This window comes from Bos mutus, chromosome 1 (genome assembly GCF_027580195.1).
Source record: "Bos mutus isolate GX-2022 chromosome 1, NWIPB_WYAK_1.1, whole genome shotgun sequence".
NCBI classification, from domain to species: Eukaryota; Metazoa; Chordata; class Mammalia; order Artiodactyla; family Bovidae; genus Bos; species Bos mutus.
In genome coordinates this window covers 80,965,440-81,027,725 of record NC_091617.1, presented here as the reverse complement: position 1 = coordinate 81,027,725, position 62,286 = coordinate 80,965,440, and the positions used below count along the sequence as shown (strand labels likewise).

The 62,286-nt window shown below is 40.2% G+C and overlaps 1 protein-coding gene across 2 annotated transcripts; it reads right to left on the bottom strand.

Annotated features, from left to right (window-relative positions):
• Positions 1–6,578: 6,578 nt before the first annotated feature.
• Positions 6,579–61,057, bottom strand: EHHADH (enoyl-CoA hydratase and 3-hydroxyacyl CoA dehydrogenase). Of its 2 annotated transcripts, XM_005903384.3 has the most exons (7): positions 60,924–61,057; positions 53,122–53,225; positions 44,842–45,014; positions 40,354–40,465; positions 31,145–31,249; positions 18,807–19,148; positions 6,579–9,524 (listed from the first exon to the last, which is right to left on the bottom strand). In XM_005903384.3, exons 1-7 carry the CDS (start codon positions 60,995–60,997, stop codon positions 8,263–8,265), a joined length of 2,172 nt encoding a protein of 723 aa, XP_005903446.2. In that variant the 5' UTR covers positions 60,998–61,057; the 3' UTR covers positions 6,579–8,262. The 2 variants fall into 2 exon arrangements, with proteins under 2 accessions (XP_005903446.2, XP_070228255.1); XM_070372154.1 differs by lacking the exon at positions 44,842–45,014.
• Between the last annotated feature and the right edge of the window lie 1,229 nt (positions 61,058–62,286).

Here is a 62,286-nt window from a genome sequence, read left to right as displayed (position 1 = left end):
AGACCAAAGGACACACTTTAAAACAAAGGTGGTACAGAAGTAGGCAGGCATATAACCGTGGAGTCCTTGTTCTGATCACACACTACACCACTCAGAAGCTACTAGCCTTCCTAATAGAATAATGGAATATCTGTTGGAAGAGATTACTGAGTTTCCAGCTTGGAGATTATATTTTCAAGTGGTTCACACCCTAAATCAAGAACTATGATTTCTTTCAAAGAATCTTTTTAAGGGTGCTTTCTTTGAAGGAATCTTTTGTGAGGGTTAATTTAGTTAGATTGAATAGTTTAAATATTCTCTTATCCCAGCTCACATAATTTGCAATATTTCTCAATACACTGAAAGCAAATATACAAGGAAAGAGGTCATTGTCAATCTCTCTACATTTTGGGACTTGCCTGCTTCCCTCATGATACTCCGCTCCTGACACGTGGCTGTCTGAGACACAAGCTGGTGAAGACAACAGTGTCCATGTGTACATGAAGTATTAATGAAAATCAATCTCTTATTTTTACAAAGATAAGGAGCAAGAGTAGTTCTAAGTATTTTCTATCCACACCTCTATGAATCATCTTTCATACTGCTTTGGGTAGGGGCACCCCAATTTAGAGACCTCTGATCTAGTGAGCAGAAGGTCTGAGCACTCCAGATCCAGGACCTCTTTTTTGGTCAGTGCTAAGAAACATTGCTTTTTTTTTTTTTTTCAGTCACAGTTTCAATTTCAACACTTGTGATTGGTTTCTTCATATTTTCTATTTCTTCCTGGTTCAGTCTTGGGAGATCACATCAGTACCTTTCTAAAAATTTGTCCATTTCATCCAGGTTTTCCATTTTCTTGGCTCATAGTAGTCTCTTACGATCCTTTGTGTATTTCTGTAGAGCTTCTCCTATTTGATTTCTAATTTTATTGATTTGAGCCCTTTTCCTTTTTTTCTTGATGAGTCTAGCTAAAGATTTATCAATTTTCTTCATCTTTTCAAAGAACCAGCTTTTAGTTTCATTGATATTTTGCTATTATTTTCTTTCTTTCTATTTCATTTATTTCTGCTCTGATCTTTATTATTTTCTTCTGCAAAGAAAAGAAATAATAGGTTTTGCTTGTTCTTTCTCTAGCTGATATTACTTCTTGAATTACTCTTCTTTCCATCTTTCCTCTGATAACACATGCTTTGTTAGTGTTTTTTATCTCTATTTAGGTAGGAGTCAATTTGTGGCTCGGAGAAGGCAGTGGTACCCCACTCCAGTACTCTTGCCTGGAAAATCCCATGGACGGAGGAGCGTGGTAGGCTGCAGTCCATGGGGTCATGAAGAGTCGGACATGACTGTGTGACTTCACTTTCACTTTTTACTTTCATGCATTGGAGAAGGAAATGGCAACCCACTCCAGTGTTCTTGCCTGGAGAATCCCAGGGACGGTGGAGCCTGGTGGGCTGCCGTCTATGGGGTCACACAGAGTTGGACACGACTGAAGCGACTTAGCAGCAGCAGCAGCAATTTGTGGCTCAAGTAGGCCTGTGAGACTGTTATCTACTAAATGTTGATATAATCCTTTCTACTATCTTTAAGGACCTTTATCCTTATGGTCTAGACTTAAATTATGTTCAGGTTATTTGTTTATGTGAACTACAACAAATATGTGTGAAATATAACATACAAGTTTATGAGCAATTCAACATCAAGTTGAAAAACACATCACACTGGCAAAAAAAAATTTTTATCTTAAAATAAGAAATCTTGTTTAATGAGTCTAGATTCCCAAAGCTACCTGTGTGTCAGAATAACCTATAGCACTGAGAAAACAAAAAAAGAACAAAGCAAAACTCACTCATTCTTGAACCCCACCTGCACTGGGACTTTTCAGGTGGCACCAGTGGTAAAAGAACTTTCCTGCCAATGCAGGTGACATAAGACATGTGGGTTCGACCCCTGGGTTGGGAAGATCCCCTGGAGAATGAAATGGCAACCCACTCCAGTATTCATGCCTGGGAAATCCCAAGGACAGAGGAGCCTGGCAGGCTACAGTCTATGGGGTTGCACTGAGTCGGACACGACCGAAGCAACTTAGCACAAACAACACAAAAGGGTCAGCTGTGAGGAACTAAAGAGCTACAATAGCAGTGACCTACCTGTGAGTTGATTTCTCTCTCTCACAAATGACTGCTGGAAGGCAGAGCAGCAATTCTGCCTCATGAGGTCCTAGGGGACCAAGTTCTTTGTAGTCCTCCTTTCTGCAGTCCCTAGGGACTTTCGTCCTTGTGATCCAGTATAATGGGTTGAACTCCAGCCTTCGCATCTGTGTTCTAGGCAGCAAGATAGAGGAAGGGACAAAAACAAACAAACAACCCACCCCCCCAAAAATGAGGAAAAGGATGCCTATCATCTGATCCTTAAGGTAGGTTCCCAACACAATTGACACTGCCATTTACACCCCATTGTCTAAATCTTAGTCACATATTCACAACTGGATTCAAGAGAAGCTGACAATAATATTGTTTATTGCGAGCACACAAATGCTTAGCTAGAAACTAGGGTGTGTAAAGTTTATTGCTACAGAAGAAGCATTGGGTGACAGCCAACAGTCCCTGCCAAAACTCACAAATCAAGGACTTTTTAGGCCTTCGCAGTCTTCAGGAATCCAAGTGCACTTATGAATTGGTTGGAGAGAGTTCTGCAGTACCCCATCCTAAAGGCTCTTACAGTAAGTCCAGGATTAGCAACTGCTTCTGTGCTCTCTTAGAGGAGGGGGAAGATACGCACAAGGTCGATCGCATCAGCTCTGTGCATGTCATTTTATCAGATGCTTTCAGGCACTCACTCCCAGGCTACTTTAAGTTTGGTGAAAGAGAACAAATATTACAACTGAAATACCCTGGAATTCTTTGGACAAGAATTAAAAGCCCTGTCATCTCTCTCACATTCCTCTTTCTAAGGGTGCCAGGAAAAAAGGAAAACAAACAAACAAAAAAAAAAACAAGAGGAGCAGACAACATGTACAGTTAACCCTGGAGCAAGGCTGGGGTTAGTGGTGTTGACCCTTGACCCAGTCTAAAATTTCAGCCATAATTTATATTGCGCACATGCTAGATCTCTTCCGTCATGTCCAGCTCTTTGTGACGCTATGGACTGTAGCCTGCCAGGCTCCTCTGTCCATGGGATTCTCCAGGCAAGAATACTAGAGTGGGTTGCCATGCTCTTCTCCAGGGGATCTTCCTGACCCAGGGATCAAACCCATGTCTCATGTCTCCAGTATCGGCAGGTGGGTTCTTTACCACTAGTGACAAGTGGGCCCTCCATATACTCGATTCCTCAGCTATGGCTCCTCTGTGTCAGCAGATTCAATCAGCCACAGATGGTGTAGTACTGAAATGTTTACCACTGGAAAAAAATCCAAGTTTAACTGGACCTGCACAGTTCAAATTCGTGTTGTTCAAGGGTCATCTTTTTCTTAGTTTGGTCCATTGGAGACTTTCTAAGTGGAGACAATCTAAATAGAAACTTTCCCTCCCTCTACTTTCGTCTCCTAACTTTTAGAAAGATACTTAAAGCAATAAACAGAAGAAACTGCTTTTGGCTTGAAACCTCTACACAGCGTGCCCCGGAAATAATACTGGGTGTTGTACAGCTTTGTGAAGTATGTTCTCAGTAGACATCTACTTTATACATAGTGTCAATAGTGTATGTGATTAAAGTTGTTTTTAAACATAGTCCAGAGAACTTGATTTGGATTAATCTCATCAATGGCTACCAAGAGAGTTCAGCTAATCTAATGAGTCTGCAATATTTCTGACTTTTTCAGTGTCTGTTTTAAACACAAGTGTAAAACTCTAGAAATTTCAGGTTCCAAAGTGGCAGAGGAACCAGAGGTCAAATTACCAACAGTTGTTGCATCATGGAGAAAGCCAGGGAATTCCAGAAAAACATCTATTTCTGCTTCATTGACAATGCTAAAGCCTTTGCAAGGAGATCCAACTAGTCCATCCTAAAGCAGATCAGTCCTGGGTGTTCATTGGAAGGACTGATGTTGAAGCTAAAACTCCAATAGTTTGGCCACCTCATGCGACGAGCTGACTGAGCTGACTCATTTGAAAAGACCCTCATGCTGGGAAAGATTGAGGGCAGGAGGAGAAGGGGACGACAGAGGATGAGATGGTTGGATGGCATCATTGACTTGATGCACATGAGTTTGGGTGGACTCCGGGAGTTGGTGATGGACAGGGAGGCCTGGCGTGCTGCGGTTCATGAGGTCGCAAAGAGTTGGACATGACTGAGCGACTGAACTGAACTGAACTGAAAGCCTTTGACTCTGTGGATCACAACTGTGTGGAAAATTCTTAAAGAGCTGGGAATACCAGACCATCTTACCTGCTTCCTGAGAAGCTTGTATGCAGGTCATGAAGGAGGTTAGAACAAGCCATGGAACAACTGACTGGTTCAAAATTGAGAAAGGAGTACATCAGGCTATATGTTGTCACCCTGCAGAGTACATCATGTGAAACGAGTGCATCATGTGAAATGCCAGACTGGATGAAGCACAAGCTGGAACCAACAATGCCAGGAGAAATATCAATTACCTCAAACATGCAGATGATACCACCCTTATGGCAAAAAGCAAAGAGGAACTAAAGAGCCTCTTGATGAGGGTGAAAGAGGAGAGTGAAAAGCCTGGCTTAAAATTCAACATTCAAAATACTAAGATCATGGCATCTGGTCCTATCACTTCATTGCAAATAGATGGGGAAACAGTGGAAACAGTGACTGGTTTTATTTCCTTGGCTCTAAAATCACTATGGACTGTGACTGCAGCCATGAAATTAAAAGACACTTGCTCTTGGAAGAAAAACTATGACAATCCTAGATAGCGTATTAAAAAGCAGAGACATCACTTTGCCAGCAAAGGTCTGTATAGTCAAAACTACGGTTTTTCCAGTAGTCATGTACAGATGTGAGAGCTGGACCATAAAGAAGGCTCAGAACAAAGAATTGATGCTTTTGAACTGTGGCACTAGAGAAGACTCTCGAGAGTCCCTTGGACTGCAAGGAGATCAAACCAGTCAATCCTAAAAGAATCAACCCTGAATATTCATTGGAAGGACTGTTGCTGAAGCTCCAATACTTCAGCCACCTGATGCAAAGAGCCAACTCATTGGAAAAGACCCTGATGCTGGGAAAGATCGAGGGCAGGAGAAGAAGGGGGTGGCAGAGAATGAGATGGTTGGATGGCATCACCAACTCAATGGACGTGAACTTGAGCAAACTCACCAGGGGATGGTGGAGGACAGAGAAGCCTGGTGTATTACAGGCCATAGGGTCGCAAAGAGTTGCAAAGAGACTGAACAACAGTGCTGTGGAGTATGATTTGCAGGCACATTTCTGTAACATCATTAATCAAGGGAGTTAGGACCTCTCACTCTTTCTTGCAAGCACACCTATTTCTGTGGGAAATGAATAAGCAGATAGCAATTGCAGCTGCACAGTGGCTTTTCTGATTTAAGGAACATCATTAGTCTCATCTTCAAAGCTGGAGTATTATGGCAAAGCTTCAAGGGTGCTTGTAATATGTAGTTCTTGTCAGAGTCAATTACTATTAGAACACATTTTTAAAATGTCATTCAGAAGGTGATTTTTTTTGAAAGATAGTTAAAATTTTTTTAATAACAACAAAATAAGCCTTTAAGCAAGTGCATTTTCAATAACTGGATAGTATATCCTGGAAAGGTTTCTTCATATTAACCACTGCTGTTTGCAGAACCCAAAAGCTTGAATCAGTTTTGCCTCTTTTGATACAAAATAAGGATAAATGAACTCATATTTCTTCTTCCCATGATACATATAAAATGTTGGTCCTTAATATTTATTGAGTCAGACACTTCAGAGAATATGATATAAGATAAGATATGGTACCTTTTCTAAGAAATGCAGTCAGATACATACACACAAATATTAGCACAAAGTTTCAGGGATTATGGACTCATAAAAATCTATTTATAGACACTCTAGTGTCAAAACCCCGATCTAGAGGAGAATGTAGGAGGAAAATAAGTTTTAAGAACTCAAAAAAAAAAAAAAAAGCTCAAGATTGAAATCTATGCAAGGTCTAAAGAAGAAAAAGTTATGTGTTTATTAATTTGAAACAAATTTACATTAACTTGAAACTAAGTTACTTTGCAGAGTTACTATTTTCAGGAATTTTTTCTATTTATCTCTTTAATTATATAAACTCCAACAATATATATCTCAAAAATTATTCTAAATTGAACTACAATTCAAAGCACCTTCTAAAAGTTTTTTTTATTTGTTTTTGGTTTACTTTTTACAATGAAAACTTGTACTATATTCATTCAAGATTTCTCTGTTAGAACTTTTGGTAATTTTGTTTGGGTTCATTGGCGAAAATATTGTAAAAACCAACTCATTCACATCACCCTGAAGGACAATAACCTAAGCCTATTTGTTTCCTTATATGACAAGGGATTGCTGGATTAATGCCCCTCCAGATTCTTGATCTGCCAAGTGCTGTGCAAGATGTTCACGGGTGCACAGAGTGTCTGTTGAATGAAGGGTCCACAAGACTTCCTAAGTAAGTAAACAAGTTGCTTACTTGTTTATTATCTTGATTAAGATATAATTCACATGCAATACAGTTCACACATTTAGGGTATACAACTCAATGGTTTTAAGTAGATTTACAGAGTTATGCAACCATCAAAACAATAATTTCAGAACATTTTCATTAACCCAGAAAGAAACTCTGTACCCATCAGCAGCCACACCCTGTTCCCTATCCCCAATCATTCAGCCTTTGGCAAACTGTAATCTGCTTTCTATCTCAATAGATTTGCCTATTTTTTCACTTAGCATAATATTTTCAAGATTCATCACGCTGTAGCATGTATTAGCACTTCTCTTCTTTTTATGACTAAATAATATCCTACTGTATGGCCAGTTTACATTTTATTTATGCATTCATCAGTTGATGGACACTTGGATTGTTTCCAATTAGGGGCTGTTATGAATAGTTCTGCTCTAAACATTTGTGTACAAGTTATTGTGTTGACTAGTCCCTCAACTTTTAACCAAACAAGGCAAAAAGTAAAAAGAGAAGAATTCTTATAACAAAATTACACAAAATTTGTTTTTCAATAATTTTAGACTTGTCAGGATTCAACCATTTCATACTCAACATCACAAAGGCTTCCCATGACCAGGAAACTGGTATTATTACTTTATCACAGAATTAGAGGAGGTTAGATCCCTGAGATTCCCACCTTACACTGTTAACAATTTGTTGTTGTTGTTCAGTCACTCAGTTGTGTCCTATTCTGCGACCTCAAGGACTGCAGCACTCCAAGCTTCCCTGTCCTTCACAGTCTCCCAGACTTTACTTTCCATTATTGCTGCTTGAATAGAAGAGTAAATAAAGACATCTAGTGGTCTTGAGGAAATCATCATCAGACATTACTGAGCCTCTTGCAAGCAGCAAGGACAACTGTACATATGGGCCTTGGACAGAAATGCTAATATTGAGTGTGACTTTCTAAGCTCCTTTCACTCCCCATTCCGGTCTGAAGTATGTGGTTTCCTCACTAACTCCCAACTGTGTTTTGCCTGAATTTCAACACCCTTCTGCCACTGAAACTTTGCCCCTGGCCTCCCCCTGGGCAGCTTTCCAAGCTCACACATAGAGACCCCTACTGCGGACCCTACCCTGCCAACCATCTCCGCTCTACCTCTGAGACTCTGAACTGAAGGCTTTATCACAGGCTTCCTTGCCCCTCCAGGTTTTAGGCCTGTTAAGTGTTGTGCAAGATGCTTAGGGATGAATAATGAGGGTCTGTTGAATGAAGGGTCCATAAGATTTCCTATCACTGCCACGTGTGTGAGGATGAAAGACTCAACATGAATTTATGCATTTATCAATTAATAATTGATGACATATTTCTCACATGATCAAGGAACTGGGAACCTCAACTTATTCCTAAGCCTCTCTCCTTAGCTATTACAATGTTAACACAAGTTTATTCACTGCAACTGAAATCATTTATCTGATACAGACAGATCCCTGGCATAAGAAGCACATTCCTGAAGATTTGACCCATTAGAATCATCAGACAGAAGATCCAAAGAGGGGTTTTAGCCAACTGATTATTCCTTTCATTTTGTATTTCAGAGCACTCTTACTTTGGATCTCTTTGGATTAGTTTCTATGAATTTCAGTGAGTGTTACCTGATGCCAGCAGGTAAGGCAAAACCTGAAAGGCTGAATCACAGTTTACTGCTGGGGGGTCCTGCCAAGCTTTGCCACTCTTCCAGAGGAAGGTTTCCCTGGGAAGCCAGTTTTTTAAGATAGTCACAAGGCTCTAGTTGGGGAATATCAGGATTCTGCCTGTGGTATTTCTGCAACTTCTCTAGCACTGTGGGCAACCCAACTGTGGAAGCATAGAACATGGGCCCACCCCTGTGCCTTGGCCATCCATACCCGTGTAAATAGATAACATCAATGTGCTCTGGGATAGCCGCCATCCCTTCTCCCAAGATGCGAAATGCCTCATTGATGAGTGAATATAGGCAGCGCTCGAGGATCTCATCCCGGCTGATGATACGTGGTTTGATGTGATACGTTTCCCTGTACTGTGTCAGAAATTGGGAAAGCCAGGGATCAGGTTTGTGAATCCTCCCCAGGGGTTTATCATAAAGGTACCAACCCTTACCTGTCTTCTGACCAAACCGTCCTGACTCACACAGCATATCAGGAATTGGGCAATATCTCCGGCCGCCTCGCTTCCGGGCAGAACTTCCTGGAGGCAATGTAGGTCCAGTAAGACCTTGCCGTTTGCGGGATTTCCAACCTATATCCAACCCAGCAAGATCAGACACTCTAAAAGGTCCCATTTTGAAACCAAACTCTTCCAGCACCTCATCTATCTCCTCTGGTTTACTGCCTTCTTCTAATAAGAAGTATGTCTGATCATAATAAGACCTCAGCATTCGATTCCCAACAAATCCAAAACAATTGCCTACAACTACTCCAATCTTCTTAATCTTTTTTGATAAATTCATAACCGTGGCAATGGTGGTGGGGGAAGAGAATCGGCTGGGAATAACCTCTAACAACTTCATGACATGAGCTGGTGAGAAGAAGTGGGTGCCAATGACCAAGTGAGGACGGTCACTGGAAGAAGCAATCTCATCAATGTCCAGGGCTGAAGTGTTGGTGCATAAAAGTGCTTCTGGCTTGCACACAGCTGATAGTTCAGCAAAGACATGCTTCTTCAGGTTCATGTCCTCATAAACTGCTTCAACGACTAAATCTACACCACTGAGCTCTTTCATAGATGTAGTTAACCTGGGTTTTGGTCCTGACCAAGGGCGCCCACTCTGCTGCATTTTGGATGCTTCTTTTTCCAAGATGGAGGTTATTATCTTGCTTGCAGTCTCTAGCTGCTTCTTGTCTGATTCTACGGCAATCACAGGGATCTGGGCCTTTGCAAAAGAAATGACAATGCCTCGGCCCATTGTTCCTAAGCCTGCAGATAAGAGTGAAAGAGAAGAAGAATGAGTCAATGGTATTGGAAAATGGGAAATTATTCAGTGAATGGAAGGTTTCTGTGGAAACGTGCATTCAGGGATAGCAATTCAAGGACTACAGGTGGATTGAATATTAGTTAATGTTAGGAACTGTATTAAGTGCTCCAGGGGATAAAACAATAAAAAGGATTCACACACACACACTATTCGAAATAGTAAACAAGTTCAGCAAGATTGTAGGGTGCAAGATCAATATATAAAAATCAATTGTATTTCTATAATAAACAATCTAAGTATGAAATTAAGAAAACAATTCCACTTTTAATAGCATTAAAAAGAATAAAATACTTCAGAATAAATTTGAGGAAGAACTTTAAGACTTGCACATGAGAAACCAAAGAACATTACTGAAAGAAATGAAAGAAAACCTAAATAAATTGAAAGATCCATGTTCGTGGATCAGAAGACAATATTGTTAAGATGGCAATACTACCCAAGTAAATCTGCAGATTCAGTGCAATAACTATCAAAAGTCCAACTGGTATTGTGCAGAAATTAACAAGCTGATTCTAAAACTCATATAGAAATACAAGAAATGCAGAATAGCCAAAACAGTATAGAAAAAGAAAGAACAAAGTTTTAAGATTCATTCTTCCCAATTTCAAAACTTTTGACAAATCTACAGTATTCAAGACAGTGTGATAGTGGCATAAAGGACAGACACATAGATCAACGAGATAGAACTGAGTCTGGAAATAAATTCACACACGTATGGAAAATCAATTTTTAACAAGGGTGCCAATATAATCCAATGGGAAAAGAATAGACTTTTTCAACAAACGGTGCTGGGACAACTGGATATTCACACATAAAAGAACGATGTTGAACTTCTACTTCACACCATACATAAAAATTAACTTAAAATGATCAAACACCAAAGCAAGAGCTAAAACTATAAAACTCTTATGAGGAAATCTTCATGACCTTGGATTAGGCAATGATTTCTTAGAAATGACATCAATAACACAAGCAGTCAAAGGGAAAAAAATGGATAAATTGAACATCGTTAAAATTAAAAACTTCTGTGTTTCAAAGGACACAAAAAAGAAAGTGAAAAAAAACCCACAGGATGGGAAAAAAATGTCTTCAAATCATATATCAGACAAGGTACTTGTATCAGAATATATAAAGAACTTGAACTCAACAGTAAAAAGACAACTGAATTTAAAATTAGGCAAAGGATCTAATAAACATTTCTCCAAAGAAGATATACAAATGGCCAATAAGCATATACAGAGATGCCTAACACCACCAGTCATTTTGGAAATATAGACAAAAATTCCAGTGAACTACCACTTCATACCCACTAGGATAGCCATAATTAAAAAGACAGATAATAACAAGTTCTGGTGAGAATATGGAGAAATTGATTCACTATGGCAAATTGTAAAATGGTACTGTTGCTGTAGAAGACAAGTTGGAGGTTCCTCAAAATGTTTAACATGGAGTTACCATATGAGTAGGTAAGTAGGTGGTTATATACATAATTCAAGAGAAATGGAGACATACGTCCACACAAAACTTATAGACAAATGTTCATAGTAGCATTATTCAAAATAGCCAGAAAAAAGAAATAAGCCAGGGACTCCCCTGGTGGTCCAGTGACTAAGACTCCATGCTCCCAGTGCAGGGGGCCTGGGTTTGAACCCTTCTCAGATCCCACATGCTGCAATTAAGAGTTCACATCCTCACATACCTCAACAAAGTTAGAAGATCCTGCGTGCTGCAACTAAGACCAGGCGCAGCCAAATAAGTAACATTAAATTAAAAAGAAGAAGCAAGCCAAATGTCCATCAACACGAATAAACAAAAGGTAGCATCTCTTTCCGGGGAAGGCAATGGCACCCCACTCCAGTACTCTTGCCTGGAAAATCCCATGGATGGAGGAGCCTGGTAGGCTGCAGTCCATGGGGTCGCTAAGAGTCGGACACGACTGAGTGACTTCACTTTCACTTTTCACTTTCATGCATTGGAGAAGGAAATGGCAACTCACTCCAGTGTTCTTGCCTGGAGAATCCCAGGGACAGAGGAGCCTGGTGGGCTGCTGTCTATGGGGTCGCACAGAGTCGGACACGACTGAAGCGACTTAGCAGTAGCAGCATCTCTTTCTGGGGCTACTCAGGTGGTTTCAGTGGTAAAGAATCCACCTGCAAAGGCAGGAGACACAGGTTGGACCCCTAGGTCAGGAAGACGCCCATGGAGAAGGGCATGACAACCCACTGCAGTATTCTTGCCTGGAGAATCCCATGGACAGAGGAGCCTGGAGGGCTACAGTCCATAGGGTCCAAAAAAATTGCATACGACTGAGCATGCATGGACAATATATCTCTCCTTTGGAAAAATCACTCAGCTGTAAAAGTAAATGATACATCCGATAGTGTGGATGGGCCTTAAAAAACATTATGCTAAGTTAAAGTTGGACACAAAAAGTTACATGTTATATGATTCCATTTGTACGAAATGTTCACAATAGGGAAATCAATAGAGACAGAAAATTGATTAGTAGTTGCCAGGAGCTGGGAGGAAGGGCAATGAGGAATGACTGCTAATGGGTACAGGTTTTCTTTTTAGGGTGATGAAAAGGTTCTAAAATTGTTTGTGGCATACTTCCGTGGCAATCCAGTGGTTAAGACTGCACACTTCTGATGCAGGGGGCATGGGTTCAATCCCTGGTTGGGGAACTAAGATCCCACAGGCCATGGGGCACAGCCAAAAAACTAAAAAAAAAAATTTTTTTTAAGTCTAAAAAAGTAAAATAAAATTGTGGCAATGGTTGGACAACTTTACAAATATCTAAAAACAACTTAAGTGTGCTCCTTTTTTGGTGACATTGTTACTATGTATCTTAAAAACGTTTTATGATAAGATACATATACCATAAAACTTAACATCATAACCATTTTTATGTGTACAGTTCAGTGGCATTAAGCACATTCACAAAGCTGTGTAACCAGCACCATCTCGCACCATCTATCTCTAGAACTCTTCCCATCCTGTAACTGAAACTGTGCTCATTAAACCAGAACTCCCCATTTCTCTCCCTGGCAATCATCATTCTATACTCTATAATTGTGAGTACTCTAGATACCTCATATAAGTGGAATCAAATAGTATTTGTCCTTTTGTGACTAGCTCATTTCACTTAGCAGAGGAGCCTCAGGTTTATTCATGTAGTATGTGTCAGAATTCCCCACCTTTTAAGGCTGAATATTATCCCTTTGAATATATATATATATATATATATATATGTAGCACATTTTGTTTGTCCATTCATCTGTCAATGGACATTTGGGTTGCCATTATGCCACTATTGGGAATAATTCTGCTATGTACATGAGTGGACAAATATCTGTTTGAGTTCTTGCTTTCAGTTCTTTTGGATATGCCCAGAAGTGGAATTGTTGGATTGTATGATAATTTTATTTTTAATTTTTGAAGGAACTGCCATACTGTTTTTCATAGCAGCTGCACCATTTTATGTTGAATTGTACTCTTTAAATGGGTCAATTTCATCACATATGAGTTTCATTTCAAGAAAACTGTAATTCAAAATCGGTGTAGTACCAACCCTCAGGGCTTCCGTGATGGTTCAGATGTTAAAGAATCTGCCTGCAATGCAGGAGACCAGGGTTCAATCCCTGGGTTGGGAAGATCCCTTGGAGAAGGATATGGTCACCCATTCCAGTATTCTTGCCTAGAGAATTCCATGGACAGAGGAGCCTGGTGGCCTGCAGTCCATGGGGTCGCAAAGAGTTGGACACAACTGAGCGACTAACACTAACACAACCCTCAAGGATCTTATAACCTAGCGATGGGAAGAAGAAAAGTTCACAAGTATTCACCATGTTAGGTAAGGTAAATGATGATAGAAGTTCTTTGGTGCTTCAAAGGAAAGATATTATTTTTGGTTAGATGAGTCAAGAAAAGCTTCAAGATAAAGAAGAAATATTTGAAGAAATATTTAAAGAAAGGTCATACTGAAACAGTATGAAATGATGAACCACCTGGCTGGGGAAGGGAAAAGGAAAGTGAGAAATATTTTAAAGAAAGGCAAGAAGAATGGAAAATATAGAAAAATTATTTGATGGCAAATATGTTGCCGTTTCTTCCCCACACCATTTCATTTTCTTCTTGGGCATATAGGAGGCTGTACTTTCTAGACCTCTTATATCCCAGTAGGGCCTGTAACTAATTCTGGTCTAGGAAATGGGGGAAGGGTGGTGTGGGAGCACAACTGGCCCCTAAAATCTCCTACAAGATCCTTCATCACCACCTGGGTACAGAAGATGCAGAGATCAACTCTGAGGACTCGGAGGAGACCCTAGAGCAGGTGTTGGCCTGCAGGTCACATCCAGCCCACTGCCTGCTTTTGTACTGCCTGTGAGCTAAGAATGGTTTTACGTTTTAAATAGTCGAAAATTAAAGAGTAAGAATATTTTGTGACACCTGAAAATGATATCAAATTCAAATTTCAGTGTCCATAAATAAAGTGTTACTGGAATCAATCACAGTGATTTGTTTTTATATGGTCTGTGGCTATACTCGTCCTCAACAGCAGAGTTAAGTAGTTGCAGTAGAGAACGTAAGGCCCCCAAAGCCTAAAACATTTACTGTTTAGCATTTTACAGAAAAAGTTTGCTGACCCTTGTCCAGGAGAATGGTAGAGCCACTAGTTGGAAAGAACCTTGTTTTAGAATTATCTTGAGAGTGAGGAGGAAATACATCTTTATCATGTTAAGCTGTTGAGACTGTTATCTGTTACAGCAGCAGCTTATCTGTTACCTGACCAACCTGCTGTGGATGAAACAGTTCAGTGAAAGCTATGTACATATTACTCTTCTGCACTTCACATTGACTAGCTTTAGGTCTTTTTAAAAAAATTGAATATAGCTGATTTACAATATTATATTAGTGTTAGGTATATAACATAGTGTTTCAGATTTTTATAGATTATATTCCATTTAAAGTTATTATAAAATATTGGTTATATTCTCTGTGCTGTACAGTATATCCTTGTAACTTATTTATTACATGTATAATAATTTATACCTCTTAATCCCTTGTGAGGATTGGTTTTGAATATATTATGTTATCAATCATTAGAAATTATTGATTTAGTTCCTCTGGAATATATTTAATTTTTAAATCATATTAAATTATTTAATACATATTTTGAATTATTTAAAACAGTTTTGCAAATTTACTAAACATCTGTGTTTCACTCAGTAACAATAAGGCTGGATAGCTCTCACTGCTGAAGTAGCTTGTATCCTAAACTTCAGCCTGAGTGAACAGGAGGTAGAGGTGGGGGTTCAAAACCCTGGCCCCCTGGCTTTCAGTCCCAAACTTCATATAAAATTCCTACCAATCCTGGTGGGCTGTCATCTATGGGGTCACACAGAGTCGGACACAATTGCAGCGACTTAGCAGCAGCAGAGAGTACAATCTCACAGGAACAATAAGGACTCATGAGAAGTTTATGTGAAAGTGCTTTGTAAAGTACAACGTGATACAGATGATGGAACTGAACACAGCAGAGAAGGAAAGCCACTTGTGAGTGCAGAGCACAGCTCCTTGCACTTACCTCGAAGAGCAGGGCTGCTGAAGGACCTTCGGGGCTCCAAGCAACTCATAGTCCTAACCACAGAGTGGGCCAGACTAATGCTTTCTAGAAGTGTCTTAGCTATAATTTTACTCACTTCCTTGTAAGCACGAAAGCTTCCATGTTAAATTACCTTATACTATTAATAGTAAAGCTTAAAAAAAAAATAAAGCTTATTGAGTGTTCATAAGGAACACATTAGAAATGCATTAAAGCATTTTGCATGTATTAACTCTTAATCCTCACCACAACCCTATGAGTTAAGTCCTATCATTTAATCCACTTTACAAATGAGCAAACTGAAGATGTAAGTAACTTCCCTGAGGTCTGATACCTAGCAAGTAGGTGTGCTGGGGTCTCAACCCAAGTCATGTGAAGAGTCTGCATCCTTAACATACAGAATATATGGTTTCTCAAGTAGAAATAGAAGGATGGGAAGGATTTTTAAGAGCAGTCGGTTGAGTTATAGTCCTACGCACGCCTTCAGCATGTGACTTGGAGTCACTATACTCAGAGTCCTAGTTTCCAAATTCTTCAAATTGGGAATGTGATTGCTGGAAGCTCTGATCTCATGAGTTTTGGTGAAGATCAAATCAGACAAAGCATGTAACAGCTCTCTGTAGAAGTTGCGACTTCTACAAAGTAGATGGCTATAGGTACTAGCCTCATCACTCCTATTAGAGAACCTGGAAACAGAACTTGGACCTTTTTTATATATATATATACTTATTTATTTATGGCTATGCTGGGTTTTCATTGCTTTGTGTGGGCTTTTCTCTAGTTGCAGTGAGTGAGGGCTATTCTCTAGTTGCAGTGCACAGGCTTCTCACTGTGGTGGTTTCCCTTGCTGTGGAGCACAGGCTCTAGAGCATGGGCTCAGTAGTTGCAGATCCTAGAATCTAGAGCACAGGCTCAGTAGTTGTGGTGCAGGGGCTTAGCTGCTCCGTGGCGCATGGGATCTTCCCAGACCAGGGATCGAACCTACATTCCCTGCATTGGCAAGTGGATTCTTTACCACTGAACCACCAGGGAAGCCTGAACTTGGGCCCTTGAAATGCAGCTTTTAATCTGAAGCAGAATTATCCTTGCTGCTCTTCTGATTAATAAACAATGTCTTGTTGGGGGGAAAAAAAGAAGTATCAGCTATTATTTTAGATCTTCAGTTCTATAAACTGATATTTTTTTCATTTAATCACTAAAAATATACATGAAACCAGTAACTGTTTCCTTCCAAAAGTTCTTCACTAACTTCTCACAACCTTGTGGTCTCAAAGTTCTCAAGAAAGTAGGGCTGAAAGACCAAGATTTTCACTGTTGGTAATTATGTTTTCATAGGTCAATACTGTATGTATATTGAATTTAGTTTCCTAAATTTTCCTCACTAAATACACACAGACAGGGACCAGGAGTTCTGTTCCTGGACCAAGTCACCGCTTTTAACTACCCTGGAATTAAATCTCATCAAGAACCCCTCCCACTCAGTGAAGTAAATAAAGGATAAGGGATGCTTTGACTGCTGGTTCTTCAGTGTCTAGTCAACAGCAGTCTTCTCCCCTTCTGACAGCCCTGAGAGCCCAGGCGAGGTGAAAGAAAGTGGACTTGCAGTGGTGCCAACCCAATCTGAGGGCACAGCTCACTGAAGTGCAAACCTGGGCTCATCACGGCTGGGGTTTTCCAGGGGGCCCAATGAAAGGACAGCGAGTCACAGCTTTTGAGGATGTTGGCAAGAGAGTAGCTGAAGTGATGATTGGAAATGAAAACTGAATAGAGAAGAAAGTAAAGATTAAAAGAGCTTATCAAGTAACGGATGCAGTTGGAATAACTGAGAAAGGGATGTGCAGAAACACAAGGTGTTAGTGAAAAAGTACGAGTTCACATTTCAGTGGTGGAGAAATGTTCAGGGTGAAGCCTGAAGTGTGGGTCACAGAAGTGAAGTGAGGCGAATGTCACTGGATCTGAGGAGGTGAAGGAACCCAGAAGCTGGATGGATTCTCCACACAGGGGATGAGGACAACAAGGACAGCAGTAGGATTTGGGCCAAAGTGGATAATCATGAGCCAGGTACTAAAATGAGGAGGGATAGAGCAGGCAGGGAGATGGCAGCAAAACAGAGGAAGAGTGTCCAGAAAGGGGTCACGGTCTGAGAGGGGAAGTGGGAAGTGACAGTACAGTCCAGGGAGTGTGGGAAGAAGCAACAGCATTCTTGAGAGGGCTGCAGGAGAAGCAAGTGCCCGGGGTAAGTCAGGTTTCAGGCAGGAGACAGAGTGAGAGCCACTGGTGAACCAGATGAGGCTGTGGGCGCATTCCAGAGGACATGGGGTACAGAGGGAGGCTGCGTCACCAAGACCAAGGTGGGCAGAGCAGAAAGCGGATAAACATGATGAAGCGGGAAATGACCAGCTCTCTCACTTTATTTTTATCCACATTGTCTTCTACGTAGTTTAAAAGCTTTTGCAAATATTTTTCAGAACAATGTGGTGTATACTTAAAAAAAAACTCGAACTTATAAACATTCCATGCCAGACACAAGCAGGAAGTCTTTTTAAAAAGCTCATGATAAGGAAACAGGGAAATTCTCAAATGATGGTGGACAAACACGATACTGATAAACTTAAGAGTTTTTACTATTATTCTGCATTAATTATTCTTGGCTTGAAGGAAAACAGGAAAGAAGAAACAGGTAAGTACATAAGTAGAAACAAATATTGGTGTTGCTGAAGGAATATAAAAAGGTACACTCAGTTCTTTACCATACTATTTATCAATCTCCTTAAAAAATCACAAGTGAACAGAGTCAGTGCTACAAGGAGCACAGTATGTTTGTATTGAAGACATACTACTTTATTCCCAATTTCACTAAGACAACTACAGACTAAGATGTAGAGAAGGCTCTTTCATTCCACACTGCACTGGTGCTAGAGAGCTTGGTGAAGATTAAGAACGTTGGTGCTTTTAGTAAACTTTGGACCTCCTCTCCCAGAAGACTGTATACAGGCTAATACATACAACACTCCACTATACTATTTCAGGGGATTTGGAATCCACCCAAGACCATTCTTGGGCCAAGACTAAGTGAAGTTTAGGATAGTGGCCCAAAGAAGCCATTCGGAGAGCTAGCTTCTGAGGAAAGAAGACATTTTGTTCGAGAAATTTTCAAGGGGAAAAAGTAAGGAAGCCCACGTTTCAGGTTCAGATGAATTTGGGGATAGTGGCTTTGAATCAGAAGTGAATGGATGCAAGGACCAGAAAGACACAGCCTTCATTCCCAATCCCTAGCTATAGGAGTGACAGGCCACACCTTGAAATGTGGTACTCATGATAATCTTGCTGGGAAACCCAGGGATGAGAGACATGTAAGAGGCAGAAATGAGTTTAAAAATGCCCAGAGTCCGGAATCACACAGATGTAGCGTTAGAGGACTTGGGTTTAAGTAGCTCACTGTTGAGAAGGCCTAGTGTTTCTAAGCCTCACATGCAAAGATAGTTCATGGGCTGGGGTAAAAATTAAGTTGACTAAAAAAGTGACATGTTCAGCAAAGAGCCCGGAACATGGTGGCCCAAAGCAAATGGTAGCACTTGACAAATGCCAATTTGGGGAGTGACATTGCTCATGTTCTTACCGAGAACGCCAACAGAGGAGATGGGCCGTCCCAACGCTGTTTTCCAGGAAGCTCCAGAGGGAGTGGACCACTTATTTGCCATCCTCTCAGCAAAGAAAACATATTGCAGGGCCTTGGCCTGCCCTGAGGTATTAAGGTACAGGCCCAACTCCTTTTCCTTCTTGCTGCCCATGTCATATGGATATTGGACAGCAGCCTGGACTGCTTGGACACAGGCCTCTGGAGACAGCCACCCAGGGTACCGCTTCCGCACCTGCAGAAGGGCTTCACTGAAAATGGCATCCATGTTGGGCAAGCTCGGGACTGGCATGTTGCAGATTCTACGGGATTCTGGAGATTGATCTAAAAGAAATAAGAAAGAAAATTTGGAACTGTTATCTATATCAAAGGATTGTGCATATATAATAATAAATACTATTTAAGATATTTTTCCATTCAATGATTAATTAATGTGTTTCTTTTTAAAAATCTTTTTAATTGGAGGAAAATTGCTTTACAATGTTGTGTTGGTTTCTACCATACAATATCAAGAATCCGTCATAATTATACATACGTATATATAAATATATATATATCCCTCTTAGGCCTCCCTCCCCTCCCCTCTAAACTTCCCTCCTGGCCTCTATTCCCCTCAGCCATCACAGAGTGCCAGGCTGGGCTCCCTATGTCATATAGCAGCTTCCCGCTAGCTATTTCACACACGATCGTGTATGCACGTCAATGCTACTTTCTCAATTCATCCCGCCCATTCCTTCCGCTGTTGTGTCCACAAGTCCATTCACTATGTCTATGTCTCTATGCCCTCCTTGAAAATAGGTTCATCAGTACCATTTTTCTAGATTCCATACATATGCATTAACATATGGTATTTGTTTTTCTCTCTGACTTACTTCACTCCTTATAAAGGCTCTAGGTTCATCCACCTCACTACAACTGACTCAGTTGTCAAGATATTTAATGTAACACTAATAACAAAATCTCTGACATCTTTGCAACTTAGGCCCATAACACAGAATTTAATAGATTCAAAGCAATTTCAAGTTACCTAATTGAGGCATAAAAGTTACATCTTCCTTTTATTTCAAGGCCAAGATAACATTACGATGGATCAGTTATATTAATCTGCCAGTGAGCTTAAGGAAAATAGTTCTGAGTTAATAATATTTTAGGTTCAAAATCATTTTAACTCCATTCTTAACAGTAACAAAAACTTTAAAATCCCTAGAAAAGGAGACAGTATAATACTGGCACAAAGACGTACAAATCAGTGGAAAAAACTGAGTTAAGAAATAAACCCTTATAATCATCACCAAGTGATTTCCAACACGGGTACCAAAACAATTTAATGAGAGAAAGGAGAGTTTTTTTAAACAAATGAAGCTGAGGACAACTGAATATCCACATAAAACAAGTACACAGGTCCTTACCGAGCACCATATATACAAATTAACTCAAATATGGGCCATAAATCTAAACTGAAGAGTTAAAACTCTAAGACTTTCTTAAAAAAATAAGAAAAATCTTTATAACATTTGGTTAGGCAAAGTATTCTTGGCACAATTCACAAAAGAAAAAAATTCATTAAGTTAGACTTCATCAAAATTAAAGACTTTTGTACTTCAAAGAACATCATTAAGAAAATGAAATGATAAACTAGGAGAAAATACTTGCATGGTAGGCGAAATAACACCCTCCCCAAACATCTACTTCCTAATCCCCAGAACCTAAGAATATATTATCTTACATGGCAAAGAGACTCTACAGATATAATTAAGGTTAAAGACCTTGAGATGTGATGTTTACCCTGTATTATCCAGGTAGGCCCAATCTAATTTTATGAACCCTTAAAAGAGGAGAGCCTCTCTCAGCTGTAGTGAGAGAGGAAGAGTCAGAGAGATGCCACACAGAAAGTTCTGTTGATGACAATGTGGCTTTGAAGATGGAGGAAGGGGACCAAGAGCCACTCCTCTAGGCTAGGAATGGCCATTAGTTTACAACCAGCAAAAACATGGAGACCTTGGTCCTACAACACAAGTACTGAATTCTGCCCACAACTCAAGTGAGCAATAAACAGATCCTTCCCAAGAACTTTCAGAAAGAAGTGCAACTGTTGACACTTGGGTTCAGTCCAGTGAGACCCCTACCAGACTTCAGACCTGTAGATAGATAAGATAATACATTTGTATTGTTTAAACTGTTGAGCTTGCTGAGCTTGTTATATCAAGCAACAGACAATGAATACAACTTGCATATCAAATATCTAATGAAGTATCCAGAGTATATAAAGATCTCTTATGACTCAATAATAATAAGGCAAAGAACTCAGTTTTAAAAATGGGTGAAAACTTGAGTGTGTATTTCACCAAAGAGCATATGTGTGTGTGTGTTAGTCACTCAGTCATGTCCAACCCTTTGCAGCCCATGGACTATTGTCCACCAGGCTCCTCTGTCCATGGGATTGTCCAGGCAAGAATACTGGAATGGGGCTGCCACTCCCTTCTCCAAGGGATCTTCCCAACCCAGGGACAGAATCCGGGTTCCCTGCACTGAAGACAAATTATTAATCATCTGAGCCACAATTGTTCAGTTATCCTGTGAGTTAGCCAATCTTAAGTTTATGGGCTCCCCTGGTGGTTCAGACAGTAAAAAATCTGCCTGCAATGCAGGGAGACCCAGGTATGATTCCTGGGTCAGGAAGATCCCTGGCAAAGGGAAAGCCTACCCACTCCAGTACTCTTACCTGGAGAATTCCATGGACAGAGGAGGCTGGCAGGTGATAGTCCATGGAGTTGCAAAGAATAGGACAGGACTGAGTGACCAACACTCTTACTTTTTTTCAAGCTCAGCAGAGAAAGAAGAAGTCCTTTCCAGGGCCTACAGCTGATTTAATTTCCTAGTGGCCCATAAGATAGATGAGAACAGATAGTGGGGAGAGGGAAGTAGGGGGAGAGTATCGAGTGGATGAGGAAAGAGATCAGAGCTGTTAGTTTTGTGGCACCTGACAACAGGTGGCTAGTACAGTCTTTGTGGGGACAGAGCTTAGATGGGTATCTTAGAGCTGGATCTCTGTCCTTGTGATGCTGCCACCAGCCCACCATCACAGGGGCTGATTCTCAACATCATAGTGCACATCAGAGTTATTTTAGGACTTTTAAAGATGACCATGCTCCACTGTGAACTCAGTTAAGATTCTTTAAGGGTGGGGCCTGGACATGAGTATTTTTTAAAAATTCAGTAGGTGATTTTGGGACTTCCCTGGTGGTCCAATGGCTAAGACTCTGTGCTTAGAGGGGGCCCAGGTTTGATCCCTGGTCAGGGAACTAGATCCCACATGCCACAACTGAAGATCCTACATGCCACAACAAAGACCTGGTACAGTCAAATAAAAAAAAAATTCAATAGTTGCTTTTGAGGTATAGCCTTTTGGGGGTCCAAGAGCAGAGGATTTATCAGCCACCATATCAGAAGTCATCTGCAGCTCCTGGCTACTTTGACCTGGCAGAGATTGAAGCAAGAAGAGAATGAAAAAAAAGGAAGAAGAAAAACGCTTAATGGTGTGCAGTAATTTTAGCCAATTGGCACACTCCTAGTATCCCAGGGATACTCAGAACCTCTGAGACTGCAGACAGGCATTTTGGGATACCCCACAGCATTTATCCAGACCAAACTAAGCATATCTATTGGAGAGGGCACAACCGTTGTGAGGTTTTTCCCTGCTCAATTTCCTATCCTTTTTGTTCTGTGGCTGTAATTGAAGGATGAACGGAGAAGGCAATGGCACCCCACTCTGGTACTCTTGCCTGGAAAATCCCATGGGCGGAGGAGCCTGGTAGGCTGCCGTCTATGGGGTCGCACAGAGTCGGACATGACTGAAGCGACTTAGCAGTAGCAGTAGCAGCATTATTTTACAACTTCATTTTATTCCTACAAAATTATTCAGAATTTCCCCTTTGGGTCTACAGGTATGGTGTTTTCAAAGTGTATTTCTTATATATATGCTAGTTCTAAAGTCACTCAGCTGTACCTACATAATAAGAGAGGCAAGTGTGAGCAGGTCAGAACCAGCACTAGCTCCGCCAGAAAATGGGAAAGAGAGGAGCTAATTAATGATTCAAGTATGCTTATAATTGAATTCTTTCCCTGACCCATTCATATTTTTTTCTTAATTCTTTGAAGTTTTCTAAGGCAGAAGTTTTCATTTAAAAAATAAGTGAATCATATGCCTCAAGGAGGAAAAGGAGATAATTATTTTCCCCTTTTCCTTTCTAGTAAGCTGACAAGAAGAGATTTTCTCTCTCTAGGATAAAGAGAGGCAATGTACAGTGTGCAGTTTACAAAAATGGTTTCCTAAGACATACAGGACTCTCTCTAGATCTGATAAACAGACTCTTTCTCATAGAAGCTCTGCAAAGAACAGACAGAACAACTGAACTTTTTCTGGGCTTGCTGCTGCTGCTGCTAAGTCGCTTCAGTCGTGTCCGACTCTTTGCGACCCCATAGACGGCAGCCCACCAGGCTCCCCAGTCCCTGGGATTCTCTAGGCAAGAACACTGGAGTGGGTTGCCATTTCCCTCTCCAATACATGAAAGTGAAAAGTGAGAGTGAAGTCGCTCAGTCGTGTCCGACTCTTAGCAACCCCATGAACTGCAGCCTTCCAGGCTCCTCCGTCCATGGGATTTTCCAGGCAAGAGTACTGGAGTGGCGTGCCATTGCCTTGGGGTCCCCAAACAACTGGGGTACATAAAAAAAGAAGCCCGATTTAGATATATGCTTAGGCTTCCTAGGTAAGGCAGTGTCACTCTGCTTCTGTGAAACATGTTTATACAAATGTTCACAGAGAGTAAAAATAAATTACAAACAGCAAAAGATAAAATGGAAGAGAAAGATGAAACCATTAAGATTTTTTTTTAAGTTACAAAATCCAAATGAACATACAGATCAAGGTGTTTGAGCAGAATAAGAATCGCTAAAAATGCCTACCATAGCCCAGGGCAGTGACAGTAATAGGACCAGGGTTTGCTGGAGGGGCAAAAACAGAGCACTGGGTTCCTGAGCTGAGGCTCCCACTTGGATATCCCCTGTGCTCATCTTCAGCTAACAGCACACACTTTCAGCTTCAGGCCAGAATCACACTCGTGGGAACAAGGGGTTCTTACTCCATTTGGGAACTAGCAGGCTGCTGGCCAAATGCAAATAAACTGCATTTGACAGGACCCTCCCCTCCCCAGTTTAGCCAAAGCAATCCGGATTGGCCAAGCAACTGAATTGCTCTGCTAAATCCATTGCACTGCAGTCATCAGGGAGGCTTCGTGTAACAAGAGTATTAAGATGCATGAAGCTAATTAACTTCCACAGTCAGCTCTCCAGGATGTGTGTTAAGTTTACAGAGAAACTTGAAGCTACTGCCCAAGTCATATTTTTAGATACATATGTTAACCTCCTACAAACTGGCTCCAAAACTGCAATTTTTTTTCAAAACTGGCTCCAACTACAACACTGACCACTGGAAATTTCCTTCCTTCTCAACTTGCCTATTGCATGTGGAAACTAAATAAGTATTCTCTCTCTCTCTTTTTTTTTTTTTTTTTTGCAGACTCATACTTTATTACTATGGCTTAAAAAAATTTTTTTTAATTGGAAGATAATTGCTTTACAATATTGTGTTGGTTTCTGCCATACATCAACATGAATCATATATAAGTAAGTGTTCTTAATCCTTTCCTTTTGTTCTTTTTGTAGGTCAACATTTCAGCAGTGCGGGGTGAGGGTAATGATGGGGGTGAGAATAGGTTGAATTAATGAAATATTTTTACAAATGGAGAAAGAGAACTCAAAAATTTTACATGTACTTTTTAAAATTGACATTTAGTTCACATACAATGAAAGTCACCATTTCAAAGTTTATAATTCAGGAGTTTTTAGTATAATCACAAGGTATGCAACCACACATGTATGTTTTTCAACCATGCCTTTCAGACTGCTTTACTAATTTTTAACTTAAAGAACATCAGGAACCTCAAAAACATCATGCTCAGTGAGAGAAACCAGACACAAAAGATCACATGCTATATGAAATTCTAAAAAACAAGACTATAGTAACAGAAAACAGGCCAGTGGTCATCTATGGCCAAGGGCAGGGGAAGGAATCTACTTAAAAGAGGCAGGAGCATACTTTTTAGAGTGACTGAACCATATCTTGATTGTAGCAGGGCCACACAACTGTACATTACTACAAAAATTCATCAAATTGCTGCGTTTAAACTGGGTGACTTTTACTGTGTGTAGATTACACCTCAAGCTGGAAAAATCAAAACAAAAGCAAAAATCATTTTTGAAATTTTTGGGGGGAAACAAGTTATTTTCATTTTTGTGTATTTTCTTTACATTTTTGTCAGCATTCATAACACACTATGTAGCTCTAAGTATAGAATCGGGAAGATCCCCTGGAGGAGGGATGGCAACCCACTCCAGTATTCTTGCCTGGAGAATCCCCATGGACAGAGGAGCCTGGCGCTGGCTACAGTCCATGGGGTCGCAAAGAGTCGGACACGACTGAGTGACAGCACAGCACATATGTAATTTTGTATTTAGACACTTTATATCACAATTTCACATTTCTACCAAATTTTGATGATTATAATTTAAGATACACAATTGTCCAAAGCTCATAACCATTCCCCTACTGTTAACAGGTAAATTGCCAAATTTTAAAGCAAATGATTCCTCTTCAATATTTGGATGCCACCAAGTGGACAAACTGTGTAATATTACGGAGATTGAGTAGGCCATTTTATACATTAAGAAAATAATACTTTAATGTTAAAATTTTTATTTAAAATTAATTTAAAATTTTTATTAATTATAAGATATAAATGATTATGATTTTATTCATTTTAAAATAAATGATTTTATTAATTATAAGATTATTATATAAATGTACCAGACCATGATCCCCATCCATCTCTTGAAGTAACTTAACTCTCAAATCTGAATTTCCAGAAGTTAAAGAAAAGAACTTCCTGTTGAAATCATGTCCTTAACAAACGAAAACCACAGGTGAGAAATGATAGACATGGGTCTATCATAAACCCCAAACCAAAAACCATTTAGGGACCCCACAAATGCAAACAGCCTTTCCTGTAGGCCAATTGACTTCTAACAAAACAATAAGTGCTCTCAGGAGGCACAACAACACCAGATGAAACTGTGGTGAAGATTATCTGGAAAGAAGAGAAAGACGGCAGGAAACTCATTCCCCTTTGGGCAAAGCCTCGCTAACTCTCTTTAGAGTCACCAGTATTTTCTCCTCACAGTCCCTGGCCTCTCCAGTTTAAGCTTTCACTATTGAAATGAAACAGTAAGTGGTTAGAGTCACAAAAAGAAAGATTATTTCAGGGAAGTGTTTCGTCCCTGCCAGGGTGGACAAAAGAAGGACTTTTTCAAAGAAGGCTTTGAGTGACACTGAGCCATTACCTGCCACCAGCTGGGGAGATGAACACGCTGCTCTGCCTGTGGCCCAGCATTCCTTCCAATTATTTTTTCTGACTCTCTTTAACCCTCTCCACCTTGCTGGCAACCTCCATAAATTGAAAAGGAACATTTTTTTAAAGAAAGAAAAAAAAGCATCTAGGAATGTCATAAGACCATGACGTGAGAAACTAGTGAGAGAGAAAACCAAGAGTCAGAACCATGGCTTTATTGTGGCAAATTATGCAGCCTGCCTTCTAATTGCTGAAATGTTTGTTTGCATGGCTTTTCTTATTCTTTTTTTCTTCTTTTTTAAATGCTTTGGCCATACCACAAGGCATGGGGGATCTTGGTTCCCCGACTCTCTCCGATGAGAACCTGCATTGCAAACGGAGTCTTAACCACTGGACCACCAAGGGAAGTCCTGCTTGTTCTTCTTAAATTTTAATTGTACTTATTAATAGAACATATACTCATTCAATAAAAATTCAAAAGGTACAGAAGAATAAAAAGAGACATCTCCTCTGACTGCTTCTGCTGGCTAGCTAGCCCCATTCTCAGAGGCAACCGTCAATCTTTTCTTGTGAATCCTTACAGAAGTATCCTATACATAAACAGTTACAAACACACCTTCTCTCTGTATAGACATTCAATCTCCCCTTTTTTGTTACACAAATGTTGAACAACTGTACACATGATTCTTTTTTTTATTTTATTCTAATTGGAGGCTAATTACTTTACAATATTGTAGTAGTTTTTGCCATACATTGACATGAATCAGCCATGGGTGTACATGTGTTCCCCATCCTGAAACCCCCTCCCGCCTCCCTCCCCATCCCATCCCTCTGGGTCATCCCAGGGCACCAGCCCTGAGCACCCTGTCTCATGCATTAAACCTGGACTGGCAATCTATTTCACATATGATAATATACAGGTTTCAATGCTATTCTCTCAAATAATCCCACCCTCGCCTTCTCCCACAGAGTCCAAAAGTCTGTTCTTTACATCTGTGTCTCTTTTGCTGTCTTGCATACAGGGTCATCGTTATCATCTTTCTAAATTCCATGTATACGCATTAATATACTGTATTGGTGTTTTTCTTTCTGACTTATTTGGCTCTGTATAATAGACTCCAGTTTCATCCACCTCATTAGAACTGATTCAAATGCATTTGTTTTAATAGCTAAGTAATATTCCATTGTGTATATGTACCACAGCTTTCTTATCCATTCATCTGCCGATGGACGTCTAGGTTGCTTCCACGTCCTGGCTATTGTAAACAGTGCTGTGATGAACATTGGGGTACATGTGTCTCTTTCGATTCTGGTTTCCTCAGTGTGTATGCCCAGCAGTGGGATTGCTGGGTCATACGGCAGTTCTATTTCCAGTTTTTTAAGGAATCTCCACACTGTTCTCCATAGTGGCTGTACTAGTTTGCATTCCCAAGAACAGTCTAAGAGGGTTCCTTTTCCTCCACACCCTCTCCTGCATTTATTGTTTGTAGACTTTTTGATAGAGGCCATTCTGACTGGAGTGAGATGGTACCTCATTGTGGTTTTGATTTGCATTTCTCTGATAATGAGTAATGTTGAACATCTTTTCATGTGTTTGTTAGCCATCTGTATGTCTTCTTTGGAGAAATGTCTGTTTAGTTCTTTGACCCATTTTTTTGATTGGGTCACTTATTTTTCTGGAATTGAGCTGCAAGAGTTGCTTGTATATTTTTGAGATTAATTGTTTGTCAGTTGCCTCATTTGCTATTATTTTCTCCCATTCTGAAGGCTGTCTTTTCACCTTGCTTATAGGTTCCTTTGTTATGCAAAAGCTTTTAAGTTTAATTAGGTCCCATTTGTTTATTTTTGCTTTTATTTCCATTACTCTGGAAGGTGGGTCATAAAGGATCCTGCTATGATTTACATCAGAGAGTGTTTTGCCTATGTTTTCCTCTAGGAGTTTTACAGTTTCTGGTCTTACATTTAGATCTTTAATCCATTTTGAGTTTATTTTTGTGTATGGTGTTAGAGAGCATTCTAGTTTCAGTCTTTTACAAGTGGTTGACCAGTTTTCCCAGCACCACTTATTAAAGAGATTATCTTTTCTCCATAGTATATTCCTGCCTCCTTTGTCAAAGATAAGACATCCATAGGTGCATTGATTTATCTCTGGGCTTTCTATTTTGTTCCATTGATCTATGTTTCTGTCTTTGTGCAAGTACACATGATTCTTTTTTCATTTAACAATACAATATATACTGTGGCAATCATACCATGTCAATACATAGAGTTTCTCATTCATTTTATTTTTTATTTTTATATACATAAGTTTAAGTTTAGTCACTCAGTCGTGTCTGACTCTTTGCGACCCCATGGACTATAGCCTACCAGGCTCCTCTGTCCACAGGATTTTCCAGACAAGAGTACTGGAGTGGATTGCCATTTCCTTCTCATTGGATTGCCATTTCCTTCTCCAGAGGATCTTCCCAACCCAAGGATCTAATCCAAGTTTCCCACATTGTAGGCAGAGGCTTTACCATCTGAGCCACCAGGGAAGTATATACATATCAGCTCAGTTCAGTTCAGTTGCTCAGTCGAGTCCGACTCTTTGCGACCCCATGGACTGTAGCACATCAGGCCTCCCTGTCCATCATCAACTCCTGGAGTTTACTTAAACTCATGTTCATTGAGTCGGTGATGCCATCCAACCATCTCACCCTCTGTCGTCCCCTTCTCCTCCTGCCTTCAATCTTTCCCAGCAACAGGGTCTTTTCCAGTAAGTCAGTTCTTCACATCAGGTGGCCAAAGTATTGGACTTTCAGCTTCAACATCAGTCCTTCCAATGAACATTCAGGACTGATTTCCTTTAGGATGGACTGGTTGGATCTCCTTGCAGTCCAAGGGACTCTCAAGAGTCTTCTCCAACACCACAGTTCAAAAACATCAATTCTTCGGTGCTCAGCTTTCTTTATAGTCCAACTCTCACATCCATACATGACCACTGGAAAAACCATAGCCTTGACTAGATGAATCTTTGTTGGCAAAGTAATGTCTCTGCTTTTTAACATCCTGTCTAGGTTGGTCATAATTTTTCTTGCAAGGAGTAAGTGTCTTAGTATTTCATGGCTGCAGTCACCATCTGCAGTGATTTGGAGCCCCCCAAAATAAAGTCTGCCACTGTTTCCACTGTTTCTCCATCTATTTGCCATGAAGTGATGGGACCAGATGCCATGATTTTAGTTTTCTGAATGTTGAGCTTTAAACCAACTTTTTCCACTCTCCTCTTTCACTTTCAAGAGGAGCCTCAACTAAGAGGCTCTTTAGTTCCTCTTCACTTTCTGCCATAAGGGTCGTGTCAATGGCAACCCACTCCAGTACTCTTGCCTGGAGAATCCCAGGGACAGGGGAGCCTTGTGGGCTGCTGTCTATGGGGTCACACAGAGTCGGACACGACTGAAGTGACTTAGCAGCAGCAGCATCTGCATATCTGAGGTTATTAATATTTCTCCCAGCAATCTTGATTCCAGCTTGTGCTTCATCCAGCCCAGCTTGTGCTTCATCCAGCCCAGTATTTCTCATTATGTACCCGCATGTAAGTTAAAGAAGCAGGGTGACAATATACAGCCTTGACATACTCCTTTCCCAATTTGGAACCAGTCTGTTTTTCCATGTACAGTTGTAACTGTTGCTTCCTGACATGCATATAGGTTTCTCAAGAGGCAGGTCAGGTGGTCTGGTATTCCCATCTCTTGAAGAATTTTCCAGTTTATTGTGATCCACACAGTCAAAGGCTTTGGCATAGTCAATAAAGCAGAAATAGATGTTTTTCTGGAACTCTCTTGCTTTTTTGATGATCCAGCGGATGTTGGCAATTTGATCTCTGGTTCCTCTGCCTTTTCTAAAACCAGCTTGAACATCTGGAAGTTCACAGTTCACATACTGTTGAAGCCTGGCTTGGAGAATTTTGAGCATTGCTTTGCTAGCGTGTGAGATGAGTGCAATTGTGCGGTAGTTTGAGCATTCTTTGGCATTGCCTTTCTTTGGGATTGGAATGAAAACTGACCTTTTCCAGTCCTGTGGCCACTGCTGAGTTTTCCAAATTTACTGGCATATTGAGTGCAGCACTTTCACAGCATCATCTGTCAGGATTTGAAATAGCTCAACTGGAATTCCATCACTGACACTAGCTTTGTTCATAGTCATGCTTCCTAAGGTCCACTTGACTTCACATTCTAGGATGTCTGGCTATAGGTGAGTGATCACACCATCATGATTATCTTGGTCATGAAGATCTTTTTTGTACAGTTCTTCTGTGTATTCTTGCCACCTCTTCTTAATATCTTCCGCTTCTGTTAGGTCCATACCATTTCTGTCCTTTGTTGAGCCCATCTTTGCATGAAATATTCCCTTGGTATCTCTAATTTTCTTGAAGATATCTCTAGTCTTTCCCACTCTATTTTCCTCTATTTCTTTGCACCCATCACTGAGGAAGGCCTTCTTATCTCTCCCTGATATTCTTTGGAACTCTGCATTCAAATGCTTATATATTTCCTTTTCTCCTTTGCTTTTGGCTTCTCTTCTTTTTACAGCTGTTTGTATCATCTCCTCAGAGAGCCATTTTTTTTTTTTTTTTGGTATATAGGCTTAGTCGCCCTGCGGCACGGCATGTGGGATCTTCCTGGACCAGGATTGAACCCATGTCTCCTGCATTGGCAGGCAGATTCTTTACCACTTAACCACCAGGGAGGCCTTCTCTTTCATTTTAAATCTGTATCATATTCTGTTTGGACATGCCATAAAATATTTAAGGAGTACCATATTAAGATGGACATTTAACTTATTTCCAAACTTGTGCTAGTTTTATTATTATCTTCTTACCTGAAATTCTCTGGGCAAATTTGATCGATTCTTCAATTGGGTCTGAGTTCACAATTTTATCTATAATACCCAGCTTAAGTGCTTCATTTGCTGAAATATGTCTTCCTAAAAGAAAACAAAATAAAACAGAACAATGTGAGATTAAAGCAAAAGCACCATTCTCTCTAGTAGGAAGTTCATTTGTCCTAGATAAACATCTATTACAAAATAAATAAGCACTACACTGATTGTTACAGGGAAAATTACTGCAGAGGTAATCGGAAAACTTGGATTCAATTTCCAACTCTACCTATACTATTTGTGTGAGCTATACTAGAACCATAATTTCTTCATTGGTAAATGACAATAATTATGCTTACCTGAGTAATTATGAATATTAAGTGAAAATAAAACATTTTCCTTTTATTCTTTAAATCTCCATAGAAGCACTTTATAAATTTTAAATCTCTATACAACATATAAGAGGATTGAGTCTTTATAATAATACAGTTAAAAAATAATAAAGGTAGTAAGAAAAGAGCAGTTATAGTACTATCTGTTCTTATACTAACATATACCAAGTGTTGCCACTGATTATGAAGAGTCCTCAAACGTAAATATAGTTGGATTGACTGTGGGAAAGCATTATTAAGTTGATATTGTATAAGATATAATCAAAATATCACAGGAAAATAGGATGGACCTTTGCGTATTTTGGCTACCCAGCATCTCAACTCCTTCCTTAGTTTGTGAAATTGCTAATGTGTGAGCTTTGGAACCAAAAAGGAATGTAAAAAAGAAGTAGAGATGATCAGACAATTGTTTCTTCAGACCTGGCATCAGGATGTGGCCCATAATCCCAAACTGGACAAATGGAGGGCTTAATTGATGGTTTTCAGCTGAAGTAAACAACAGCTGGTGGAGATGGTGGTGCCAGGAGCACCTCCTGTCCAGAGGTGGCGCTGGCAGCCTCTGGTATAATAATAGATTGGAAGCTCTCGGGGCTTACAGGAATTTGATGAGGGTTATCATCACTCTCAAGTTCCTCAACGGGTATAAATATGTAATTTGATCTGCATACTCTGAAGTAGGACATTAAGGAATATAAGCATTCCTCAACACAAGGGCAGAAGGAGAGACAGTGACACACAGCTCGCTTGCCAGCATCATCTGTGCTTCTGAAGTGTTTGTGCGAGCTAACTTGCTTCAGCTGTATCCAACTCTTTACGACCCCATGGACTGTAGGTTGTAGGCCAGGCTCGTCTGTCCATGGGATTCTCCAGGCAAGAATACTGGAGTGGGTTGCCACATTCTTCTGTAGAGGATCTTCCCAACCCAGGAATCGAACCTGCATCTCTTGTGTCTCCTGCATTGGCAGGTGGGTTCTTTACCACTAGCACCACCTTGGGCTTCTGAAGAGCAAGCACCAATTCAGTCTTGCAGGCACAACTCCTCCACAGTCTTTGCTGCTCTTTCAGAGTGTTGGTGGATGCCATCTCCAAAGCAAACCCTTCATTCCTGGTTCTTATTAGTGCTTCAGCGAGCTACCAATGGGTTTTCTTGATCAGATAGACAATTCAATGATTTTGGGCAGGGGTCACTCTGTAACAGCAATATTTGGGCAGTCTGCTGGAAATGCCTCTGAAGGCAGGCCTCCAGATCTCCTCCTGGGGTGAGGAGGACAGGGAGGAGTGGGTAAGTGGCTTCAAGGGTGAAGTCTCCCAGGTATAAAACCACTTAAGTGAGGGATGAGCAAATCAGACTCCCCACATTAAGGGGCCCAAAGAGACATAGAATGGAATATGAAAATGCAGCTACTAAAAGGATCTTTGGGGCAACTGAACAGCAGAGACAAGAGATACCCACAGGATGGACTGAAAATTCCTTCAGCTGTAATGATTTCTTCTGACCTGGATTTCACAAAAGTTGGGAGTACTGCTACTGTTTGTATGGAGTCAATGAGATTTCAGGTACTTTTATTCTGTTTCAAGGATCTGAAGAGACAGCTCTGTATATCCAACCCGAATGCTCATGCTGAGATTTGAACTTGTTCTTTCTTATGCTGCTCTGAGTGTAGACAATAACCACTGTTCAATCTAATGAGAGCCAAGCCTTGATCTACTACAAAGAGACTGGGGCAACTTGAAGTTGAGACTTCTCCAAGCCAGGTAATCTCATTTTTTTTTTTTTCCAGTTTCCTTTGTGGCTTCTTTTCCAACGTTCAGAAAAAAATTTCTACACAGAACCCTTGCCAGATGCCATTTTAAAGTCCCCCTAAAATTATAGAGACTACTTAAAAACACAGGATGATTCTAATATTAGCATTCTTCTCATTCACTGTGACCTTTTCTGTGCAAATCAAAATCCATCATATTCTTACTGCTTTTACCTCTTCTCTTCATCATGTTAAAAATAGTGATATTTCTATAAGCAGCAGTGTTTTGAAAAAAGTGAATCCTAGATCACTTTTTTGCTTTTTGTCAAAGAAGCCAGGTTCCTTCCTGATTTCCTTCAAGATATCCTTGCATTTCAGGCTTAATACTGAAAGCAGGAACACACAATTCCTCAGTATTCCTCCAAATGCTTTAATTTCTGTCAACATAAACCTTAGAATTCACAGACTCATTTCACACTGTTATGAATTCCCACCATATTTTATGCTTCTCTGCTTCCTTTCTATTTTGCCCTTTGCAGAATGAACCCTCTTGTGTGCTTTGAATTTCTGTAGTATGTTGGGTTGACTGTAGGCATTCTCTTGTGAATTCTGCATTAGGGACTTAGAACAATTCACATTCTTAAAATTGCAGTTACCCTACATTTTAAATTAAAGCGATTTCTAATCTATTTTACTGAAGACAAGAAATTTAGTTTTCCTAACTCCCCTTTCAAGCTCTACAGAATTTATAACACCTCCTTATTTAAAGGCAAAAAAAAAGCCATTTTACACTTTGGTCTAAATTATATATTAGTAACTATATAAATTATATGTTAGATTGCCAGGAGAAATATCAATAACCTCAGATATGCAGATGACACCACCCTTATGGCAGAAAGTTAAGAGAAACTAAAAAGCCTCTTGATGAAAGTGAAAAAGGAGAGTGAAGCTCAACATTCAGAAAACTAAGATCATGGCATCTGGTCCCATTACTTCACGGGAAATAGATGCGGGAACAGTGGAAACAGTATCAGACTTTATTTTGGGGGGCTCCAAAATCACTGCAGATGGTGATTGCAGCCATGAAATTAAAAGATGCTTACTCCTTGGAAGGAAAGTTATGACCAACCTGGATAGCATATTCACAAGCAGAGACATTACTTTGCCAACAAAGGTCCATCTAGTCAAGGCTATGGTTTTTCCAGTAGTCATGTATGGATGTGAGAGTTGAACTGTAAAGAAAACTGAGTGTGGAAGAATTGATGCTTTTGAACTGTGGTGTTGAGAAGACTCTTGAGAGTCCCTTGGACTGCAAGGAGATCCAACCAGTCCATTCTGAAAGAGATCAGCCCTGGGATTTCTTTGGAAGGAATGATGCTAAAGCTGAGACTCCAGTACTTTGGCCACCTCATGCGAAGAGTTGACTCATTGGAAAAGACTTTGATGCTGGGAGGGATTGGGGACAGGAGGAGAAGGGGACGACAGAGGATGAGATGGCTGGATGGCATCACCAGCTCGATGGACTTGAGTTTGAGTGAACTCCGGGAATTGGTAATGGACAGGGAGGCCTGGCGTGCTGCGATTCATGGGGTTGCAAAGAGTCGGAGACGACTGAGCGACTGAACTGAACTGAACTGAATGATATATTAGTAATAATATAGACTCACATTATTTTCTAATTTGGACCATGTGTGCACAGTTCTGTATTGTGGTTTCTGTGTCAAAGTGTTTTGATTAGCAGTTCTCAAAATTTTCAGTCTTAGGACCCCTTTGTACTCTTAAAAATTATGGAATAATCTAAAGAGCTTTTGTTTATGTGGGTTATTTCTATCAATATTTACTATATTAGAAATTATAACTGAGAATTTTTAAATGTGCCTTTATTAAACCACTTTAAAATAATCATGATAGACCTATTACATATAAACATAAATAATTTTATGCACATAATCCTACTTTAAGAATTTAGTGAGAAGAGTGTCATTGTTTTACATTTTTTTAAATTTCTTTAATTTCTGGTTTAATAGAAGATAGCTGGGTTTTCATTTCTGCTTCTTCATTCAATCTGTTTTGATACCACATGGCATAAAATAACCTCTTATTATTATGAAACCAGTTGTGACTTCAAGGACTGCCTCCCCTGCAGCCCCCTGTACCCAACACAATGGTCTTAGGTACACCTAGGAGTCTGTGGGTCACACTTTAACAACTCCTGATTTGGACCATATTTAAAGACCATGTAGCATCTTAGTATATGAATCCATACATTTAGAATTTATTTGTGGCTGGTGTGGTTTTAGCTACTTTGAGAGTAACCTTTTGTTGTATTTTGTTTTTATCCTTTGGAAGCTTGCAGGATTCTATTTACTGAAAGTTTAAAATCTTTATCAAAACACAAGGCATTGAATTTCATCAGATTTTCCAGGAAAATGGTGTGCCTGCTAAAATACAATCTCTGATTCTTTTATGTATCTGAAGAGTTTCTTCCCTTTTTCCCTTTGATTATTGCTTCTCCCATTTTTGCTTGTGCTCTGGAAGCATTTATTATTCGTAGCAGAGACCTCTATTAGAGACCTTCCATGTCTGCTGCCTTCATTTACATTTCATGTATCTTTTAAAAAAATTCTTCTGAATTCTATAAGTGGGTCTCTATCCTCTATGTTGCTGATTCAGTAGTCTGTTCTATTGCATCCTTTTTTTAATGCTTCAAAAATTATTTTGGCTAACATATTGATTTTAAACAGGTTTTTTATTTAATAAATAATATATTTTCTTTTCTAATTCAGAATATTGTGAGTTTGCTAACCTTTTTCTTTTCTTTAATCTGTTTCAACAGACTCACATTTATGTTTCATTTTTCTAATGTCATAGAATATTTTCATAGATTTTAGGTTGAATTTTAAAGGTTTTGTCTGTTAGTTTGTCTTAGTCATGAAATAATGTTTGCTCATATGTATTACTGGTGACTGGGAGCCCTGGGTACTAAAACTTGCCCTTAACATCTTGTTTGAATACAGAGAAAACCCACCTGGACCTAATTAAATCTGAAAGGCTGGCAGGATAAAGATGTCACTTGCAGTTTCTTCCCCAGTACCCTGGGTGCGCTTCAGTGACCAAGGGAGATTGGACCTAGAAAACAGCAGCAGAAGGAAGGGCAAGGCACTTGTAGTTCTCCACATCTGAATGGATGGAAAACATCAGGGATGAACTGCAATGTGCCCAAGCACGTCTTTTGTGGTTACTGCTAAAGATTCAGTTGTTTTCAGATGGCATTTTAGGGAAATCGTGGAGAAGCAGCAGTTGTTGTAATTGATCCACTTTTCCAGAATTACCTCTCTCATGGTTTTCAGAAGAACAGAATAGGTTAGCTATTTACTCATTACTTTAATCTAAATTTATTTACATATTAATTTCCTACAGGGCAGTGCCTACAAAGCTGGTGTTTTTCCCCATTAACATCAGTAGGGAATCTTCAACTTCCAGTAACAACTTTTTTTTTTTAGCATCCTTTCTCAGAAGAATGTTTTCCAGAAGCAAGACATCAGGAATCTAAAATAGGTCAGCAAACTGTGCTCCTTCCAGAGGCTAGGAGAGAGAATCCATTTCCGTGGCTTTTCTAGTCTCTGAAGGCTGCCCACATTTATTCTTCTCTTCCTCCATCTTCAAAGCCAATTTGTACCATCTTCTTTCCTCTCTGACCTCTCTCCTTCCACTTCTGAGGACCCTTGAGATAAGCTGGGCCCACCTAGAAAATCCAGAATAATCTCACATCTTAAGATTCTTAATTTAATCACATTTGCAAGGTCCCTTTTGAACATAAGGTAATATATTCACAAGTTCTAGGTATTAGGATGTGAACATCTTGGAGAGGGGCATTGTTATGCCTACCATAGTTACCATTTATAAAATATCTCCTAGGTGACAGGTACTCTACCAGAAGCATGTCATGTAATTTCATTATTACTTAGAACAACTGTGTGGTTGTTTTACTGATGAAAAAATGAAGACCAAGACAAGTTCAGACAATCTTGCTTCTAAATTCCAGGCCAGTCTATCCAACTGTCTACTTGACAACTCCACTTGGATGTCAAACTTCACACGTCCAAACTAAGCTCTTGCAATTCTTCCCTACAACCTGTTCTACAACAGAAATCCCCGTCTTGGTAATGGCACCATCCTTCCAGCCGCTCAGGCCATTTAAATCATTCTTCTCTCCCCTTTCTCTCACCTCTATATTTGATATGTCACAAAATCCTGGTTGGCTCAAAATATATCCAGAATTTGACCGTGTCTCACCATTTACATTGTTACCACTCAGGTCTACATTTCCATCATGGCTCCCTTGGATTATTAAAGCAGCCTTCTAACCAGTCTTCCTATTTTTGCCCTAACCTCCCATCAGTATATTTTCAATAGCCAGAGTGATCTTGTAAAACACATAAGTGACAGCATGTTACCCTTCTGCTCAAAATACTCCAATGCTTTTCTACCTCATTCGGCAGAAAAGTCAAAGTTCTCTCTATAATCTTCAAGGCCCAATAAGATGTGACTTCACCCTCAACTACTCTTTCCCTTACTCACCTCACTCTAGCTTCATTGACCTTCTTGCTATTCTTTGAAATTCCCGAGTAAGGCTTACCTCAGGGCTTGGTATTTGCTATTTTCTCCAAGTGAAATATCTTCCACTAGATATTGGCAAAACAAGCTTCTTCCATCCCTCGGGTCTTCACTCACATTCATTTTGTAGGAAAGCCTTTCCTAGCTATCCTACCTATACAATTTTACCCACCCCCAGCCTATCATTTCACATTTCCCTTTTCTGCTTTATGTTTTCTCCTCAGCACTTGTCTCCATCTAATCGACCAGATATACTACTTACATAGTAGATAGCCATGGCATTTAGTAAGAGTACACAGCATGGTAGCTGGTCACCAAAGTGACCTGCCATGGTTTGACCTCTGGGTATTTAAGCTCCCCTCACAGGCTGAATAGGAAAGACTCATATAATCAATAGGATAATTCAGAAAAGATGGCATGGAACTCCAACACTAGGTCATAGAAGACACTGCAGTCTTTGCCTTGCCCCCTCTTGGACCAGTTACTCTAGAGGAAGCCAGGTTCCATGTTGTGAGGAGATACAGGAAACTCTAGGGAGAGGCCCACGTGGAAAGAAAATGAAGCCTTCTTCCACAGTCAACAGGAACCAGCCATCCATGTGACTGAGCCATCCCAGAAGTAGATCCTCCAGCCCCATTCAACTTTTCAGATGACTGTGGCCCCACTCAGTGTCTCGGCTACAATCTCAAGAGAACCCTGGAGCTAGAACTCAACTAAGCTGTTCCAAAATTACTGACCCACAGAAACAAGGGGAGAAAAAACACTGCCAATCAAACCATGACTCCAGTGAATGTAAGAGGCATCTTGAGTTCAAAGATGTGGATACCACTGTGCATTTTTGAACAGATGAAATACAATAATGATAAGTATTCTTATTGTTGTTGTTTTCTATACATAATCTCTATAAGGGCAGGAGTTTTGGTAGGTCTGATTTGCTGCTATAGGTCCACTGCCTGCAACAGGGCCCAACACATGAGAAAAAAATTAAACAGCTATTGCATGAGTAAATAAAACTGAACTTGTACAAAGCATACATGTTCATATGCAGCACAGCTGGGATTCAAGCTCAGGTCTTTAATTCTAAAGCTTGTGCTTTTTTTATTGCCTATTCCGTGGGATACAGTCTGTTATCAAGATGTTCATCTTATTTTTACTCAATCCTCCTCTTTTACTAGAAAGTCAGATGTAGGAATAATAATATATAGCTAACATGTATTACCATGTCTAGGACTGTTCTAAGAACACTGTATTCATTAATGCATCTGATCTTCATCATATCACCATATGGTAAGCACTGCTGTTATATACATTTATGAGGAAACTAAGGCACAGAGAGGTAAAGTAATTGACTCAAGGTCTCACATTATTTCTGTTTGGAGTAAACAGTGATGCATGCACTATCTTCCAACCTTACTTCAACTGGAAATATCTTTTATGTTTTTTAATATTTGGTAAATGCAGGGTCTCTAAGGGCTTCTTTAGTGGCTCAGCTGGTAAATCCTGAACCCCCCTCCCACCTCCCTCCCCATACCATCCCTCTGGGTCATCCCAGTGCACCAGCCCCAAGCTTCCTGTATCCTGCATCGAACCTGGACTGGCGATTCGTTTCTTATATGATATTATACATGTTTCAATGCCATTCTCCCAAATCATCTCCCCCTCCCTCTCCCACAGAGTCCAAAAGACTGTTCTATACATCTGTGTCTCTTTTGCTATCTCGCATACAAGGTTATCATTACCATCTTTCTAAATTCCATATATATGCATTAGTATACTGTATTGGTGTTTTTCTTTCTGGCTTACTTCACCCTGTATAATAGGCTCCAGTTTCATCCACTTCATTAGAACTGATCCAAATGTATTCTTTTTAATGGCTGAGTAATACTCCACTGTGTATATGTACCACAGGTTTCTTATTCATTCATCTGCTGATGAACATCTAGGTTGGTTCCATGTCCTGGCTATTATAAACAATGCTGCAATGAACATTGGGGTACACGTGTCTCTTTCAATTCTGGTTTCCTCAGTGTGTATGCCCAGCAGTGGGATTGCTAGATCGTATGGCAGTTCTATTTCCAATTTTTTAAGGAATCTCCACACTGTTCTCCATAGTGGCTGTACTAGTTTGCATTCCCACCAACAGTGTAAGAGGGTTCCCTTTTCTCCACATCCTCTCCAGCATTTATTGCTTGTAGACTTTTGGATTGCAGCCATTCTGACTGGCGTGAAATGGTACCTCATTGTGATTTTGATTTGCATTTCTCTAATAATGGTAACTTTTGAGAAGCTCTCAGGAAAGATATTCTTTCCATTTTACAGATGAGAAAACTGACATCAAAGAAGTTAAAGTATCCTCTTAACATTACATGGGTAGAAGACTATCAAGCCAGAATGTTTCTAAATCCTTGTCTATTTCCTCACATTGATCCAGGCTGCCATTGGCAGAGTTAGTACTCACCTGAGATAATCAAGTCAAGTGCAGCAGGCACTCCAACAAGTCTGGGGAGAAGCTGGGTTCCTCTTGCACCAGGAAGGATTCCTAGTGTGACTTCTGGGAAGCCAACTTGAGCCTATCAAAGATTGAAGGCATAAAGGTCATTAGAATGAGATGACACATTCAGAGTCAAGGCAAGCATTCCCTTGGGTTTCTCACACCCTCAAAAACATTGTTGCACAGAATTCAGTGAAAGTTTCTACAGAGGAAATCAGTGTATACCCTCTCCTTTAATTAACAGCATAAACAGAACTGTGCCATCACTAAGTCTTCATGTTGAAACACATCCCTAGCTCCTTATACATTTTTTTCTCTGACTCTATTATGACCTGTCTCAGCCAACCCAAATAATAATCTGCAGAAACAGCTCTATGGAGCCCTGAAAGAGCCAAGCAGCCAAGAAATTACAAATACAATCCAAAAATTGGGAGAGAATATTTTCTAATCATATGTCTGGAATATATAAAGAACTTTTAAAACTCAATAATAAAAACATAAATGATCCAATTAAAATGGGCAAAGCATCTGAAGAGACATTTCTCCAAAAAGATACAAATGGCTAATAAGCACGTGAAAAGATGTGCGATATCATTAGCCATCAGGGAAATACAAATCAAAACTACAAGACACCACTTCATAACCACTAGGATGGCTGGAATAAAAAAAAAAGACAGACAATAACAAGTTTTAGAGAGGATGTGGAGAATACAAAACTCTCATACATTGCTGGTGGGAATGTAAAATGCCACAGTCACTTTGGAAAACAATTTGGCAGTTTCTCAAAGATTAACCATAGAGTTTCCATATGACCCAGCTGATCCCATCCCTTCAAGGCTGATAGGGGAAAAGTAGAAACAGTGGTGGATTTTATTCTTGGGCTCCAAAATAACTGCAGATGATGACTTCAGCCATGAAATTAAAAGACACTTGCTCCTTGGAAGAAAAGCTATGACAAACCTAGATTGTGTATTAAAAAGCAGAGACATCATTTTGCCTACAAAGATTCATCTAGTCAAAGATGTGGTTTTTTCAGTAGTCATGTACAGATGTGAGAGTTGGACCATAAAGAAGGATGAGCTCTGAAGAACTAATGCTTTCAAATTGTGGTGCTGGAGAAGACTCTTGAGAGTCTCTTGGACAGCAAGGAGATCAAACCAGTCAATCCTAAAGGAAATCAACCCTAAATATTCATTAGAAGGACTGATGCTGAAGTTGAGGCTTCAGTACTTTGGCCAACTGATATGAAGAGCCAATTTATTGGAAAAGACCCTGATACTGGGAAAGATTGAGGGCAGGGGGAGAAGTGGGTGACAGAGGATGAGAAGCCTGGATGACACCACCGATTCAATGGACATGAGTTTGAGCAAACTCTGGGAGATAGTGAAGGACAGAGAAGCCTGGTGTGCTGCAATCCACGGGGTCACAAAGAGTCAGATATGACTTAGCAACTGAACAACAACAACCCAGCTATTCCACTCCTATATACATAACCCAAAGAAATGAAAACATGCCCACAAAAAAACACTTGTGCGAAAATTTTCATAGCATCATTGTTTATAAATCCAAGAAAGGAGAAACCATCCAAATGCCCATCAAGTAATAAATGGATAAAGAAAATATGGTATACCCATAAAAAGAAATATTCAGTCATGGGAAGGAATGAAATACTAATGACATGCTACAATGAAAAAAATAATGCTGAGTGGAAAAAAACAGACACAATATATTTTATGGTTCCATTTTCATGAAATGTCTAGAATAGGCAAATCCATATAGACAGAAAATAGATTAGTGGTTGCTGGGACTGGGGGAGAGGGAAACGGTGGGTTACTCCTAAACAGTGTGAAGTTTCTTTGGGGAGCAATGAAATATTCTAAAGTCAATTGTGGTATACACTGCATAACTCTGTGAATATACTAATATACTATTGTACTGTACATTTTAAATGAGTGAATTATATGGTATATGAATTATATGTAAGTGAAGCTATTGTATGGTATATGAATTATATGTAAGTGAAGTATAGAAAGGAAGGTAGGAAGGAAGGAAAGAAGAAAGGTAGGAAGAAAGAAAGGCAGCAACTCAATTCAGATGAGAGGGTGAGCTTGAGACCTTAATCACATGACTTGCCTAGTCTTAAAAGTGGCCAAAGCTCTGTTAGTCATTTCCCAGGTATAAGGATGGGAGGAGGAGGGTACTGAAATACAGACCGCCATTTATCCAAGCTGTGATGCCAACAGCTCCAATATACCTGGAATGTTTGAGTCTCTCTCACATGAGGCTTTCCTAGCTGTTAATCACCATTTTCCCCACCACTAGTCATCCCCATTCCCTGACTTATTAGTGCTTGTAACTTAGATCTGCATTCAGTGTTCAGAAGGTCATGATATAAGGAACACAGAAAAAGGAACACAAGATATGTGTCTTTATTTATGCATGTGTGCACACTAAGTTACTTCAGTCGTAGCTGACTCTTTTTGACCCCATGGACTATAGCCTGCCAGGCTCCTCTGTCCATGAGATTCTCTAGGCAAGAATACTAGAGTGGGTTGCCATCCCCTCCTCCAACGGATCTTCCTGACCCAGGGATTGAACCAGAGTCTCCTGAGGCTCCTGCATTGCAGGCAGATTCTTTTACCTCTGAGCCACCAGGGAAGCTCATCTTTATTTATAAGTTGCATTAAAAAAATTAAAACAAAGGGAAAAGGTTAAATAAATTATGAATCTATTAGTATAAGAGGGGAAATCATATAACCATTTAAAATGATATTTTTAAGAAATATTTTCAATAAGATTAACAGTAAATTTCTCATCAGAAACTATGGAGGCCAGAAGGTAGTGGGATGACATGTCCGAAGTACTGAAAGAAAAATACTATCAACCAATAATTCTACTTCCAACAAAATTAGTCTTTAAAAATGAAGCCAAATTAAGACATTTTTCAGATAAATAAAAACTGAAATTGTTGCTAGCAGATCTGCCATACAAGAAATCCTTCAGCATAAAATGAAAAGACACTAGATGGTAACTTAAATCCATGTGAAAGAATAAAGAATACTGTTAAAGGGTTATATGGGTAAATCTAAAAGACAGTACTAATGTAATTAATTTTTTGCTTGTAATTCCTCTTTTTTCTCATCTGATCTAAAAGACCATTACATTAAGCAATAATAATATATTTATGTTTATGGGCATGCAATGTATAATGATATAATTTGTGACAATAACAATATAAAGCAAGTGTGTAACAGAACTGTAAGGGAGCAAATTTTTTGCATACTATTGAACCTAAGTTGGTATGAATCTGAACTAGTTTATTGCAAATTAAGATGTTAATTATAATCCCTAGGGCAACCACCACTAAGAAAATAACTAAAATATATACAGTAAAAGAAACGATAAGAGAATTTATCCATTTATCCATTACCAGAACTTATCCATTTAACACAAAGAAAAGTATTAATGGAGAAATTGAAGAATTAAAAGAAATATAAGATGTAGAAAACAAATAGAAAGGTGGCCAAAGTCCTTCCTCATCCGTAATTATGTTAAATGTAAATAAATAGTAGACAATGGTAGAATGGATAAAAAATATATAATAATAATTTAAATATGGTATTAGTAGAAAATAGAATACAAGTACAGTAAAATTCCATAGATTTTTTTTTAAAGAAAGGTTGCAAAGAAAAATAAATGTAAGAAAAAATGTTACACAGGAAAAGAATCAGAATGAAAAAAGATAAAATGTTAATAGCAGTTATTTATGAACTGTGAGTTTATGTTGACTTTAATATAAAGATGACTTTATTATATTTTATAGTCTATTACAGTGATGAATATTACCTTTATTATCAGAAAATATATCACTTATAAAAATATTACTATTGTAAGGCAGGCATCACAAACTTCAATCTATATGTCTAATAACCTAAATTAAATCTATTTTCAGAAATAAATGGATTTACTAGTTGTGTGCTGTTTTCAATAGGAACTTGTCTTCTTAAGTACTAATAATTATGAGACCACAAAACTGAAATGTTTGAGATAGGAAATGAAAATTTAAATAAACGCATACTCAGAAGTTATGTCCAAATATTTAATACTTCATCTGTATAAGCGTGGCTTAGTGAAATTTGATGTGGGCAATAGCACTGTACAGGAGTTCCCCTTTAGCTAGTGGTTCACAGGGAGGGCCGAGGGCTAGTGAAGGGTCAGTTACAGGCTCAGGGTAGCAGCTATTTATCAGCTAGAATGGACATAATTCAACATTTCAACAACCAGTGCCCCTATACTGGTATATAACAGCTGAACACCAGTGCCAGAAATACCTGAGCATTATCAACCAGTAAGCTAGCCATTTACAGTGATCACCTCTTACGCTTATGGCAACATTAATGCTTGCTTTAAAGAAAAGCTCCCTACATAAATTCCTGTATGGATCCCCTCTCTTACCTCTGCATGGGCAATTCTATAGTGACAGCCCAGGGCCAGCTCCAGTCCCCCTCCTAAAGCCAACTTTTGGATAGCTGCCACCACAGGCTTCTTGTTTCTCTGTATTTCATCTACTATATCTCCCAGTTGTATGTCAAAGGTCTTATGAACTTTGAATTCTCTAATATCGGCACCTAAGAACACAGAGAAAAGGAAAAAAGAGAGCTGAGGAAGGCTGAGGCTTTGCTATTTAACAATAAACTATCAGATAGCACTTAAGGAATCTCAGAGCTCTTTGGATCCCTGAAACACTTTATTCTTTGGCTGCAGACGCAGTAAAGCAACAAGTAGCCTGAAAAATGTAGAATGATATGAAAGTCATCAAATATTTATTAGAAGTCCTGTAATCTAAAATCTGTTTTTCCATATGATAGTAATAACTCTACCTTCAGAAAAATTTGAAAGTTCAGAGAAAGGAAGCAAAGATTCTGAGATTGAGTTAGCCCCTCCTCATTTTTGGCATGATATTGCTCACCAACTCTCTTCACAGCCATTTAGACTTGTATCTTTTTTATGGGCATCATTTATTACAATAAAAAACCTCATAAAATGCAGATATATTTGTGAGTTATATGTTGATCAACCAGCTTAGAATTACATTTTTCTGATAGACTCTTTTGCAATCAATGAAAGTAACATTTACTCGTTTTCTTAGTTACAAAAATAATACTCATTATAAAGCGACTTCCCCCATGACTCAACAGGTAAAAATTCTGCCTGCAATGCAGGAGACACAGGAGATGCAGGTTGGATCCCTGGATTAGGAAGATCCCTTGGAGAAGGTAATGGCAACCCACTCCAGTATTCTTGCCTGGGAAATCCCATGGACAGAAGGAGCCTAGCTGGCTGAAGTCCATGGAGTTGCAAAGAATTGGACCACAACTGAGCAACTGTCAGGGAGTGTTTAACAGGAGGATTCCTACATTCTGTTTCTCATAAGTCCTTTGTTCCTTATCAAAATGGAACAGCACGCTGCTCCCAGGAACTGAGGTCATTGTGTGAGACAGGCTTGAATCTCCTTTAGTAAACATTCTCTTTGCGACAAAACTGCTTAGTCTCCATCCCCTTTCTTGAGATATGGGTTGTCTCCTGACCTTGTGACCATTATTCCCTTGTTCCCTTGGTAATGGTTGCTGTACATTTGGTTTTCTGATCTTTATCACTGTCGAAAGAAATTTCTTGTACAACAGCCTATATATACTCAAGAAAGATATTAAAGCACCTTTGCTCCATCAGAGCTTGGGTCCCTGTGTCTTCCTTTCTTTATTTCTTTCTCTCTCTCTCTCTCTTTCTCTGTCTCTCTCTCTCCGGCTAATTCTCTGGAGCATAGAAATCCGTCGTGCTCACTCTCCCGCCTGGGCTTCTAAGACCCTCTCGAGAAGGTGCTCTGTGCCTTCACCCCCTCGAGAGGGCCAGGTGCCTTCATAGGTGATGCAAGCCCTGTGTCAAGGGCTTTATTAGTTCTCTGCATAAACCAGGGAATATCAGCCTCTTTCTCTCTTTTACTTTCTTATCGCCAACTCCGGAACACCAGTCCATTAAAGGACCCCAACAAGTGGCGTCCAGAACAGGGACTCTGGTATACGTGGCATTTCGGATGTTGTCACTCCAGGCTTATTGAGGTCAGGGCCTATTGAGGTTCGTAAGTACTAAGACATGGGTCAAATGGCTGGAAAGCCCCATCATTTCTCTACTTTACTTCACCATTTGTTTAAAGTTCAGGGAGTTCTGGTTTCACACCAATGAATAGAAGCTTGCCTTCAAACAGTTCAGTTCAGTTCAGTCGCTCAGTCGTGTCCGACTCTTTGCGACCCCATGAATCACAGCACGCCAGGCCTCCCTGTTCATCACCAACTCCCAGAGTTCACTCAGACTCACATCCATCGAGTCAGTGATGCCATCCAGCCATCTCATCCTCTGTCGTCCCCTTCTCCTCCTGCCCCCAATCCCTCCCACCATCAGAGTCTTTTCCAATGAGTCAACTCTTCGCATGAGGTGGCCAAAGTACTGGAGTTTCAGCTTTAGCATCATTCCTTCCAAAGAAATCCCAGGGCTGATCTCTTTCAGAATGGACTGGTTGGATCTCCTTGCAGTCCAAGGGACTCTCAAGAGTCTTCTCAACACCACAGTTCAAAAGCATCAATTCTTCGGCACTCAGCTTTCTTCACAGTCCAACTCTCACATCCATACATGACCACTGGAAAAACCATAGCCTTGACTAGATGGACCTTTGTTGGCAAAGTAATGTCTCTGCTTTTGAATATGCTATCTAGGTTGATCATAACTTTCCTTCCAAGGAGTAAGTGTCTTTTAATTTCATGGCTGCAGTCACCATCTGCAGTGATTTTGGAGCCCTCCCCAAAAATAAAGTCTGACGCTGTTTCCACTATTTTCCCATCTATTTCCCATGAAGTGATGGGACCAGATGCCATGATCTTTATTTTCTGAATGTTGATCTTTAAGCCAACTTTTTCACTCTCCTCTTTCACCTTCATCAAGAAGCTTTCTAGTTCCTCTTCACTTTCTGCCAGAAGGGTGGTGTCATCTGCGTATCTGAGGTTATTGATATTTCTCCCAGCAATCTTGATTCCAGCTTGTGTTTCTTCCAGCCCAGCATTTCTCATGATGTACACTGCACAGAAGTTAAATAAGCAGGGTGACAATATATGGTCTTGACATACTCCTTTTCCTATTTGGAACCAGTGTGTTGGTCCATGTCCAGTTCTAACTGTTGCTTCCTGACCTGCATATAGGTTTCTCAAGAGGCAGGTCAGGTAGTCTGGTATTCCCACCTCTTGAAGAATTTTCCACAGTTTATTGTGATCCACACAGTCAAAGGCTTTGGCATAGTCAATAAAGCAGAAATAGATGTTTTTCTGGAATTCTCTTGCTTTTTCGATGATCCAGCGGATGTTGGCAATTTGATCTCTGGTTCCTCTGCCTTGTCTAAAACCAGCTTGAACATCTGGAAGTTCATGGTTCACGCATTGCTGAAGCCTGGCTTGGAGAATTTTAAGCATTATTTTACTAGCGTGTGAGATGAGTGCAGTTGTGCGGAAGGTTGAGCATTCTTTGGCATTGCCTTTCTTTGGAATTGGAATGAAAACTTACCTTTTCCAGTCCTGTGGCCACTGCTGAGTTTTTCAAATTTGCTAGCATATTGAGTGCAGTACTTTCACAGCATCATCTTTCAAGATTTGAAATAGCTCAACTGGAATTCCATCACCTCCACTAGCTTTGTTCACAGTGAATCTTTCTAAGGCCCACTTGACTTCACATTCCAGGATTTCTGGCTTTAGGTCAGTTTTCACACTATCATGATTATCTTGGTCTTGAAGATCTTTTTTGTACAGTTCTTCTGTGTATTCCTGCCACCTCTTCTTAATATCTTCTGCTTCTGTTAGGTCCATGCCATTTCTGTCCTTTATCAAGCCCATCTTTGCATGAAATGTTCCCTTGGTATCTCTAATTTTCTTGAAGAGATCTCTAGTCTTTCCCTTTCTGTTGTTTTCCTCTATTTCTTTGCATTGCTTACTGAGGAGGCTTTCTTATCTCTCCTTGCTATTCTTTGGAACTCTGCATTCAGATGCTTATATCTTTCCTTTTCTCCTTTGCTTTTCGCTTCTCTTCTTTTCACAGCTATTTGTAAGGCCTCCCCAGACAGCTATTTTGCTTTTTTCCATTTCTTTTCCATGGGGATGGTATTGATCCCTGTCTCCTGTACAATGTCACAAACCTCCATCCATAGTTCATCAGGCACTCTATCAGATCTACTGTATAATCATAAGGAATTTGATTTAGGTCATACCTGAATGGTCTAGTGGTTTTCCCTACTCTCTTCAATTTAAGTCTGAATTTGGCAGTAAGGAGTTCATGATCTGAGCCACAGTCAGCTCAGACTGTGACTTGTTTTTGCTGACTGTATAGAGTTTCTCCATCTTTGGCTGCAAAGAACATAATCAGTCTGATTTCAGTGTTGACCATCTGGTGATGTCCACGTGTAGAGTCTTCTCTTGTGTTGTTGGAAGAAGGTCTTTGCTATGACCAGTGCGTTCTTTTGGCAAAATTCTATTAGCCTTTGCCCTGCTTCATTCCATATTCCAAGGCCAAATCTGCCTGTTACTCCAGGTGTTTCTTGACTTCCTACTCTTGCATTCCAGTCCCCTATAATGAAAAGGACATCTTTTTTGGGTGTTAGTTCTAAAAGGTCTTGTAGGTCTTCATAGAACTGTTCAACTTCAGCTTCTTCAGCATTACTGGTTGGGGTATAGGCTTGGATTACTGTGATATGAATGGTTTGCCCTGGAAACAAACAGAGATCATTCTGTCATTTTTGAGATTGCATCCAAGTACTGCATCTTGGACTCTTTTGTTGACCATGATGGCTACTCCATTTCTTCTAAGGGATTCCTGCCCACACTAGTAGATATAATGGTCATCTGAGTTAAATTCACCCATTCTGGTCCATTTGAGTTCGCTGATTCCTAGTATGTTGACGTTCACTCTTGCCATCTCCTGTTTGACCACTTCCAATTTGCCTTGATTCATGGACCTGACATTCCAGGTTCCTATGTAATATTGCTCTTTACAGCATTGGACCTTGCTTCTATCACCAGTCACATCCACAACAGGGTATTGTTTTTGCTTTGGCTTCATCCTTTCATTGTTTCTGGAGTTATTTCTCCACTGATCTCCAGTAGCATATTGGGCACCTACCGACCTGGCAAAAAATCCCATCATTTTGCCGTTACATATTGTTCATGGGGTTCTCAAGGCAAAAATACTGAAGTGGTTTGTCATTCCCTTCTCCAGTGCATTAGAATGTGCATTAGAATATGATATTTATCTTTCTCTCTCTGACTCATTTCACTCTGTGTAATAGGCTCTAGGTTTATCCACCTCAACAGAACTGATTCAAATGTGTTCCTTTTTGTGGCTGAGTAATATTCCATTGTGTATATATACCACAACTTCTTTATCCATTCATCTGTCAACAGACATCTAGGTTGCTTCCATCTTCTAAGCTATTGTAAATAGTGCTGCAATGAACAATGGGATACATGTGTCTTTCTCAATTTTGGTTTCCTCAGGGTATATGCCTAGGAGTGGGATTGCTGGGTCATATGGTGGTTTTATTCCTAGTTTTTTAAGGAATCACCATATCATCTTCCATAGTGGTTGTACCAATTTACATTCCCACCAACAGTGCAAGAGCATTCCCTTTTCTCCACACCCTCTCCAGCATTTATTGTTTGTAGATTTTTTTGATGATAGCCATTCTGACTGGTGTGAGGTGATATTTCATTGTGGTGTTGACTTGCATTTCTCTAATAATGGAGAAGGCAATGGCAACCCACTCCAGTACTCTTGCCTGGAAAATCCCATGGACAGAGGAGCTTGGTAGGCTGCAATGCATGGGGTCGCTAAGATTCAGACACAACTGAACAACTTCACTTTCACTTTCATGCATTGGAGAAGGAAATGGCAACCCACTCCAGTGTTCTTGCCTGGAGAATCCCAGGGACGGGGGAGCCTGTTGGGCTGCTGTCTATGGGGTCTCACAGAGTCGGACACGACTGAAGCGACTTAGCAGAGTATTTTTAATTTCAGCAATTGTGTTTTTTGTCTCTGCATGTTTATTCTTCATTCTTTTAGGTCTTTATTAATTGATTCTTTTTCATTTCTCCATTTTGTTTTCAAGATTTTTTTATCATCTTTACTATCATTATTCTGAATTCTTTTCAGAATTCTTTTCAGGTAGTTTGCCTATTTCCTCTTCATTTATTTGGACTTCTGTGTTTCCAGTTGGTTCCTTCATTTGTGTAGTATTTCTCTGCCTTTTCATTGTTTTTATTTTAACTTATTGTGTTTTAGGTCTCCTTTTCCAAGGCTTCAAGTTTGAATTCTTTCCTCTTTTGGTTTCTACCCTCCTAAGGTTGTCCAGTGGCTTGTGTAAGCTTCATATAGGGTGAGATTTGTGCTGAGTTTTTGTTTCTTTGTTTTTCCTTTGATGAGCAAGGCTGAGTGAGGTGGTAATCCTGTCTGCTGATGATTTGGCTTGTACTTTTGTTTTGTTTGTTGTTTAGATGTGGCATCCTGCACAGGGCGCTACTGGTGGTTTCAAGTGGTTTCCTTTGTGTGAGTTCTCACTATTTGATACTCCCTAATCACTGCAGATGGTGATTGCAGCCATGAAATTAAAAGACGCTTACTTCTTGGAAGGAAAGTTATGACCAACATAGATAGCATATTCAAAAGCAGGGACATTACTTTGCCAACAAAGGTCTGTCTAGTCAAGGCTATATGGTTTTTCCAGTAGTCATGTATGGATGTGAGAGTTGGACTGTGAAGAAAGCTGAGTGCCGAAGAATTGATGCTTTTGAAATGTGGTGTTGGAGAAGACTCTTAAGAATCCCTTGGACTGCAAGGAGATCCAGCCAGTCCATTCTAAAGGAGATCAGTCCTGGGTGTTCTTTGGAAGGAATGATGCTAAAGCTGAAACTCCAGTACTTTGGCTACCTGATGCAAAGAGTTGACTCAGTGGAAAAGACTCTGATGGTGGGAGGGATTGGGGGCAGGAGGAGAAGGGGATGACAGAGGATGAGATGGCTGGATGGCATCACTGACTCAATGGACGTGAGTTCGAGTGAACTCTGGGAGTTGGTGATGGACAGGGGGGCCTGGCGTGCTGCAATTCATGGGGTCTCAAAGAGTCAGACACGACTGAGAGACTGAACTGAACTGAACTGAACTGAGGGTTAGTTCTCTGGTAGTCTAGGGTCTTGGAGTCAGTACTCCCACTCCAAAGGCTCAGGGCTTGATCTCTGTTGAAAATCAGTGGTAATTTCTACGTAAATTGTAGGATAAGTGAACTGTATTTCAGTTGAATGCTGATAGTCAAATTTTAAACATCATCATTTAGGGCAAACTTTTTGGTTTGATCCTTGTATTCACCAAGACACTGCGAAGCACACAAAATTAAATTACAGGAGGCCGATGGCCTGTCCTAGAAACTTCATCGTCATTTCTCTGTCCTCCATCCCACCCCTTCACAGGATAATTAAGAGTGCATGGTCACTGAAATGGGTGACAGAAAAAAAATAAACTCCATTTCAAGACTGTGTGATATAAAAAATAACATTTATTGAACATCTTCTTCATCCAGGTACTGCTCTAGGGGCTTTCAGATGTGTTATCTCTTTTAACCTCACAAAACTCTGTTAAGGTATACATATTATGGTATCCATTTTATAAACAAAGCAATTGGATTTCAGGAGATTTAAGGAACTTGCCCAACCTCACATAGGGTAGAGACATATGCAGAGCAGGTATGTACCAGTAGGTGTATATTGAAGTGAAAAGTGAAAGTGAAAGTCGCTCAGCTGTTTTCAACTTTTTGTGACCCCACGGACTGCATGGAATTCTCCAGGCCAGAATACTGGAGTAGGTAGCCTTTCCCTTCTCCAGGGGATCTTCCCAATCTAGGGATTGAACTCAGGTCTCCCGCATTGCAGGCAGATTCTTTACCAGCTGAGCCACAAAGGAAGCCCAAGAATACTGGAGTGAGTAGCCTATCCTTTCTCCAGTGGATGGTTCTGACTGAGGAATCGAATCGGGGTTTCCTGCATTGCAGGCAGATTCTTAACAACTGAGCTATGAGGGTAGCCCTAGGTGTATCAGTTCAGTTGCTCCAGTTGTGTCCGACTCTTTGCGACCCCATGAATTGCAGCACGCCAGGCCCCCCTGTCCATCACCAACTCCCGGAGTCCACCCAATCCCCTGTCCACTGAGTCAGTGATGCCATCCAACCATCTCATCCTCTGTTGTCCCCTTCTCCTCCTGCCCTCAATCTTTCCCAGCATCAGGGTCTTTTCCAATGAGTCAGCTCTTCACATCAGGTGGCCAAAGTATTGGAGTTTCAGTTTCAACATCAGTCCCTCCAATGAACACCCAGGACTGATCTCCTTTAGGATGGACTGGTTGGTGTATACTAGCAGGTATAATAGCTATCAAGTCTGGAACTAAATGTCCTCCAAAGGACCAATCCAATATAAAAGAGAGTAAGGTCAGCATCTTCTCTGGGTCTCTCCTGTGACTCTTTGTCTCCTTCTCCATAATGTTTCTTCTTCCTCCCATATTCATTACCTATACTATAGGACTGCCCATGAGTACAGGTAATGCAGCACTGAGCTCAGTCTGTGTGAGATGTCAGAGAGAGTGGGAAAGGGTTGGACACTTTACCTGCACAGAAGATGCCATCTGCTCCACAAATCACAATGGCTTTAACTGTATCATCTGTTATAGCTTTCTGCAGACTCTCTTTTATTCCACGGGCAACAGTTGTACTAAAAGGGGGAAAAAATTACATGAAGCATTAGTCACAATCAAATTTCTACCATCTCAGTTTATTTTTTTCTTTCCTAACAATTAAAAATTAAACATATACATGATGTAGAAAAATCCTAGATACTTATTGTTAAATTTTCACTAATTTAAGATATAATATATGTCTACTGTAAAGTAAGCCCTGAGGTGATTAAACACATAAACTTCAGAAAATCAAAGTGTTTTCCTGCATTTTGCTGTAACTTTGACCACTTAGAATCAACACTATCAATTTAAAAATATTACACACATCTTCTATGTATAGTGAAAGGAGTTTAAAACATCCTAGAGACAACAGTGTATACAACACAATATCATACTGAGATGACTGCTATAATAAAGGTACAGAGAAAATGATGTGGAAATTCTGAAAGAAAGTGCTTTTGATTTGTCATATTGGCCTAATAAAAGAAAACTGAAATTGTCTAAAAATAACAGTCTAAGTCATGTGGCAGGGGATGCAAGTTACCCACAAACTAATACTTAATACTTTAAACTAATACTAATACTTTGACCTTCTTCAAAGTATTAATCGGTTTTTAGCTGGATACATGGCTGCCTAAAATAAAGACTATATTTCACAGCAGCAAGTTCAGCTCAAGGCATTAAGTTCTGGCCAATGGAATGGAAATGGACTTAGTATCTGCAACCTTAGGGAACAGTCCTTAAAGGACTGGGTATGCTTTTCTCTCTTACAACTCACTACTCCTGGCAGGAATCCAGATATGATGTCTAGATTGGGAGCAGCCATTATGAATCAAGAGGTGGAAGCTACTAATTAAGGATGGCAGAGCAAAAGACAGGTAGAACTGAGATCCCGATGATCGTGGAGTAGCCATACCAGTCATTCCAGGACACTGCTGTGACAGACATCAACTTTTTCTTGTTTAATCCACTATTACATTGAGTTTTCTGTAACTAGTAGCCAAGCCTAACTCATTTGAAAGGTAATGACAAGGTCTGGGAAAGGAAGGGCATTTGGTAAATTTTTGTCAAGTTTCAGTAGATGAGGGAGTCATCCCCAGAGGAGATAGTTAAAACCAAAACTGAATGAGTTTGCCAAAGGGAAAAAAAAAAAAAAAAAGAGTTGAGAGTAGATCCTCTAGATATTTAAGAGGCAGGAGAGGCTCAGCTGAGTTATTCAGTACCAAGGAGTCCAACGAGACCAAGACAGGAGAATTTGCCAAGAAGCAGAGGATCTAATAGAGTTTTGCCAAGAAAATGCACTGGTCATAGCAAACACCCTCTTCCAACAACACAAGAGAAGACTCTACACATGGACATCACCAGATGGTCAACACCGAAATCAGATTGATTATATTCTTTGCAGCCAAAGATGCAGAAGCTCTATACAGTCAACAAAAACAAGACCAGGAGCTAACTGTGGCTCAGATCATGAACTCCTTATGGCCAAATTCAGACTTAAATTGAAGAAAGTAGGGAAAACCACTAGACCATTCAGGTATGACCTAAATCAAATTCCTTATGATTATACAGTGAAAGTGAGAAATAGATTTAAGGGACTAGATCTGATAGACAGAGTGCCTGATGAACTATGGATGGAGGGTCGTGACATTGTACAGGAGACAGGGATCAATACCATCCCCATGGAAAAGAAATGGAAAAAAGCAAAATAGCTGTCTGGGGAGGCCTTACAAATAGCTGTGAAAAGAAGAGAAGCGAAAAGCAAAGGAGAAAAGGAAAGATAGAAGCATCTGAATGCAGAGTTCCAAAGAATAGCAAGGAGAGATAAGAAAGCCTTCCTCAGCGATCAGTGCAAAGAAATAGAGGAAAACAACAGAAAGGGAAAGACTAGAGATCTCTTCAAGAAAATTAGAGATACCAAGGGAACATTTCATGCAAAGATGGGCTCCATAAAGGACAGAAATGGTATGGACCTAACAGAGGCAGAAGATATTAAGAAGAGACAGCAAGAATACACAGAAGAACTGTTCAAAAAAGATCTTCAAGACCAAGATAATCACGATGGTGTGATCACTGACCTAGAGCCAGACATCCTGGAATGTGAAGTCAGGTGGGCCTTAGAAAGCATCACTACAAACAAAGCTAGTGGAGGTGATGGAATTCCAGTTGAGCTATTTCAAATCCTGAAAGATGATGCTGTGAAAGTGCTGCACTCAATATGCCAGCAAATTTGGAAAACTCAGCAGTGGCCACAGGACTGGAAAAGGTCAGTTTTCATTCCAATCCCAAAGAAAGGCAATGCCAAAGAATGCTCAACCTTCCACACAATTGCACTCATCTCACACGCTAGTAAAGCAATGCTCAAAATTCTTCAAGCAGGCTTCAGCAATATGTGAACCATGAACTTCCAGATGTTCAAGTTGGTTTTAGACAAGGCAGAGGAACCAGAGATCAAATTGCCAACATCCGCTGGATCATCGAAAAAGCAAGAGAATTCCAGAAAAACATCTATTTCTGCTGTATTGACTATGCCAAAGCCTTTGACTGTGCGGATCACAATAAACTGTGGAAAATTCCTCAAGAGGTGGGAATACCAGACCACCTGACCTGCCTCTTGAGAAACCTGTATGTAGGTCAGGAAGCAACAGTTAGAACTGGACATGGACCAACAGACTGGTTCCAAATAGGAAAAGGAGTATGTCAAGACCGTATATTGTCACCCTGCTTATTTAACTCTATGCAGAGTACATCATGAGAAATGCTGGGCTGGAAGAAGCACAAGCTGGAATCAAGATTGCTGGGAGAAATATCAATAACCTCAGATATGCAGATGACACCACCCTTCTGGCAGAAGGTGAAGAGGAACTAAAAAGCCTCTTGATAAAAGTGAAAGTGGAGAGTGAAAAAGTTGGCTTAAAGCTCAACATTCAGAAAATGAAGATTATGGCATCTGGTCCCATCACTTCATGGGAAATAGATGGGGAAACAGTGGAAACAGTGTCAGACTTTTTTGGGGGGGGCTCCAAAATCACTGCAGATGGTGACTGCAGCCATGAAATTAAAAGACACTTACTCCTTGGAAGAAAAGTTATGACCAACCTAGATAGCATATTGAAAACCAGAGACATTACTTTGCCAACAAAGGTCTGTCTAGTCAAGGCTATGGTTTTTCCTGTGGTCATGTATGGATGTGAGAGTTGGACTGTAAAGAAAGCTGAGCACTGAAGAATTGATGCTTTTGAACTGTGGTGTTGGAGAAGACTCTTGAGAGCCCCTTGGACTGCAAGGAGATCCAACCAGTCCATTCTGAAGATCAGCCCTGGGATTTCTTTGGAAGGAATGATGCTAAAGCTGAAACTCCAGCACTTTGGCCACCTCATGCGAAGAGTTGACTCATTGGAAAAGACTCTGATGCTGGGAGGGATTGGGGGCAGGAGGAGAAGGGGACGACAGAGGATGAGATGGCTGGATGGCATCACCGACTCGATGGATGTGAGTCTGAGTGAACTCCGGGAGTTGGTGATGGACAGGGAGGCCTGGCGTGCTGCGATTCATGGGGTCGCAAAGAGTCGGACACGACTGAGCAACTGAACTGAACTGAGAGGATCAATAAGCGCCAAGGGATGGCGAAGGAGGAGCTCTAGGAAGAGTAGTGAAGAATTGCTTAAAGAAAAAATTATAAAACCAGAGTCCAGTGATTTTGCCTTAGAATTCTAAGTAATATGGGGGAATTTTTATACAGGGAGAAAAAAACTTAAAGCAAAAAACAACTAAAGCCAGATTGTTCAAACCAGCAACTAACATTGCTAATTGATTATATCCCAATACAAAATGTTTTTGGTATTAAAAAATTAATTAATTAATTAAAAACCTCAGGGAATAAAGGAGATACTGGCTCTTGTATATAGTAATTCCCTTTCACCTAGTTACTTTTCACCATTTAACCCAGATGAAATCAAACAAAACCTCTTGCCTTCAGTTGATTTAATTAGAAACCAAGTCTGCTAAAGAAAAATGGAATTTGAACCATCCAGCATACTGAGAAGTCCAAAAGTCACATACTGCTTTCTGGATAAACAATGGCTGCAAAATTATCCAAAATGAGTTCAATCTGTGCCACTGAGGAGACAAGTCTGGCTTTTCCCATTTCAATCAACCCCTACTCTTTTATATCTTATCTTCTTGTTAATTTTGCATCATTTGTTGTTGTTGTTTAGTTGCTAAGTTGTGTCTGACTCTTCTGCGACCCCATGGACTGTAGCCCTCCAGGTTCCTCTGTCCATGGAATTTTCCAGGCAAGACTACCAGAGTAGGTTGCCATTTCCTTCTCCAGGGGATCTTCCCAACCCAGGGACTGAACCCACGTCTCCTGCATTGGCAGGCAGATTCTGCCACTGAGCCACTCTAGATCCCCTGGAATAGGCAACGGCAACCCACTCCAACATTCTTGCCTGGAAAATTCCTTGGACAGAAGAGCCCGGTAGGCTACAGTGCATGGGGTCACAGAATCGGACACAACTAAGCACACAGACACACACACATACACGCACACAAACAACATTTGCTAAGTGTCAGCTCTCTAACACATTTAAACCTCACAACGACTTAATGAGATAGGTATTAAAAGTTCTCCTGAAAGGGGAAAGGGGACAGTTTAAATATAAGACACATTTTAAGTAGTTATGGGAAAATATTCCTAGTTGTGGGTAGCAAACTGTGGAACTATTTACCCCACAAGTTTGAGATGGGCACAGTTTTCCATTATGAGCAGAGACAGGCAGAATCCTAATACTCGGGAGCCGCCTGGGAAGCTTCCACCTGCCAGTGCAGGGGCTACAGTCCATGGGGTCGCAAATAGTCCAACACAACTGAGTGACTGAGGACACACACACACACAGACACACAATTTTGCAAAAATCAAACAAGAAAAAAAAAAGAAGAATGAAAATGGCTGTTATATATACAGCTTTACTAGATTCTAGCTGAATGAAAAGGGACCACACCTTCATAGCAATATCAAAGTCACAGGGGTTAAGAAATTATTTTCTCCCCTTAATACTGTCAGGTATGGAGAAATGGAGTCTAAAGGTAACATTTCATGAGTGATGACCAAAGAACTTTACCTTCTGCCACTTTAGAAGTCTTTTTTGTGACCATTTTTTAAAACCAGGAGTCATCAAATAAAGTCATGGCTTGTGACCAGCATTTTTCAAAGAAACAGAGTAAAAATAGAATACATCAAATGAAAAGAAAATTTTGTTTCACTAAACTTTGTTTTAGGTACATATTTGTATGTGTGTTTGTGTGTGTGTGTCCTAGGTTGCTATGTAAAACATGGATTACTGTGTGGAATATAATTAAAAAAAATACAAAAGCCATTGTTCTGGGAGACAAATCTAGTAATTAGGCATCTCCTACCTTTATAAAGAGGGTTGGCATTTATCCAAATAGAAAGAAATCTGGCTTAGCTAAAGGAACAAAGAAAGATTTGAACTGTTTGGGCCAAAAAATATTCAAATAAGACTCTCTCACTTATCTAGGAAGAAATAATTTCCCAAATAAAATTAGAAATAGGAAGGGGAGATGAAAAGTGTAAAGCAAAAAAGGGAACCTGTTAAACTGGATGAGCATGCTAGCACACATACCTTCACTTAAGTACAAGTTCAAGAGGAAAGAGCAAAAAGGTGTTTATTGCCAAGTGGAGAAAATCCTGATGCAGCTGCAATGAATCTTGAGCAGCAGGGCCTGTTGGTAGGGGCTTGTAACAGGCCTTTTGCGTAATAAAAATAATGATAGCTGGTGGTGCAGTGGTAAAGAATTCGCCTGCCAATGAAAGAGATGCAAAAGATGCGGCTGAGTTGGAAAGATCCCCTGGAGTAGGAAACGGCAGCCCACTCCAGTATTCTTGCCTGGAAAATCCCATGGACAGAAGAGCCTGGTAGTCTGCAGTGCATGGGGTTGAAAAGTCAGATACAACTAAGCGCACACACACACACACACACACACACACAACTTCTGAGTGTCAGTTTCTAATCTGCAACACATTTAAACCTCACAACTTAATGAGGTAAGTACTAAAATTTCTCCTGCAAGGGGGAAAGGGGACAGGTTAAATACCAGACACATTTTAAGTAGTTATGGGAAAATATTCCTAGTTATAGGTACTAAACTATGGAACTATTTCCCCCAAAGTTAGAGATGGGCACAGTTACCATTATGAGAAGAAATTAAGGCAGAGTCCTAATACTTAGTAATTTTAATTGAAATACAAAGTTCAAAATTGATATGTAATTGTAGTATTCATGTTTTTCTTCATCAAAACCGAATAACAATATTTTGCTTGATTCCGAGTGGCAAGTAAGTGGACTTATTCTTTGTGTGATTTTATTTCTGAAAATTTTAATATTATTAAATGCAAAATTTTATATTAAAAGTTATAATATTAATGCTAATGATAAAACCAAATCTGATAACAGTAGAACAAAAATTCAGTTAAAATTAGCATGTCTTCTCATTTCAGTCTCTTTTTGCTCCAGCAGCATGCAGTAAGGATTCTGACCAAAAGTCGTTCTCTTTATGCTTTATATGTTCTCTGTAAATGATCATTTCTCCTAACCCTACTCCCTGTGGATGAGTGGTTTTTTCCCCAGGTTGATCACTATACTTTTTTCAGAGATATAAAAGAACTAGGTGGTGCTAGTGGTGAAAACCTCCCTGCCAATGCAAGAGGCATAAGAGTTCAATCCCTGGGTGGTAAAGATCCCCTGGAGGAGGGCATGGCAACTCACTCCAGTATTCTTGCCTGGAGAATCCCATGGACAGAGGAGCCTAGGAGCACACAGTCCATAGGGGCACACAGATTCAGACACGGCTAAAGTGACTTAGCACAAACCTATATATCATTAATTTTTAAAACAGCAGCATTAATCTCACTTTTTAAAGTAATGCTTTTACTAGTTTAACAAGAAAAGTACTCCACGATAAAAGAACATAAACAGCATGGCAGTTTTTCAGGAAATGCTATTTAATAGGCTAATTCTGACATGAGCTTATTCTAACATGGATCTTCACCGAAGCACTAAGACCTTGAGGTTTAGAACAAACCAAGAGATATATCTTTGTGTTTCTGGGCCAGGACATAATTCTCTTTTACTCACTATATTGGCATTAATGGGGATCTTTATTTTTAACAGTGTGAAACCACCTTATTTTTGGACTCCCAAAGCTTTTAGTCACACATTGTAAGGGTGGCCTGGACTCCAGGTTGGGAAGGGAGGGATCAGGGTCCAGGCAGCACAGCACTAAGACCTCTGGACTAGAAAGTGCATCTGAGAAGTCAAAGTTGCAAGTAAGCAGAAGAGTTCAGCACGAAGTTGGCACGAACAGAGGCACTAAGACCTCTGGACTAGAAAGTACATGTGAGAAGTCAAAGTTGCAAGTAAGAGTTCAGCACGAAGTTGGTACGGACAGACCGGTTCAGGGGCAGCTCCCCAACTTCTAGCCGTCTGTCTACCTCTCAGCCTCGATTTCTTTATCAACGAAACGGAGATGAGAGTTCTCTGCAAACAGGTACCGAGGCTACCAATGTAAAAAGTCCTGGCATATGCCCTGATTCTATCCGTGTCCGTGTCTTTCTCTATTTAAACCAGCAGAGGCAAGTCAAAGCCTCCACTGCAGGCAGGCAGGTACGATCCTGCTCGCCGTCCCCGGACTGATCGCCGAGAGCCCGTTACCTGATCGCATTGACCGGCGGGTTTCGTAGACGGATCAGTGCCAGGCAGTTCTGCAGCCGCGTGAACTCAGCCATGTTTGCTCAGTTGCCCCGAAGTCGCCTCATCCCTCAGCTGCGAGGCAAGATCACTTTCGCTGGGCGCGTCCTGGGGAGGGGAGGGGCGTCTGCTGGGCCAATGTGAACCCGGCACCGCCTCCCGCCACGGCACCGCTTTCCGCCCAGGGCAGCTCCCGGGCTCTGATGCCCATCCTTCACCTCAGTCCTCCTCATTCCCTGACCGCAGCCCCGTGCTCAGCACACCCTTGCCATCTCTTCCTCTTTGCTGGCGCCTGTCCTGCTTCCATCAAAAAGTAGGTCAGGCAGGACGATGAAAGATGCGTGAAACTGCCAGCAAGTCCAGATTTGCAAACCCCTGGCCCAGAGGGGCTGCCTTCCCTGGACAAGTTCTAGATTCACTATGTTGGTGGAGTTTCATCACAGTCTTCATCTTCATTATCCTTAACAAAGACAGATATGTAGGATCCTGACAATTATGTGATATGATACATACCTGGAACACATAAAACACTTCATGCATTTCATCTAAATGAGTAAGGTACTAATATCAACCAAACATGTACAGAACTGTCATGCAGCAACCTTGTGGAACCTACCACTTTCTTGTCTGTCCAATCCTTCCATTTTTCTTTTTTTCCTTCTTCTGCCATTCCTAAGGATTATTTCTAATATTAATACTTCAACTATGAATCAAGCACCTATTACGTCCTAGGCAGCAGGCCAAAGACTAAAGATAAATGAGGCTGGGTTCAGACTGGGACAGTTTTTGAAGATGCAGTTGGCCTCAGGTGGTCTCCACAGCCCATCACCTGGCCAGAAGGCAGTCTGGAAGTTTCAGAGGAAAAACAAAACAATGGAGTGGTTTTATTCACTGATGTTTCACAAATTTTAGTGATGATTAAGGATTATTTTCACAGATATACTTTTCAGTTCAGTTCAGTTGCACAGTCATGTCCGACTCCTTGCGGCCCCATGGACTGGAGCACGCCAGGACTCCCTGTTCATCACCAACTTTTTGAGCTTGCTCAAATTCATGTCCATTGAGTCAGTGATGCCATCCAACCATCTCATTCTCTGTTGTCCCCTTCTCCTCCTGCCTTCAATCTTTCCCAGCATCAGGGTCTTTTCCAAGGAGTCAGTTCTTCACATCAGGCGGTTAAAGTATTGGAGTTTCAGCTTCAGCATCAGTCTTTCCAATGACTATTCAGGACTGATTTCGTTTAGGATTGACTGGTGTGATTTCCTTGCAGTCTAAGGGACTCTCAAGAGTCTTCTCCAACACCACAGTTCAAAAGCATCAATTCTTC

Bases quoted from the DNA above. Each gene is read 5' to 3' on its own strand.
- EHHADH (XM_005903384.3), bottom strand. From the start codon at position 60,997: ATGGCTGAGTTCACGCGGCTGCAGAACTGCCTGGCACTGATCCGTCTA. The intron at 53,226-60,923 runs GTAACGGGCTCT...TCCCCCTTTTAG, and splicing joins CCGCCGGTCAATGCGATCAG to TACAACTGTTGCCCGTGGAA. The intron at 9,525-18,806 runs GTAAGAACATGA...TCTTATCTGCAG, and splicing joins CTCCTCTGTTGGCGTTCTCG to GCTTAGGAACAATGGGCCGA.